Consider the following 72089-nt stretch of genomic DNA (forward strand, 5'->3'; position numbering starts at 1 on the left):
ATATAAAATCTTCCTAAGTGTGTTTCAACACAAAATATAGGACTTTTTGTTAAATGTGCGCAAATCATGTTGATTAACTACCAGCTTCTAAATCCTCTCAGCATTTTAAAATCTTTACCAATGAACTGATCCAGTTTTGTCATTTATTATCATTAAGGTATTTGTTATAGTTTACGTGACAGGAATTCTTTATATTCAGTTGAAAATTTGTTGGTTCCCTTGAAATCTATAAGAATAGTTTCATTGATTGTCATCTAAAAAACAAAAAACAAAAAAGAAAACAGTACATTCAAAACCTACAAAGAATCACTTTCTCATCCCTCATATCAAAGATATCACCAGTACCAGTGAATTACATTTTTTACAAAAATAAATAGAAATATTACAAACAGGACCACTCATTCAACAACATTAATTCGGCAATGTTATATGAATTACATCTAAGATGAATGACAATTGCCTACTTCAATTCACTATAAAGTGCCCCATCAATGTATTACAGTTCCTCCGATACACCACCATTTGTTATAACTCACATATCATATTAATAACAATGACTAAAATCCACTCTAAAATTACAACAAAATAAATGTCAAATGTTCTATCAGTAAACAACAAGGAACAAATCACCATATAATTTCCAACAACGTCAACGATAACATCGAAAGCCCATAACATTGAATTTTACCCTTGACTATGGATAATGAAAACAAACTTTCATCAAGTTTGTCTGTTACTGTATTCAGGCCCAATGTCAGCCGAATGGGCTGCAAAATTGGTAGTTGTAATCAAAAATAACTTTAACCATTTCAATTAGCCTAAAAACAGGTTAAATTTTGATAAATTGTAAATACCTGCTCATTGTTAAGCGAATATAGCCTTGACAACGTGGCCCAGAAATAGACCCATTAGACTTTATGTGGAAATAAAAAGTTGGCTATCTTATGCTGTGGTCAGCTATTTTCAAAATATTGAAATAGTATATTGGTGTACGGCCTATTCAACTTGAGCCTCTAACGTATTATAGAAAAAAATGTCATTTAAATTTCTTTCTTACTCTTTGGTATCCTACTTCAGTCAATAAATAAATCCATCTATAATCCTTCATTCAAGAAAAAAATATGATAAAATTCGTTTGACAATGGGCGTAAAGACAGTTACACGTTTTAAAAATGCAAAGAAAGTCTGCCAGTTTCCAAAGTCAACGATTGAACCACCACTTATACCACTACGACCCATCGGATGACGTGTTCTGCAATGTGGTAAAACTACAAGACGTCCTTAAAACTCTGTTTCGCGACGGAGGAGGAGAATCTTCGTCAGAGATGATCCCTGAAGCTACCACGTTGCGCACCTTCCGGTTACTGGCACACGGCCAAGACCTGAGGACACGGTAGTTATGTTTATCATCATAGTTGGCAGCATTGTCGCTGTCGTCACCACTGCTGGTTGTGCAGTTCAACCTGGATGTGTCGTTTGTAGTATCCTTCATCCAAACTATGCTGTCACCACCGTCACTTATGTTCCCGTCGTCCGGAGATAAAATTCCGTTCGGTCGAAATAGTTTTTCCTCTTCCTGGTCCTCCACGGAAGAGTTGCTGCTTGCACAGGGCGAAGAAAGGTCTTTATTGCATATTTCGTCGAGGAATGCAACATTATTTTTGCTTTTTCTCCACTTACTGTCGCAAATCAAAGTGGTTGCGGATATAGAATGTTTCTTCAGTTCTGACTTTCTGTTCGGCGTGCTCGGTGAACTTGGTGTTTTAGGCTCACTTTCCTCTGAGAATGCTCTTGTGATTAGAATTCTAGGGGATCTTCTTGTCTGTGGTGCACTCGGGTTGCCATCTCTGTTGCCATCACCGAGGTTAAACCGAATATTTCCAGCACCGAGGACTCGTTGTACAAAGAGACTGGTGTTGCTAACACTTGTTCTCAGCACTGGACGAATCACTCCCAAACTTTTGTTTTCTTCGTTCTCCTTTGTACTCGCCACTGCAATTCTAAACGACTTTATCAAGTCTTCGTTCCGCAGCCTCTCTCTCTCGTCAGAAGGAACTTGAAGAGTGCTGAAGCTCGCCGCGTGCTGTGCTCGGATCTGAGACTTCTTATTGTTATCACTTTCAACATCAGAGCCGACAAATGCAAGCCCCAGCCCCGATGTTGACACCGGTCTCCATGATATCTCTGACGATATTCTCGTCATCTTTGATTTCGGAGACGACAGCGACGACCTACTAGGATCTATGAACGCTTCGGAAAGTCTTCTTTGAAGATGCGTGGCACTTGGTCTAGTCAGAATCCCCAAAGGTGTAAGTGAGGGTCTTCTAGATCCACATGCTGAAGGTGTTCTAGCTTGAATTTCATGATTGATTTCAACTTTGGACATCTGTTTTCTCCAGTAGTTCTGGAAAGTCTTTCTCAAAATTTTACTTTTAATCCCATACAACAGGCCGTTCACAGGAGGTGAGCAAGTCAGCAGCGTAGAAGCCAAAGTAATAATGTGAGGATGCAATCTGTAGTAGATGTCCTTTCCTGCAAGAAAGGTGCTTGCAGACGACTCCCAAACTATGACTCCGTAGTAGGGGAAGTAGAGTACGAAGAACGACCCCAGCAGTTGCAGCACGGTGGAGACTGCGCTGCGGCCACGGAATTTGCTTGTCAACCCCCCTGGGAGGAAGAAGGGGTTGCGCTGGTGGGTGATGGTCACTTGGGCCGATAGAGTCACCTCAAATATGGCGCTGGCAATGCGATGGCGGTGGTAACGGGCAATCATCAGCACCTGCAAGCAAAAAGTAATCTATTAAGCGTTGAAATATTTACGTTTAGACTTATATGCAGTGGTTAACAAAATTAAACGATTCTCCTGCATGTACCTTAGCGTTAATTTTTGTTTGATAGCTTTGAATATTATGTGTCATCCCCACTAATAGGCTATTTCTTGCTAATTAGGCTATGCACTTGTTGTGTTTTCTTAACTGATAGGTAATGGGGAAAAGGTTGATATAATGTATATGCTGATCAAAGGGCAAATTTAGGCACCAACTATGTTAAGGGGTTAATCATTTAAAGACATTTAACAAAGCATCTCGTTATTTTTCATTAGGAGAAACACCTATCCACCTATACTTTTGGATCATGAAGCAGATAATCGACTTGTCATCTATATGGATCAGCTGTTGTCAAATTTTTGTTTAAATAAAAAATAGATAAATTTATTAGCCTCTCACAGAGTATACACATAATATTTTCTCCTAAATTCTAAAAACTTTGACAGAATGTGTTATGAAAGCCGCTACATTTCACAATAATTTGTCCAAAGTCAACGATAGAGCCAACATACCTTGAGGTTGCAGCCTAGTATGAGAGCTGCCGGCAGCACCAGTGTGAGCGTGGTGTAGACAGCGGAGTACCACAAGGCGGCGTCCCCCGCGGTGAAGTCTGGCGCGCAGACAGCCAAGGCGGTGTTGTAGCTGTAGGGGGCCACACGGAACAGAGGAGGGATACAGAGTAGCAGAGCCAACACCCATGTAGCAGCAAGACCGATGGTCACCTGGGGGACAGATGTATAAGAATATGTTTGGGTCTAGTAGGAATGTTTGAAATGTTGGGTTTGTTTGGAGGGTCGCCGGAAGACTGCCCCCGTGAAAACTACCCCCCCAAGCAGGTTTCTACGTCATATTGACGTCAGAGACCGGGGGGGGCAGTTTTCCAGTCACGGACACTGAAATTTAGTTGTCAAACAGTTCTAATCTAACCTAACCTAACCAACCAAACTTGCTGTAATATTTCGAAAATCTGTTTTATATTCACCACATGCCTTTTCCAACGTAAATCCAAACGGAATTTTATTCTGTAAATCCAACGGAATTACTCGAATTAAAATTAATGTTGTGAACTTTATTGAATATGTTTCCACTTCATTGATTTTCCTTTTGATCTGACTGTTATATTTTTTCTAAAATACTGTGTTTTGGGTTAACACATGTTAAATATTTTGTATTTAATTAATTTAATTGTTTGAAGATTCAGTTAAGACTTTGGAATAAATAAAGAAGCCTACTAATCTGTTTGTGAAATAATTATTTTATCATTTCTCTGGTAATTATTTCAAGATTCAAAACATTTTGGCGACCGTGACAGGATATTTTCTTTAATTTAAGACATCTGGGTTATTTAATAGATTATAACAATATGGAAGGCCTAGAAATTATGAAAAAGAAAAGATCACTGATTAGAAGGCTATTCACCAAGGTATATAATGAACTGGAAGAAGCATTTAATAATGAAGACCTGTCAATGAATGATAAAGAAACTAAAATAAAAGTGAACTTTTCCCAAATTGAAGACAAAATAACCACGTTAATGGCTATGGATGGGAAAATCTCTGATGAAATGCTGATGAAAGATGCTTCTGATGCTGATCTGGACAATGAACTGACACGCAAGAAGAATACAAGAAGAAATGGTACCTGATGAAGGCTAAGTATGAAATGTTTCTTAAAACACCTACCATCAATGGTGAGTCAAACATTTATAGACCAAACCGTAACTTTCATTTGCCTAAATTGCAATTACCTTCATTTGATGGGGATGTTAGGAATTGGATAGGGTTTTGGGGTCAGTACAAAAAGATTCAAGAAGATAGTGAAATTAAACCTGAAGACAAATTTCAATATTTAATTCAATCCTTGAAACTTGGTTCATCAGCTAGGGAATTAATAAATTCTTTTCCTCCTTCTGGTGAAAATTACATCAAGGCTATTGAACAATTGAAATCCAGGTTTGCACGTGATGAACTTTTGATTGAAGTTTATGTAAGAGAATTGCTAAATTTAGTTTTGAAACAAGCCAACAAACAAAGTATCATGCCACTTTCAACCCTTTCTGATAAACTTGAGACTCAACTTCGTGCCCTAGAAACACTCGGGGTCACATCAGATAAGTATGCTGCCATGCTATACCCTCTGGTTGAATCTGCTCTACCAACTGATACTCTCAGAGCATGGGAGCGGTACAGAACAACAAACAAAATAGGCTTAGGTGAATTTAAAGGTAGCGAGTCATCTAATTCAAATTATTTACAGCTGTTGTTGAATTTTGTACGTTCTGAGGTCGAAAGCGAAGAACGTTTAGCTCTTGCTCGGAACAGTTTTGCAGTGGACAGAGACACTACACCAAGTGACACCCAGCCACAGAAGAGATCTTACCGTCACCAACGTCCTGGTATGAAAATTAAGTTTGAAAAAGGACTACCTTTACCTACAGCATCTACAATAGTTGCTACAGATAGCTCTTCAGTGGTGAGTAAGCCTACATGCTTATTTTGTAATAAAGGAAATCACAACACTCAAGACTGTTCGGGGTTACAAAAGCTCACTTTGAAAGAAAAGAGAGAGTTTGTAACAAAAAAGGGAGCTTGTTTCTCATGTTTAAAGTTAGGTCACAGCAGTAACAAGTGTAAAGTGTTTGTATCCTGTGCTATCTGTAAAAGGAAACACTACTGCTTAATGTGTCCTAGTTTAGAGAAAATGGTGCACAGTAATACTCATGATTATAACAAATCAAATGTCATTGAAAGTGTGCAAATTAATGACAAATCTGAGTCCTTGATTGCAAATCAAAATAAGGAAACCTTATTACAAACTCTTCTGGTAAAAGTAATAGGACCTGACCAGCAATCTTTACTAGTAAGAGCATTGTTGGATTCTGGATCTCAAAGGTCTTATATCTCTAAGGACTGTGTAGAGAAACTTAAATTAATAGAATCTGGTGAGGAATCAATAGTTCATGGTTTGTTTGGAGGTATTAAAACTAAAGAGACTCCGCATAATCTTTACCAAGTAGAGTTACGTGATACAAAGGGTAAATTTGGCATTTCAGTTAATGTGCTTGATCAAGACAAGATTTGCAATTACATACCCAGATTAGATACAAAAAGGTATTTTCCTATTTTAAAGAAGAAGAATATATACCTTTCAGATATTGGACAAGATGCAGCAGAAGAAATACAGTTACTACTAGGAGCTGATATCTTGGGCCAACTTCTCACAGGTAAAATTGAACAGCTAGATCAAACTCTGGTTGCTGTTAAGACTGTGTTAGGATGGACAGTAATGGGACAATGTGGAAAAAGTTACCATTCACTTATTAGCATTAGTTGCTTTGCTAAAATGGACATTTCAGATCTATGGCGTTTAGATGTTCTGGGCATCACTGGTCCATCAGGTAGTAAAACTAAGGAGGCGAATGCATCAGATGTCTTGGAGCATTTTAACAAAACTATTGTAGTAAATAGTGAAAATAGGCACGAGGTGACTTGGACATGGACATGGATTGAAGGCCATCCAGAGCTTATGGACAACAAAGTTACAGTCGAGAAGCGACTTATTGGAGTGATAAAGGAAATTTTACGACGAAACTTGGGAAATTCTTTAGTCACGCAGGAAGAACTCTCAACAATTTTGTGTGATTGTGAAGCAACTGTAAATTCAAGACCTTTGACTTATCTTTCGAATGATGATGACTGTTTACAACCATTAACTCCAGCCTTATTCTTACAACTAACATCAACAGCTGAATTACCAGATTTGGATGAAATTGAGTGTCTAAGTTTGAATAAAAGAGTGCGTTATATAAACAAATTAAGAAGATCACTAAGAGACAGGTTTAAGAAAGAATATTTGGCTACACTCGTTCACAATGGAAAAAACAAGAAAAGTAGAGAACCCATTATTGGAGAAGTTGTATTGATAGGAGATGATAACACAAAACGAATAAGATGGCCTTTGGGGTTGGTACAAGATGTATATCCAGGAAGAGATGGATTCTCCAGAGTCGCAAGACTAAAAACTGGAAATGGTATTTTGACAAGACCACTACAAAGACTTTTTCCATTAGAAATCACAGCTTGTGAAAAAGAGTGTTTGAAAGAAAATAAACCACTTGAAGAAGAAGAAGTTATAGTTCAAAACGAAGGCTTTGATTTCACTAAGAAGAAAACCAGATGTGGAAGAGAAGTAAAAGTGCCCGAGCGATTTTACTGATTTAAAATTGCACATGTTTGGTTAGCAATTTTAAATGGGGGGAGGATGTTGTGAACTTTATTGAATATGTTTCCACTTCATTGATTTTCCTTTTGATCTGACTGTTATATTTTTTCTAAAATACTGTGTTTTGGTTTAACACATGTTAAATATTTTGTATTTAATTAATTTAATTGTTTGAAGATTCAGTTAAGACTTTGGAATAAATAAAGAAGCCTACTAATCTGTTTGTGAAATAATTATTTTATAATTTCTCTGGTAATTATTTCAAGATTCAAAACAATTAAAATTACATAGCATGATTTGTCTAGGGGGGGGGGGTAGTATTCCAGTCGCGGACACGGCTTCCATATTGGTTAGTTGACAGATTTTGTGACGTCACGTTACACCTAGGGGGGGGGGGATAGTATTCCGCATCCCCTGTTTGGATCTTATAAGTCTTGTGCATTTCTGGCTTCAGGTTTGAAGTTTGAGCAGTGCAAATGTTCTGCCAAAAAATATCCCCAAGTTTTCTACAAAGAAAGATTCTTCTTGTGTGGGGATGAATCTTTCAAGTACCGACCTTAAAAGAAGGGGTGAAGAACGAATGCCTTTTCTTTTATTAAGGAGTATTCTTGTAACTTAAAAAAAATTTTGTTGGGACACATTTTAAAAATATATATTTTTTACGAGGGTGCATCAAGTTTATTTTAACTTGTAAAATCTGTATCACCTTAGATAGTAACATACAGCACTAGTGATTTTCCTTTTCAAAGACTCGTTTCCTTCAATTTCTCTAGATAAGAAAATATCCGGTAAATACCTTCTTCGGACTGACGAGGGCACCGTAGTGAAGTGGTGCGGAGATGGCGTAATATCTGTCACAATTGAGACCGCACACCGTCCACAGGGCTACAGGATGAAGCAGCGTGAAGAGAAAACCATGGACCGTGCAGGGCATCGTCCATCCCCGCAGCAGCGTTGGCGCAGAGAATACAAGGAACATGGAGCAGAGCAAAGAGTCCACCAAACCTAGGTGGAGCAGCAGTAAGTTGTTGGCCGTGTTGATCTGGAACATAGGAAATGGAATGTGAGAAAGAAGCATGGCAGGTAGAACATGCAGTATAGTCCATGGTAGGATAAAGGATTTGTTCCTGCGTTCATGTTAGAAATGAGAATTAAGGATGGGATGAGAAAAATGGAATAACGAGTCCACTAGTCTTTGGAGGAGTGAAATATTCGTGGCGGTGTTGATATGGATCTGGAGAGAACGTTATGCCAAATAAGATAGTTAGTGCACTATGCCATGATGGACTAGGATATTTACTACTGTGTTGAAACATATCAAACAAAAGGCGAGAAAGAAGCCATGAAGATGAAACATGGAGTCCGTGGAAGGCCGTGTCGATCTGGGACGTAAACTATGGGAGGTGAGAAGGAATGATGGAAAAAGGCTTTTCCAAAAGTGAGTAAGAGATTAATGGCTATGTTCATCTGGAATATATGAAATTGAAAGTAAAAAACATGATAGAAACAAGAAAGATGGAACAAGGAGTTTATACAAGACCACGGTATAGCAAATATTGTAAGTTTAGTAAAACAAGAAACTTGAATGAATGAAGCTCCTAGCTTCTAGGAGCTCAGCAGCGTCAGAAAGGAGCCTTAGCAGGTTTTTGGCTGCTAAGACTCCTAAGGTTAAATGGCCACTACCTATTTTGCATAACTACCTGTCTTTACCTAGTCATACAGCAAGCAGACGAATATTTAACTTAAGAGAAAATTTGCTTTACTTTGGTGTGCAAAAATATCCAATTATTTGTGGGATCGTTGAGGAAGAACGATTTTATACAGAAAGTAGTTTTATTTGTTGAAAACCATACATTAATGAAATAAAATTAGTACAATTTAATCATAACAACACATTACCCTTGATTTCAAAGTTAAAAAATCTTTAACAGCTGTATGTACAAACGCGGGAAACACTAGCTGCAGTTTTACGGTTAATTCTCTCGTGGAATTGGTTTAGCGAAACGTCTCGAGCGGAACGAAGATAAAATAAATCACCCGCGCCTTTTGAATACAAAATGCGAAACAAACGTACTGTTATCAGATGTTTGTTTGGGGTTTTCAGGATAAGGTTATTCATTCGAAATTGCGGGCTTACCATATCGAATCCACCTCAATTTGTAAATATTCAAATTCTTTAAGCATATGTATTACTGAAAATATTTAAGCTTTTTCGATGAAGCTTAGATTGTTCACAGTTGTGCTTCCCCTTTAAAGTTTTGAAATGTTTACATATCTCTTATTTGGTGATGATTTATGATTTAAAATAGACAATATCTAATTTTATTGTTAAACAAAAATTTCCGACAAAGGTTCAAAATTGTTTAGGTTTCTTAAAAACTCTTTTCAGCGCATTTTGGGCCAGGTTACGTAAAGTTATGGAAATATTCTTTATACTTACTTAGCTTACTTTATACAACGAACAAAAAATTTTGGGGATGACAAAAAGAAAATAAGCATGTTAACATACTCTGATTTGATTTAATAGAATTGTGGGCAGCTAGCAGAGTTTAACCCGAAAATAGGCATTGTAGACATTACCTCATGAGGACTATGAATATATTTTCGTTCTCTTTGGTAATGGAATACCAACGATTGGAATTTAAATGCAGAGACTTTCCACAATAATAATTATATACTTGAGTCAATGTACAGTATTAGGAAAATATTAACAAACAAAAGGAAAAAGAACCGAACAGAAAGAAAAAATCAAAAGGGGAAAGGGCAAAGATAGTTAACTTAAAAGATAAAAAACATAGATGGGCTATTAAAACCCTTTGTCAGTTAGCTATAAAATATTGAAAACATTTTGTAAGGTTTATAGATGGAAACAAAGATTGATGATAGCTTAATAAATTGTACAAAAACTGTACATTAATGCTATCAATCAAAGGCTTTTCCTAGAAAATATGATTCAAATCTTTTTAGATTAAGTTTAAAAAACACTTCTTTATAAATTAAAGGTTACCCTTTATAAGTTAAATCACTCATGCCAATATTTCCAAGAAATACACGATTAATCTACAGATTTTAATCAATTGCTCTTTATCTTGTGAAACATATTAGGCCTGAAAAGAAACTAACAGTTATTGATACTCAACTGGTTGAAAATCATGTAATAGCTATTTACATCACACGTGTAGTAAGAGCGTTTTTACGTCACGCAGGTGAATGTTGTGCAAAGAGCGGAAGCGAGTTGCATAATTCACCTAGATGTAAACACGCCCTTGCGTAACGTGTAACGTACAAGATTTTACCTAACCCGCCATGTTAAACTTCCCTATCCCAAGCGTGATGTATATAACTTCGTTACTTCTCGAGTGATGTAAAGTTGAAAAAACTCACTCGGTGGTGTAATGAAACCCATTTTAAATAACATTGAGTGCTTAACTTAAAAAATATATCTCTATGGACCCAACGACGTTCAACGCTAGAAATCAGCTGTGTGCTTGAATTTTATTGTTATGTTTTGAAGAATTTTCCTAACCTAGCTTTTGTTTGTAAATGAACGTTACTGTTAGAAGATGAGAGAAATGGATAATGAAAAATATTGTTCGTAACCTCCTGTATATTGTCGGGTCAGGTAAAATCTTGTACGTTACACGTTACGCAAGAGCGTGTTTACATCACTTCGGTAAATTATGCAACTCGCTTCCGCTCGTTGCACAACATTCACCTGCGTGATGTAAAAACGCTCTTACTACACTTGTAAGGTAAATAGCTATTACCTAACCCAACAATATACAGGGGGCTACGTACAATATTTTTCATTATCAATTTCACTCATCTTCTAACAGTAACGTTATTTTACAAACAAAAGCTAGGTTAGAAAAATTCATAAAGCATAACAATAAAATTCAATCGCACAGCTGATTTCTAGCGTTGAACGTAGTTGGCTCCATAGAGGTATATTTTTTAAGTTGTGCACTCAATGTTATTTAAATGGGTTTCATGACCTCACCCAGTGAGTTTTTTAAACTTTACTTCACACGTGAAGTAAAGAAGTTGTATACATCACGCTTGGGATAGGGAAGTTTAACATGGCGGGTTAGGTAAAACTTTATATCGTCCTCGCTATGCTCACACCGTTTCTTGTGCGAAGGTAAGAGTTTAGAAAAAATACTAATATGAAATCTGAAAAGAAATAAACGAAATCAGCTACTATTATCACTGAACGTATCTAGAGTTTATCTTAGAAATTTCGAATTGAGTATTTGAAATCAGTTTATTTAAAACGTTTGAACAAATCAACTGTTTAAAGTATAAAATAAGAACGCTCGTACAGTTTTTTTTAGCAATGAAAAGTATCTTAAATCATTGAAATGTACTTTGGACAGTTTCAAACGAGTTGGTGGGAAAATAATTCCACATTATGCACTCCAAAACTGTATTTGGATTTGCACATAATAGGAGAAGGAAGTTATAATTACCTACTCCTATATTACATACTCCCTTGTGTAACATAATTCCCAAGAGTGAAATTCAATAGTTTCATTTACAAGAGACATTCCTTTTTGTGTCCAAGTATAACTAATGAAATGAAATTGTGACGTGAAACAAAGACATGTAATTTAATTTGCGTTGCTAAAGATTATACATTACTTTACTGTATGTGTTAACACCCAAGGGTTTATTTTCACTTTTATGAAGAAAAACCTTCGCATTTAATTTCTAATAATTTACTTTTGAACGCCAACTTGTTTGGTAATGTTGATAAGTATTTTCTTTTTTCAAACAGTTAAAAAAACCATGAAAATTATATTCATTACCAACCTTTAATACAACCAACTCTGCTAGTTTCATATTTGAAGTTGACAACTTCAATGATCCAACGATATTCAATATTTAAACTTTTACACTCGTATTGGAATTTAAATACAAATTCAAGATGTTGGATTTTTATTGTTTTAGGTTATATAGCATGGAATAGTTGTCCACATTAGTACAGGACATTAGGATCTATAAGAGGAGGTCACAAAAAACTATCACCTAACTGGTGTTTGTTTATTTACTTGAAAAAAAAATGTTTGTGATGCTTTATTTTATTAAATTTAGGAAATGTGTTTGTTACTATTTAGTAAGAAGGTGTTGCCTGTTTAAGGAAGGTTAGTAAAATTTTTGTAGAATATTGCTAGTGCTTTCCTTACAATTTTAATACTAAGCTAGGCCTACATGTAAAAAGGCTTGACTAAAATTGAAGAATTATGGTAAAACATATTTTTCCTGAAGCATAAATATAAAATAATTGATGTTGATGTTAATGATATACTGAGGCAATGTTTTTAAGTTCTTTTGGATCTATTGACATTAAATGGTAGGGGTTTGAAAGTAAGTAAGTCTAACTTAGAAATAAGTTTATTTTTTCAAATTAAATCTTAAAAGTTAGGCTACAGAATTTTCAGACACAGTAATGGTTGCCGAGAAATTTTAAACTCCATTTAAATATAAAAGAAAAGTATTTTACTTCACCATTTTTGTTGTAAATTTAGTTTTTATTATAAAGCCAATCATATATGTGTGTATTTATTTATTTATTACCAATTGACAGCCTTCGAATGAAGCGAGAAGACATGTGTACTGACCCAACGATAGCTCCTATGTGAATCGAAACAGGTTGCATTTAGCAACAAATTTGATCGAATGGATGCAGGTATTTACACCAATTATTAACTAATCGTGGAGAAAGATCAAGTTTTTCACACGACACAAAATGTCTTTTCTAATCATGCTCACTTTCCAAACTTTGGGACGTCTTGGAATTTATGACTAAAAACAACTTTAGGTTAAGTATTTTTGGAATTTGATGAAACTAACAAATAATAATAGAACATGTCCAATATTTATAAAAAAATGAAACAATATTATACCTAAACTGTAAATTTATGTATCACAATAGAAATCATAAACATGTTTTAATCCACGAAATCGCATTGTATAACAATAAGCTTTACAATCACTAAAATGTTGCAATCATTCAATCGTAGACAATCCGTCGCTTTTGTCAGACAGCACGAACATGTTACATGTTTTATCTGCAGTTTGTAAACCCTCTTAAACATATGTTGTGCTCAAGAGCTCTTAATATTTGTTATGTTCAAAACTCTTATTCTATCCTATTCTATAGTCTTATATGAGCAATGTTTGCTTTTATGAATGCTTGTATGCTTGCTAGCATAAAGTCTCGAAAACGGCTTTGGCATTTTCCTTTAAATGTTGTAATCAATTTTTATCTGGCATAAAGATATGTTTCACGCAGAAAAATTTCAAAGAAAATCTTATTACGTAAAAAAATGAAATAGAAAGTCAAAAACTTTTAATTGTGAGCCTAATGGGTTACGTTGGCAACGAAATAACATCGAAAATCTTAAACATCAACAAAACGAAGAAATAAATATAACAGTTGATTAAAAACAAACCTTAAAACCAAAGAGGTTTTTTTATTTACGAATGGAGGTCAGTGAGATGCAATCTTTATTTCATCTGGAGTTGGCGTGTAATAGTATAACGACGCCACCGTTGATTTTATTGGCTTGGAAAGTCGATCAACGTTTGGTCCTCCTGGTAATTTATTATTTTAAGCATAAAATATTTATTGTACAGGATTGTCCTCAAACTTTACTTGTAATGTAGAAATGCTTTGCGATTGCTCATTTATACAATAAAATGTGTGAAATGTCCGATTTATAACCTCATTATACATAAAATAGAGGTAATTTAAGCTGCAGTTTAAACATTTGATTAAAAAATAAGCTGTGACGTAAATGTGTGTAAACTACAATAAACATATTAGTCATCTATATATATAAAAGGCAAAGCCCTCACTGACTGACTGACTCACTCATCACTAATTCTCCCACTTCCCACTTACCTAGGAGGCTGAAATTTGGTACACTGATTCTTTAGGCATTAAATAGGAAAACTGAGTGGTTTTTATTCTGATCGGACTCTCGGGCTCCGCCCCAGTGGCTCTGGAGTTTCCCATGTTAACCTAATGAGTACTCATATTTAAATGGAATTAATGAATCATAACAGCTGTTTCAATTAAACAAGTTGGTTCTGTTCTGTGATGTTCAATAGCATTAAAGTTACTAGGATTACCAACAGAGTGCAGCACTATTATTTTTTTAAATTTATGACAACAGCTAATTTGCAACCAAAAGGTGAGTGAGCGCAGCGAAAGAACTTCAACCCGGAGGCGAGTTAGCTTAGCGAACGAGATAACCTGAAGGCAAGTGAGCGCAGCGAACGAGCTCCAACCGTAAAGGTGAGTAAACGTAGCGAATGAACTTCAACCAGGACGTGTGAGCGCAGCGAACGAGCTCCAACCTTAAGGTGAGTGAGCGTAGCGAACGAACTTCAACCAGGACGTGATTGAGCCATGCGAACGAGCTCACATATGAAGTTAAACGGGGCAAAGCCCGCGGGTACAGCTAGTCAGTTAATATTCACATAGCCCTATTCACAAAACCTTTATCCAGGGCCACGAGGGAGATATTATTCTAACATTGGTTAAATCATTGAGTTATGTTTAGTATCGAGCAACAGGTGTCTGTATTATTGCCATTTTAAAACGTGCAGTAGATTTATTACTGCAGCAAACAACTAAAATTTATAGTTTTAAAATTTATTTTAACTGAACATAAATTTAAATGTTGCTATGGATTATCACATTTATATAAATAATTTAAAGTCATAAGTCTAAAGTAACAGTTTCCAAATAAATAATTTCACAGCAAATTAAATAAATTTTTGGATTTTAAAGTTGGCTTAGGCCCTTAGTATTTAAGTTTTTACACGATTTTGCACCTACTTAGATTTCAATTAAAATCGTAGTAATCAGCCTTTCGACAAAATCTCAATTTAACTTTGTTATGTTTGGTAAAACAAATTAAAATAGAATTAACCAATTCTATGACTTACTACTATAGTGTATTATCAATGTTTCCAAGCTTACAATATTGCCAAATGTTCTACAAATGTTTACGGGAATATTATTGATGCGGTGTTTGCAAGCAATACATGCGAAGTATGCGTGTCATGTAGTATTGCATAGTTACATAGTTAACACATTGTACACGAATGACAACAGCCTGTTATTAGATAGTTGGGCGTATTAGAGAATGCATTGTTGTATACCTAACCCGTAGGATGATCAGCTGATCAACCTGTATACACTTAGGTTACTAGCACGAATATTAGAACAGAAACGGTATGGTTCATAAAAATTAACAAGTTGCGTCACTGGCCCGAATGTATAGGCGTAACAGCTGTTATGGACGTTTTAACAGTTAAGTTAAAGTATTGGTATGTTTAATCTCGGACCAATGACGTCATTTGTTTATTTGTATGGTACATACAGTTTGTTTTCTAATATCCGTGGTTACAAGCAGACAAATACAGAATCAGGAACTTGGAGAAAGCAAGCTTGATTTGACTTTGTAATAAATTAAAGGACTGATGTTTGTGAAAAAGTATTTTAGATTTTTTAATGGATAATATTTAGTCGTGAAATAATGCCGCTTGACCACAAACATTTAAAACTCTATGTACCCGCTTCATGGGTAATACCACACATTAAAACATGTATGAATTAACCTTCAAAATGTCATTGGAAGGGTAATTTTAGACATATGTTTAATCTTTGATCTGTGGTCATACAAATATATAAACTATGCAATCTACCAGTCCTTACATGACTACAAAATATTGTTTATGTGACAAAGATCTGCTTTGGAACTGTAGTAAATATATATATATATATAAACTGTTCGAATGAAAAAAAAATTGAAAAAAACATTACACTCACCAATCTGAAGTTGTTTAAGAGTTTTGCATTTGGTAAATATTTATTCCTGGTTACAAGTTTGAATAAAATTTCACACTCTCAGACCTGCTGTTCAAGATGGCTGTCATACAATTTTGTAGCTTTGGTAACAAATTAAAATATTACATATATAATAATATATTTTTTTCGGTATCTTACAAAAAAAAAAAAAAAAAAAAAACACGTAAACTAAAATTAATAAATTGTAAAACATGTCATTAGGTACAGCTCGGCCAAAACTTCTGTGCGCGTGGACGGGTCGCTACTAGCCGAACTAAAACATACGGGCACCGGCTATTGGCAGTGCTGGGGGTAGTGGTGAGTGAGTAGCAAGACACAAATGTTTTCACAAAAGTACCCCCGCCAACCCCCTCGCCTAGACTCAACTAGATCTGGTCGCGCGCACAGAAACTTTAGCCGACCTGTACTTGGGTTTTTTGCTATAATCAGTTCAATGAATTTAGGCGGTTTTAGCGGAAGAAATAGTCCCCTATACTTAGTCCTCCCTTTAAAACGATACCTCAACAGTTGAGGTTTTCCAAAACTTCAAAGATGCAACTTACAGCAAAAAAGTGTTGGGGAAACTTCCCCTCAAACCTCCTAATTTTTTACTACTGTGCTTCTCAACCATGTTTACTTTTCCAAATTACCCGATTTGAAGGTAAAGTTTATGGGCTTCATGAATACTATTAGAACAAAAGTAATGATAGTTTCAAACCCTCTTAGATCTATTATCGTAGCACTGCACGACGCTTTACATGGGAGTTATTTACTTTCCTTAAACTCAAATATTTTCAATCCCTGCCCCAATTTGATTGTCTCGCTAGCGGATATGAGACCTACAGACGACAGCTCCAGTTGCCATGGCAACAGGTCGCTTTCTGCAATCTTTTTCAATCAGCCAGACATCTCCAACATCTCCGAGAATGTCTGATTATACCAGATTAAAGTAGGCTACACGTGTATAATTGAACTGTTATGTGGCTATCCTGGTACTGTCAGACGGTCTTTTCCTCAATAACATGATTAAGCTGATATTTGAAGCTCAATTCGTATAAAACCCACCTAGCTTCACAATCACAAGAAAACGGTTTGCGTAAAGTATTGTATGTTAGGACCAAAGGTAATTTTAAGGTTAGCAATCAATAATTTGATTCATCATACTTAATGTAATTTGTACATATTTCTTTATCTGTGAATATCATTAGTTAATACACGATGTACTGAGACAACTGGACATAATAGTAATAAAATACTCAATTTCTAGACAATGTGTAGTTCTGAACATTTTGCATTTCACATTGGGTAAAACTTATAAGTAAAATATAAAAATGTTACTAAGCACATTATTAATTGATGAACAAGATAATTTTAACTCCAACTTACTGCAAATTGGCAAACTTCATGTCCAGAACTTCCGGGGACCAAAAGATAATGAGGACGGATATTAGAACAGGTAGGGGTATGGATCATAGCCATAGTTTAATTACGTAATTCACTTTAGACAACAAAGTTATTGTCTGGTTATATGAGTGGTTATAGTAATGGCCTTCAAAACTGAAGGTCGCTGGTTCGATTCCATGTGAGACCGTTTTTGGTACTTTATCATGGAGATATCAATTAAGTCTATATAACAAAATGAGGATTTGGACTGTCCCCTTTCAAAAAACGTAATACATAATGGTGTGGATAGAACCATAATAAAATAAAGTTAATTATTAAAATGAAAATATTACGTAAAAGCCACAATATAAACTATGACAAATAGAAACAAATTGCTTTACAAATAAATGTAAGCGATTATTAGTGTAAACGATTATTCAAGCCAGTCATTTGATTGTTTTGACACCGTTATCTGTTCTAATATTCTGTGTTTACAAGTAGAAATTCCATCACGATACTTGTCATTCGCTGTCGGGTCTGATGATGATTTGAGTGTCCTATCAAAATTGATTACTACCTTTGACATTCAATCCCCACGTTAAAGTTGTCTCCAGTTTTGTCAAAATCGTTGTAGTTGATGTGAACCACCGACAGATTATGTTGTAAATTACTAATTTCTTTCGAATGCAAGAACATTTTCAAGTCAAACTAATGAAATGCCTTATTGTGAGTTATAGCAACTGTTGATGACCCATCAACTTTGCCAACAACAAAAAATAAGGTAGAAAATAGAATTTTAGACACATTCTGTTACTGGCTCACACAACTACATGTTTTTTAATAAAAAAAAAAATGCGACAGCTGGTCCATATAGATGGGATGTCTACTTCAGTATCCAATAGTCAATGCTTATTACATATTTTTGGTCGAGATTTCGACCACTGGACGACCAATAGTATTTTCTTAAAGTGAACAGTAATGAAGTAAACATGTAAATGCATCTATTGAGCAATTAGACATCCTACCATTCATACTCCGTATTTTTAATCAGTATTAGTATAGCAAGACAATAGCGGAGCAATACAAAAGACATTAGTATACATGAGGCAAGGAATAGCGAGGTGTGAACACAGACATCACGCAGACAATCTCAGCTGATGAGTAATCAGAGCATTGTTGTATACATGATCTGTATTCAGGAGGCAGTGGTGGATTTGTGTGATTTAGTTACCGTATGTTAATGCAGGGTTACATTGTTGAGTAAAACCATAGATTAAAGATTCTCTCGAATAGTTACAATCCTTGAGACGTAAAAATACAGTGTTAACGACACGAGTAGAATTAAGGTATGAACCTAAAAAAACTCCTACGAGTGTCGTTAACACTATTTACACGAGTTGCGTACACTACTTTACCTACGACAGTGTTTTTACTACTAACAATCACTACTCATAAATTCTAAGAGAGGTTATGTTTTCATGTATAACCTCTAATTGCCACTGACAGTGATGCAACGAATCATTGTAACACATATAATTGCACTACTCATTAACAATTAAATTGGCCTGAGCAGCTGATTAGTTGAAGTTCAAAGCATTACAATTTTACTTCTTTTCTCTCAATCCTTGAACCTCATTGGAAAATTAGCTACTTTAAATTGTACGAGTTAAAATGTCATATTAACAACTAAATACATAATCCACAAATTGGTGTAAAAGTAATCTTTGAAACTATCACTAAGCGTAGTGGTATTACCACAGAAAACATACTACTATAACCCAGAATGCCAACCGCATGGTAAAAAGCATTATATACAGGGTGAGTTTTAATTGTCCCCCCCCCAACTTTTTTCTACATTTTTTCAAATATCAATCCCAGACCACTTCCAAACATTGTTGGGTAGTAAGTACTTCATTTTGACAAGGTGGTCATTTCCGGCCGCCATCTTGGATCCGCCATATTGGATGCAAAATTTTTTTTTCAAATGTAAAGGTGGGGTTGTGACCCATTATTTCGAACTACATTTTTACCCTGATTATAATGCCGCAAACCGTTTAAATAAATCTTGATTCATTCTAAAGTTACGAGGGCTTTTTAAAACTTTATTTTTAGCCCATTTTAACATTGTGCATTTACAAACTAAGACCATAATCCCAAAATAGTGCTATATAATGATAAGTATACACTACCAGTAATTGTCCAACTATTTTCACTTGGTTATGACTGATGTATTTTTTTTCGGCCGCCATCTTGGATCCGCCATTTTGAAATGTGATAAATTATTTTAAATATGAAGGGGGTGTTGTGACCCATCATTTTGAACTACTTTTTTAAGCTAAACTCAATGCCGCAATCCATTTTTTGTTATCAAGTTTTATTTATGAAATATTGAAATGTTTTTGTTAAAAATGTCAATATTTCAAAATCAAAAAATGAAAATGAAAAACGGATTATGGAATTAAGTTCAGCTTAAAAAAGTAGTTCAAAATGATGGGTCACAACACCCCCTTCATATTTAAAATAATTTATCACATTTCAAAATGGCGGATCCAAGATGGCGGCCGAAAAAAAATACATGAGTCATAACCAAGTGAAAATAGGTGGACAATTACTGGTAGTGTATACTTATCATTATCTAGCACTATTTTGGGATTATGGTCTTAGTTTGTAAATGCACAATGTTAAAATGGGCTAAAAATAAAGTTTTAAAAAGCCCATGTAACTTTAGAATGAATCAAGATTTTTTTAAACAGTTTGCGACATTGTAATCAGGGTAAAAATGTAGTTCGAAATAATGGGTCACAACCCCACCTTTACATTTGAAAAAAAATTTTGCATCCAATATGGCGGATCCAAGATGGCGGCCGGAAATGACCACCTTGTCAAAATGAAGTACTTACTACCCAACAATGTTTGGAAGTGGTCTGGGATTGATATTTGAAAAAATGTAGAAAAAAGTTGGGGGGGGGGACAATTAAAACTCACCCTGTATATACCGCGCTGCCTACGAAATGACAGGCAAAGCTCTCTCAAAACTTAATGCTTCTTACCATGCGGTTGGCATTCTGGGTTATAGTAGTATGTTTTCTGTGGTATTACGCAGTTTCAATTAGCCTAAACAAAATAATATTAGGCCAATAAGCTCAATAGAAAAACGTATTTTGGGCAAATTCTTCTCAATATCTGATTCATAAAATCAAATAACATTTAGTAGTATTTTAAATAATTAGAAAAATAACCTAATCGGATATTTTTTTATCTAAAATACATACACACAAAAAATTATGTTTTAAGAAAACTCGAGATGTGAAAAAATAATTCAATAAAATCGGAAAGATAATTAGTTTGCTCAAAGCAAACATTACGTTCGCAACAGTCTCAAGGGATCGCTAGAGACAAGAGAACGGGAATCAATTTATATTGGTGGAACGCTTTAATAAAAACAGTCGCTGGGGCTGAAAGTAATATTAAATTTGAGAGGCGAACATTTTCGCAACTTGCTGAGTTTTACGTAACACGGTTCTGTCGAAAATGGAAATATTGTTGAATAAAGTGCGGAATGATTTGTTGTTTTATCGTGTTCTATTCTGAAACCGCTCTCCGTCATCATGCAACAATCATTGACTTTGGATGGGTTTATAATCTACGCTGTAACACAAATTCATCGTTTACTTACTTAAAGCACAATATGGCTGGTAATTAATTGATAATTTCAAAGAAAGATATGTTAAACGGATTTATTTTGCTAAGGTCCCTTGTTTTGTAACCTTTGTTCTTGAAGAAATCTTTGTATTTAATATTTTTTCGCCACGGAGTGTGGTATCTTTAGGGGGATTGTAGGACGTTCTATAAATAGTGTGTATATATAATTAAAATAAAATTCCACAATCTCCCTTCAAATGACACACTCTGTGGCGAAATATATAAGAAAATTCAAGAATTTCTGTAAGAAAAAAAGCTACAAAAAAATTACTGTAACTAAGGAAAAAATGCTAGTTCTTTCCATTGGGAAATAAATATAAAAAAATGGTTCACAGTATGTGTAGTTATTTGTATATTTACTAACAAAGCTTTGCAAAAAAACGTATTTTTGTAACATCTATAAATAATGTCAGTAGATACCACTGCTAAATTGTTTACTGTAAAACAATCATTGTAAATATTTAGGCGATGGTAAATTTTACAGTGTACATTTCACCATTTAGAAACGTATTGTACCAGAAATCAAATAACAATAATTTCGTTCTTTGTGCTTTAATACTTTTTAAGTTACTAAATATCAACCAATAAATAGTAAACACCAATGCACTTAAGTGTCAATTTACATAAAGAGAACTTTAAATAGTCTAAAACTGATATAATATAAGGGTGATAAATCCATTAGGGAGAATATTTAATTACTGTGCATTTTTCATCCTACACTGAAATAAAACTAATCAATTCAAGAGTTTAAATTACGTTTTGTTTCTAAAATCAATGGTAAATGTGTAAATTGTTTTTAATATCATGGATTGAAAGATTCACAACTAAGCACCTGCATGAAATAATTGCGCAACAGCTGTTGTTACGAAAAATAAACAAACTCATTATCTAATGTTATTAAAATCTTCTGTTACCTTTTCTTTATGTTGGAAGAAGATTCTGATTAAATTTTCATTTATTTAGCTTCGACTTTAGTGAGTAGTCTTGCTCAATTTTCTACACGCTCCAGACTATTTTGACGCGTAAGTTGTAGAATATTAATTTCTTATATTTAGGTAAACAAGCTGTAAGATGATTACTTACCCAATGCATACTTAAGTCCATTTGATTTACAATACGATTTTGTCTATATCACCCTGGAAAGCAAATAATACTTGCTGTTTACACTACTTACCTGTAACTATGAATTTCATATTCATTGCCTGTAATCATTTACTAGCAAAAACATTTTCCATTACTTTTATTTTATATTGATAAATCATCATGATATCACATTAAAACGAGAAGTACAATTTAGAATAATATTTTCTAGTTTGATAGTGTACCTTTGACCATGGACAATTATGGATTAGAGAATTATAACTATGGAATACAGAGCTACCACAATTTACGAAATAAGGAAAACTATTCTCTGTCTTTTAAAACTATATGATTGGAGATTGAACTACTGCACCTCTAGTTTCCTTTTTTTACAAGAAAAGACGTATTCACTTACGCAAGTATGCAAAGTTGATTGGAAAGTCGTCTACTAAAATAATCTATAATATGTAACTAAATACTAAATGGGAAGGGTTTCTTATTTACCTTTAATTTCTATATGAAAAAATGTAAACCAACCAACTAGGCTGCATTAAAATTATGAGTAAATTTATCACATTCAACTCCAAGTTCAAAGTCATAAGATTTTGTGTTTTAATGATGTTGGTGTGTTTTAGTTGTTGTTTTTTAGTGATGTTAGGTAGTGTACTGCATGCACTTTTGGTGTATAGCAAGAACTATTACTCTTTTTTTATGGATTTTCTCTAAAAAATCGCTTAGCTTAGAGGCCGAAGATGGGAATTTTAACGGAATCAATTTGCTTGGCTTCCCTTCCATCAATTAGTCCATCTTAGCGGTAAACCCGAGTTTCCATTAGCAATGGACTTTAAGGCTCAATATTAAAATTCATTTCCATTCTAGCTCCTTAGCTGTTATATTCAATTTCATAAATAGGTTACATACCTTATAAATCCGACATACAGCTCAATATCACTTATAACGATAAAGTAATTGTTAGTAAGCACTGATAAACCTTAATTTATAACCATTCCTATGCATTGTTGCACATCTTAGAGTGTTCCAATTATTATTTTCTTTAAAATAAGTTAATTTCAGGCTTTTAGAGTGAATGATCTTGCAATGAAAAGTTGGCTATCTCAGTAAAATTGCATTTGCTTAGCAAGAACCTTACTATTTCATTATAATGATTACGCTAGTAGCTCAGTCTTTCATTGTAAGATATTTGGCAGTAATAATCATCTAGTACAACTAGCTGATCATTCTAAAAATCAAACTACACGAATAGTGTTTGAATTTGTGTATAGGCCTACGATGTAGATTTTGTGAGATAAAGCATTAAAATTTACCAAGATTAATAACGAAATATATTTTGGTAATTATTTCCAAAGAGGAATTTTAGAAATTGTTATTTCGTTGCATTTATTTCACTACTTACTTATTAGGCCCCTTAAACCTCAGGGTCTCGCCAATAATGCCTTGCCTCTCTCTATATTTCATTTTCTCCATAAGAATAACATGGGAATTTTAAATAAACACCTTTCAGTTCTGTTCCAGAATAATACAAAATTATTTGAGTATGGCAGAGAAGCAGAAGAGTAAGAAAGAATATGAAAAGGGACAAAATAAAGACGGAAAAGATTCATCTGTTCTGGACGCATGCTTGACGGCAACAACGCTGAATGTAGCCCGTGGTGTTCTAGTGGGATTCCTTGGATCTACGGCTGTGAGAAGAAGATGGCCACTTATCGCTGGGTTAGGTTTTGGAGTGGGTGCAAGTATAGGAACATGTAAAGAGGAATTTTCGGAGGAAAAAGATGACACGAAAGACAAAAAGGGTGAAAAAGACAAAGATAAGAAAGGTGGCGAAAAGAAGATTGAGGGGAAGAAGTAAAAATGTTGGGAAAGGAATTTGTAATTTTTTACTAAGTAATTTATTTGTCATATATATTTTAAAATTTTTGTCAACAAATTAAAACACTATAGTTTCTTTATATTTTTAATAATGTGGTCAAACGTGTCATATATGCTATAATAGTATTTAATTACATACACCAATGGTATTTTTTTGGAAAGAAACTTTAATACTTTTAAGAAATAGTGGCTAAAACCCCTGAAATGTCTTGAAAAGCCGGGGTATCAAACCATGCCTATTACAGCGAAGTTCCAGACACTAGCTACTTCAGTATCCAATAGTCAATGCTCGTAGGCTAGCAACACAGACATTTCAATACTGTAACTTTAAATTGATTTAAAAACATGGTTGTATGGTTTAAATACTACACACAATCAACTATACATTATACCCATAATGGATTTAAAATTACGATTGATCATCGTCAATGGTGCCTATAAAAACATAAAGGCAAAAGTTGAAAGACACTCTAAATTAGTATTCGGTGTGGGTGTTAAAGTTTATTTGATTTCTCACTACTCAAAGAACTCTTTTGATGTGTTGCCTTAGAAGCTCACTTTGGAGTTCCCTCAAAAATGTTATCCCTAATAGGGATTGATGGGAATTTATTTTGTGCTGTTTTGGTACTAAAACACTAGATGTTATTAGCAATAGTGAAAATATTAATATAAGAAAAAAAATGCTAGGATTAAAATATTAAAATAAATTGAAAAAAAGTGTCGTTGTTAGTATAAGAAGGGTAGTTTCAATATATAAGCAATAATAATTAATTATGGACTTTTGATACTGAATTCCTTGTGGTCTTTTAGGGCTTTTCTTTTATACAAATCGGTAAATTTACACCAGGGGGTAATAAAATTTCTTCCATTTTCATTCTAAAACTAACTTAATTAACAAAAATTTATTTTTTTTAGGTCTATCCATATGTAAAGATGTAAGTTACAATCAACTTTGAATCAACTTTCTTTCAGTGCCCACAAAAAAACCTACTGTTCACCTGGACCTGGACCCAAATAATCTCCCGTCATCCGTACAACCGCGACTTCAAACCCCTCCCCCCCTACTTTATTCTGCACAGGACTACCAAATTTCAACATTTGCTTTGGCCTTTATCTTTCACCATATAAGTATATAACTATATAACTATATATAAGTATAACTAGGTTTGCTGAAGGGGGGGGGAGGGTTGGTAAAATTTAATAAGGCGGATAGTGATATGTTATGATCAAAACTTTTAAGGTGTACCAAGAATGGCAAATAGTAGAAAAGTGGTATTTTGGTATGGAAACATAATATAACCATGAAGTATGACGGGTGCACTTATACAAAGATGTGGGTGTGTGATGTGGTGGTAGGACACATAGTGGTGAGTTGGGGAAGCTGTCTATATGGGGTAGTGGGGGACTAATGGAGAGGAACAAAATCAAGTTAGCCAACGACAAACTTCTTCCCACCACAAAATCTCAACTTGTTGCTTCGTGTGACACTTGTTGAGGTAAGATAATATATTAAATAAATAATGGAAGTTAGTTCATTTGACAGTAAATTTTCAGCAAACTTTTAGTTTTCATTCCTCATTGTTAACTTAGTATTCGATAACATTGTTTCAAACCTTCGAAAATTTTTTCTCTCTCTCCCTATACATAGTATATGGAGACAGAATTATTTTCGTCAACATTTTCAAGTTTGAGTTTTGGGTGAATATATCCTCTTTTCCCTTCCTGAAGCCAAAACAGTGTTTTTCGAAATTATGTCTGTGTGTGTGTGAATGTGTTAGAGTTATAAATAAACTTTGTGATTTTCCCCATAAAATATCATAGTTACTCCCTCTATGATAAGGGTTGTTGACAAGTTAATGGGAGAAAGTATGTGTAAGATTGCTGATACCATTTGTTTACTAATATTTTCTCTAAATACTTTCTCACTGTTCGTAGCACCAAAATGTACTTCTTCCTTCTATAAATAAAATTGTTTATCCCTCTCCCGAATATACTTATTGTGTAAAGACACCCAAACACATTGTAAACAAACTATAAACTACATCGAAGCCAACTAAACTACAAACATCCTTTACAAAATATTGGGAAGGCTGACAGTTTACGGAAAGCCATCAAAGTAAGAGCGTCTGCTCGTAAACAGGCTGTAACTCGTCACTTAATCTTACAGGAAGACCTTAAGGTTTAAGGTACGAGCGGGTTTGTGACAAGGTGAACTACTACTGCACTCTAGTTTGGGAAAACACCTTTAGACTACTGCACTGCAATCGAAACGGAGTAGTAAATGCGTAAATATATTTGTTGTTGTAAGTATATTATTATTAAAAATAATACAGGGACGCCCCTAGGTGCGCATTTCAATCCAAATACAACCCCTTGCTTTGCTGGATACGTTCCACGCACAGATCTGTAGTCTATGTGGACAGGAAAATGAAAGGTTAAAAGAGGCCACCAACCTCTTAAAAAAAAATGAAAGGATGTGTGTCAAGTCATTGACTATTGGATCAATAGACAAATTAATTGAGCGGAGCGAGCGAAGCGAGCGAAGCTCTTTGGGATCAACTTCAATGCAAACAATATAACACCATCACTCAATAACGACTGAACACATTTCAGCCAAACTTAACAAGACTACTTAGACTAATAATGAGATGGTTTGTAAACAAACAAATTTCAATTAGATAATGCTAATGCAATTTAAAACGAACTTAAATTTTTAAATTTTTAACATTAGGCTTATGGGACTAAAGTAGCTATGACAGTTTTTTTGTTTACAAGAAAAATGTAAACAAGAGAATCATAAGGTATTTCTGAACTTTCTATACTTTTCTTTTAAACGTTTTTAAACCATTCCTATGATTTTAACAAAAAAGAAAATGCCGTTACAACATTTTTTTAAGGCGCGGAATTCACTGAAAATCGAGAAAATATACGGAACTACTTTCTCAATGCGCGGAGCATAAACAAGGAGCGGAGGGATACGGACCAGTGACTACTTTCTTGGGAACCTATTTGTGTTGCCAGCTGATTAGAAACAGCCAATGTTAGAAATCAGGATTTAATAAGCGATATATCGAACCACATCGAAATCGATATTTAATCCGATAATACATCACAGATTATATTATGTTGAATTACATCGACGGTGCAGTAAGTTATTACACTTATTAATAAAACGCAGATTGAACACTGATCTAATTTAGGCATGTGGGGAAGGTAGGTCGGGGTTTATGAGTACTCGTGACTACATTAAATGTTTTGAAGTAAGGTTAGATTAGGAAGGTAAAGTGTAGGTTATAGGTAGGTGATCGAGTTGTTTATTTGTGTTGCACCATATAATTTTTATCTTTTGGAATAGTTGGTTAAATGGGGAAACTATTTCAAAATGTTTGCATATGGTCTTAACAACCCATCTACTGTATTCTAGCATTGACTTTATATGAAGTCAATGATTGTAGCAAATTACTACATAAAAACCAAAAGAAAAGAACATTTGGATTTGGACCTTTGCCCATAGCAAAACTAACATATAATTTATGAAATGTGAAAAGTTGTACATCATTAAATACTATTCTGTAATATTAATAATTGTTCGGCCAATCCTCATTTTAATGGCTCGGCTGAAATGGAATCTGCATTTTGTGAAACAGTAATTTGGTAACAATTCAGTAATTTCAAATGTTGATAACAGTAGCCTATCCTATATAAATACTGTTATTTGATTGCCAAGCCACGGACTATACATACGTCCAGTTATAACCGTAATAAGTAAATAATTAATTACCTGGACTTATAGAAGTACACTTTTAACCACGGTTATCTTTGACTATCAATACAACTAGACATTCCATCCCCATGTTAAATTTATAGCCAGCTTTTTCATCAAAATCTTCTGTATCCAATGGTCAATGGTTTTATTAAGGCCAGTATTAAAATGCCGTCTCTAAATCGTCCCAATAATGGTGGAAGACCTACATTCCAGTTACATTACAATCATATCAAGAATACTTGGTATTAACAATCATAAATTATTTTCAGCAAAGAAAGCTGATTTTAACCGATTGCAAGGGTTGAAATGAAGACCAATGTTTATGTTGCACAGTTGAATTTAAATGTCAAATTTTCCCTCCTGATGTTATACTTTAATACTCAACTCACGTGTTTTTTAAATAGTTACTGTTTTTTATACTTAAATACTTTAAACCGATTGTAAGGGTGAAAAATGAACACCAATGTTTTTGTTGTAGGCTAAAGTTGAATTTGAATGTTAAATTTCCTTTCTCTTTTTTATACTTTAATGCCCTTTTTGGATGTTAATATCAGATTCCAACTACTGTAATATTTTCCTGGTCAAAACTACCAATGCACTTCTGGAAGAGGTGTCTGAATAACAAGATGTAGTAAAAACAAATTTGAATTATTACAATTATAATCAATAAAACAAGCATTAATACATCTATTGACTTTTTTACATTTAGTTACTTATACAAATATCAAATCACGTTTGTTCCGCTCAACTGGCTTTCACCTCTCTGAAAGCAACCCTAGTATAGAATTGAGTGAGATGTTGCTTTGTTACTGTCTAAGATCAGCTGTTTCATTAGCCAGGATCGTTTAATAAAAGCTCAATTATCAGGAACAACCAGTTTAGGACCATCAAACAGCTTCTGACTTTTCTCAGGATCGAACCGGTGACCTTTGGGTTGTCAGGCAAGCACATAACCACTCAACCCAGTCGTAAGATTCGGACATTGCAGTGAGAATTGGATTCCTATATGACATAATATAACCAAACAATGAAATTACCCTTATCATGAATCGTTATAAACCAGCAATGAACAGGGAAGGTTAAACAATTGTAGGGATTTAGTAAACTACGATTAAGTACATAATATTAAAATGGGCTGGATATAGGTGCATTATCATCTTTTATAATTTTACATGGGTGGGTTTAGTCAAAAACGGGCAGAGCTTTAGTAGATTTATATTTTTTAACATGGAGGAAATTGGTATTTACTAAGCTGTAATATGTATCCCAATCATTGTAGAAGTGTAAAAGCTTCCAAAAAGTGATGTCATTAATGCATTTAAAAATTATTTTGAGAAAATTTGAGCAGCCTGCTGTAAAGAGTTATGAAAACAACGCAGCTTCGAAAGGTGCAATAACTCTCCAAAGTTATATTTAAGAGTACTGCTATATTAAAATACTCCAAGCAATATTAAAATACTGTTATACCTGTAAAATTAAATCTTTTGATATTGTTACTGGGGTGTATTAGACTTAATTAACACATTAACAAGCTTAATAAGTCAGCACCAAGAATATACTGAAGGTCAACATCATATTGCTTGTAAATTTGTTTCTTAAGTAATCACTCGCTTGGGTTACAAAAGTTTAAATTCTTAATGAAAAGAATAACAAATAAACAATAGTTGGGGAACCGAGTGGTTGTGTTGCTCACCTCACAATCAAAAGGTCACCAGTTCGATCCTAGGAAAAGTTATAGACTTTTTGATGGTTTGAAAATGGACCCAGCTGTTCATTATCAATGGGCTTTTTAATGTTTTCGGGTTATGAAACAGCTGGTCTTAGTCAGTATCAAAGCCACACAATTCATTTAACATTGTTATACATATTTCTATTATATTATTATATAATGTATATTTTTCTTATAATTTTTTATACTCCCTCTTAAAAGCCTAATATAGTTTACCATAAGTTTTTCCTTCAGTGTGGGACAATCATAAGTAGTTTTTCAATGAATGTATACAAAATGTCACAACAGAAAAGTTTATTGGAAATATCAATTGAAGGTTTAAGTATCTACTTGCAGTATCCAAAGTCAATGGTACAATTGGTTCACGTTAATGAGATGTCTACTTGCAGTATCTAAAGTCAATGGTCTTTCTGTTCTTATAAATTAAATGTCTATTGATGTATCCAATGCAAATGGCACATTTGGTTCAATAAGTAAATGGAATGTCTATTTGCAGAACCCAAATGTGTTATATGTAAAGGGGATGTCTTCTTACAGTATCCGAAGTCAATGGTTCATCCGGTTCTCATTAATTAAATGTCTACTTGAAGTATCTAATGTCAATGGCACATTTGGTTCACGCAAATGAAATGTCTACTTGCAGTATTTAAAGTCAATAGTTCATCTGGTTCTAGTAAATTAGATGTCTACTTGCAGTATCTAAAGTCAATGGCACGTCTGGTTCACATTAATGGAATGTCTACTTGCAGTACCTATCCAAAGTTAATGATACATTTGGTTCACGTAAATTGGATGTCTACTTGCAGTATCAAAGTCAACAGTTCATCTGGTTTACATATATTAAATGTCTACTTGAAGTATCCAAAGTCAATGTCTCTGTTTCTTGTAAATGAGATATCTATACTTCCAGTATCTAAAGTCAATAATGCATCTGGTTCACGTTAATGTAATGTCTAATTGCTGTATCCAAAGTTAATGATATATTTGGTTCACAAAATTTGGAATCCCTATGTGCAGTATTCAAAGTAAATTGTACGCCTGGTTAACATAAATGAAAAATATTTACTTGTAACATTAAAAGCCAATGGTTCATAATCCTTATTGGTTATACATTTTGTAGCAAATAATGCTCAACGGTATCAATCCGATTGTTCTTCCCTTTTATTCTCTATTTTGCAATGTGCTAGTTTAGATGATTTATTGGTAAACACATGTTACAACTTTTGTTTAACTTTTTATTGTTATCTTGCAAATACTGTCATGGCAACCAATTAACCCATAAGGCCCATGTTAAATTTCTAAAAGTTTAAATTCACATAGGGAAAAGCCCTGTGGTCCGATTTCTACCATTTCAGATTTATACCTTCCCATGGTTGGTTACTATGACTGTGCTAAATTTCATGCAGATCGCTTCAACCGTTCAGGAGGAGTATTTGTAAGCAGGAGTGTAGTTTAAGAGCTTCGCTCGCTTCGCTTCGCTCCGCTCAAATAATATGGGTACACCCCTAGGTGCGTATTTAAACCCAAATATGAGGGAAGGATGTGTGCAAATTCATTGACTATTGGATCAATACTAAAATTAATGTAGAATTGAGTGAGATGATGTGTGTTGCTTTGTTAATGTCTAAGATCAGCTGTTTCATTAGCCAGAATCGTTTAATAAAAGCTCAATTATCAGGAACAACCAGTTTAGGACCATCAAACAGCTTCTGTCTTTTCTCAGGATCGAACTGGCAACCTATGAGTTGTCAGGCGAGCACTATAACCACTCAACCCAGCCGTACGTTTCGGACATTGAAGTGAGAATTGGATTCCTAACTGACATAATATAACCAAACAATGAAATTACCCTTATCATGAATCGTTATAAACCAGCAATGGACAGGGAAGGTTAAACAATTGTAGGGATTTAGTAAACTACGATTAAGTACATAATACTAAAATGGGTTAGATACAGGTGCATTATCATCTTTTATAATTTTACATGGGTGGGTTTAGTCAAAAACGGGCAGAGCTTTAGTAGATTTATATTTTTAACACGGAGGAAATTGGTATTTACCAAGCTGTAACATGTATCCCAATTATTTTAGAAGCGTAAAAGCGTCCAAGAAGTGATGTCCTTAATGCATTTAAAAATTATTTTGAGAAAATGTGAGCAGCCAGCTGTAAAGAGTTATGAAAACAACGCAGCTTTGAAAGTTGCAATAACTCTTCTGAGTTATATATAAGGATATAAGGTACTGCTATATTAAGATACTTCAAGAATAACCTGTAAATTAAATATTTTGATATCGTTACTGGGGCCATTGTACTGGGGTATTAGACTTAATTTAACACATTTACAAGCTTAAAGTCAGCACCAAGAATATACTGATGGTCAAAATTATATTGCCTGTAAATTTGTTTCTTCTGTATAAGTCACCACTTGCTTGGTATGCAAAAGCTTAAATTATATCCTAATGAAAAGAATAATAAATAAACAATAGTTGGGTAACTGAGTGGTTGTGTTGCTCACCTCACAAACAAAAGGTCACCAGTTCGATCCTAGGAAAAGTTATAGACTTTTTGATGGTTTGAAAATGGACCCAGCTGTTCGTGATCAATGGGCTTTTAACAAATGATTTCGGGTAATGAAACAGCTGGTCTTAGTCAGTATCAAAGCCACACAATTCATTTAACCTTGTTATAAATATTTTTATTATATTATTATTCTATGTATATTTTTCTTATAATTTTTGATACTCCCTCTTAAAAGCCTAATAGTTTACCACAAGTTATTCCTTCAGTGTGGGACAATCATAAGTAGTGTTTCAATGAATGTATACAAAATGTCACAACAGAACAGTTTATCGGAAACATCAATTATTGAAGGTTTAAGTTGCTATGGTTTTAAAACTGGACATAATAAACATTTAAATAAGTGTCTACTTCACAGCAATTAATTGTCAAAAGTGGCACTGAAATAGATTGAAACCATCTAAAGTATGAGTCTTAAGCTTTCAAAGATTGGCCACAACGTCTCAAGAATGGAGATTAAAATAATTGGATGAAAACCCATCATCCGGTTCAGTAAACTTATCAAGTAGTAATCATAAGCTGTCTTACCCAGGTCCGAACATAGCTTTATTGCCCAAAAGAATTTCATTAGGAACAGTTATAAGTTGTATTTTAAGGTCTTATAACCAAGCGTTACTTGTACAGTGGAACCTCGATAAGAAGACCCTCGATAACAAGTCACCCTTGATAACAAGGGTCATTTTCATATCTCCTTTAATTTATTCTACCCTTAATCACATGTTATGTAAACCTCAATAAGGATTCGACCTTGATAACAAGTCTTATCCCCATGAGAGTCTTCTTATCAAGGTTCTACTGTACCACACTTTAGTCCGTTCACAAAATTTAGGTGGTTTCAATTAGGTTTCCAGCCCCACCTCTTTTTTGCGTAATGTATATTACAGCTGATCAGCTGTCAGATATTTTTCAAAGTAATAAAGAAGAAAAATTAAGAAAAAGAAATATAGTTTTGTCAAATTGTGTTTTAGGGGGGGGGGGGGGGGTTAAAAGTGTGAAAATCATTTACAACGGACTTGACTTTCGTATTTTTTCGAAATCATGGAGTCTGTTCATTGTTCTTGGATAGTTGCAGATAGTGACGTTCTCTCAATTAAATCCATTAATTTGTAGACTAGAATAATTGTGGCAACTAAACCATTGTAAACCATAATCATGTTTTTGTGTAAACCTTGCGGAATCGGACTAACACAATGAGAACAATCTAAAGTCAACAAATAGTTTTAATTCTTTAATAAAACCAAGAACATCTGAATTCTTTAGTAGTTGATTTAAGCAGTTACTTACGAACTCCTTGTTTTTCAATACCAGGAACTTTACAGAATAGTTGATAGAGACATTGTTTTGAGCAGCAATCACTGTCCTTCTTGCACTTGTAAAAAAATATTGAAACTAAATTAAGAAGCTTGCAACAGGTGGTGACTCGAAGTCTACCAGAATTATTCCATATAATTATTGAATGTAAAAATTAATTTTCTATTGCGGATCTTTTCAGGAAGAGAGCCATTTTCAACTTTTATTGTGCTGCGGTGTTTAGAATTATAGCTAGGTAAGTTTAGGATAATGACAAACGATGTACCATAAAAAAAAACATTTTTCTAAACTAATGAAAACAGAAACCATGAAAACAAATTGACGTATTCGCAAATTTATCTTGACAAACTATTCAACATATCAACGTATCAACTTTTGTTTTGTCATACTTAACCTGGTTTGTTATAACCATGAACCAAACTAACCTAACCTAACTAATCTAACATAACCTAACCAAACCAACCTAACTTAACCTAACCTAGCCTATTCACAGCAGCACAGTTAAAAAGAGTCTTCTCGAAAAGACCCTATGGGTTAAAGTGTTCTTATTCAATACCCACAGTCGATATTATATCGCGTCAAAATATACGATACAATATAATTATATTAAACTAACATTTCATCCAATGATATAGGCTATCGTAGATTCTTTACGAAACTATACCCCAAAAAGATGGTAAGTTTTCCAACCATTAAAACTTATGATCATAGCTACTCTTCTTGGATGTTAAACCTATTCCTCTAACCTTCTAACAAATAATACTCTCCAATGTTTTGACCTGGAAACCCTCCATAACATTTATAACTCACTGTTATTTTCCAATCCTCCATACACTCATAATGACGTTTTGGAACAGGTCCGATACTAGGGTCAACCTTCGGTTCCGGGCCAGGATCAGTGTCAGAAGTAACGGCTCCAACAAATAACGCCAACAGTGAGAGAAGGAGCAGAAAAAGGTAACGTGGTAGCATAGCTTTCAGTGGTAAACTGTTCTTCTCACCTAAAATACAACTGTTTCTTCTGATCGTTTCTACGTAAGCTTTGGAATGGTTGTAAAAACCTGAGGTATTCCTTTATACCTGTTGTAGTTCAACAGAAAATATTTGAGGAAAATAACAGCTTAGAGAAAAATGTATTTGTACTATAAATTTTAAGTCTAATCCTTTGTGGTAAGCCTGGTCTAATATCCTTGGAAACAAGTTGGCAGATGGGCCTACACATTAAGTGTTTGTATTAATTTAATTTTAATTTTAATGTTCATATACTATGTTCATATTCATAGTGAAATGGTTAAAAATAAAACAAATACGAGTGAAATAGGATGATAGGATTAGAAAAATTAAGTAAAACAGTTAATTTTACAAAGAAATAGGCTAAGTAAAATTCATAAATAAATTTAAAATCGAATTAAAGAAGCTTATGTGCCCTCTATTAAAGAAATATTAGGGGAAAATCTCTTTTAATAAAGGTAAAAGAATAATAGTGGCCATTCTAACACTAGCGTCTCAGGGTCCTGGTCAGAAACCAATCAGAACCTCTTCTGCGAATGAGTGGGGGATTGTGGGAGAGCCCCTCACATTAGTACACATTAAACTAAAATTAGTTTAAAATTTTTAAAATTATAAAATTAAACCGTCATACCCTAACCTAACTAACCAAACTTGTCGATAATATAAAAAAGATCCCTCACACATTAACAAGTGACGAAATCCTAACTATTCTTGTTAAATACGTTTACGAAGTTTCAAATCTGAAAACTTCGAACGGTTTCACTACAAATCGTATTGATGCAACAAACGATAAATGTTTTAAGTTGAGAATAACGCTAATCCAATATCAGTAAGACCAAGACAATTTTAGTCCGAAATTCCAATTATAACAGATTAAAGTTCGCCACATCGCTTAAACTATTCCAAGTTGCGCGAGCAAGTTGATGGATTCTTCATCCAATAATCTCCCGATCCTCCGTCTTAACTTGGAATATTACTGGTATAACTGAGACAACTTGTGTATCAGTTAGAGAACCACATATACCATAAATTAAAAACAACTCAAAATATTTGACTCCCACTCTACATTTTAATATTTAAAATAATATAATTTGTTAATTAGTCATAAAATGTTCTACGGATGGTTATTATTTAATATATACCCTATTGTGAAGTATATTGAAGGTATTTAAAGTCCATTATAAATATCAAAGTTAGGTAGTTTCTTTCCAAATAATGAACATTGAAAAATGTTCGGGACTAATAATACGTTCTGAAAGCTAACTCAGAAATAGAATTATTAATGTGTAATTTATTATTTAACTGTCTGTGAAACCGGGTGAAATGTCGAATTTGAAATTTTTGAAAAATCACTACACGTTTAAATAAAAATAGCTGTAAAATATTTTTATGCGGCATTGAATTAATTTTTTTAAGTCAGCCTAAGAAAAAGTAACCTAAAACAACTTACCCGGTTTTTGTTGGATTATTGTGCGCAGATGGATTACAACGATTATATTTATTTTTTATTTCATCGATTATCTTTGTTATTATGCTATAGTCGTCATACTGCAGCAAAAACAGTTGTAAAAATGGGGATAAATTATCTAAAGATGATATAGGGACGGCTCTCACACAATATAACATTGTTACCCTTGACTTTGTTCCACAATATTTATGGTTGGTGAAGAGACAAAGTAATATATAGTTTATATCCTCGTTGGGTTTGAAATATGAACGTCCTTATAAAATGTAATACAGCACAGTCTACAGTACAGTAAATATAAGCTATATTTACCACTTAGTATGTAACCTATAATTATACTTATAGTAAAATATGTTACAGTTGGATTTTATTTGTTAAAACTAGGGATTATCTTTCTATTATTAATTCATAGCCCAATCACAAAATGGTATATGGGGCTGAAAAGGTTTTGCCTGGAAGCAAAATTTTATTTACAGTACAGTAAATATAAGCTATATTTACCACTTAGTATGTAACCTATAATTCTACTTATAGTAAAATATGTTACAGTTGGATTTTGTTTGTTAAAACTATGGATTATCTTTCTATTATTAATTCATAGCCCAATCACAAAATGGTATATGGGCCTGAAAAGATTTTGCTTGGAACCAAACCAGCGACCTTCAGATTTGAAGGCGAGCACTATAACCACTCGGCTACCCAGACCTCTTTGAGGTCTTCTGTCCTTGATTCCCTGGTTCAAATATTGCAAATCACCAAAGGTTTTTAACAATGTGATAATGCCACACCTTGTAGGTTTTGGGGACGAAAAAAAATTATGTGGCCCTCATTCAAAGGTAAATATTTCTGTATCGAAGAGAGCATTGTCCAGAAATTCATTTACTAGTTTGAAATTGTATTATAAGCAATAGGTTTATTTACTATGAGCAGTTTAGTAGTGTATTACAAAATAAAAGTTCGGCCTAGTTTTAGTGGTTATAAGGATAAAAATATGAAAAAAATTGAAACTGTGCTTTTTTTGGGTGAGTTAAAATGGGGGATTATATTTTGAAACATAAAATTCCCCTGCCTGGTTGTTAAAAAAATACGAAAAACCATTTAATAAATTTAGGTATTTAAAGGAGCTGATGTTTCTCCTTACAATGTTTTTTTTTTATTTTAACAACGACAACAATATATATTTTAAATGTTGTTAATTGTATTGATTGCATTGCCACCAATACTACAAAGATATAATTAAAACCTTAAAAAAAATAATCAATTGATTCTCATGAGTGTCCTTCATATAAATGGTATAAATCCTCAATAGATTGGATCTTTGTCCTAGACGAGTTGAAACAAGATTATTGGTTTTGCGACAACTTCAATCTTCAGGAAATTGGTGAATCTGATGGGATTAAATAATAGATGATCCCGCCGAATGTATGTCAGTACAAAACTTCCATTCTAGATGGGGTTTCACTGAGTATCAATTTCAGTTGTTTAGTTCAATAATTGCCAACCATGTTATAGAGCATATTTTTTAAGTAATAATATTTAAAAACGAATTCACTGTAGGTTATATGTACTGATATTTGTAAACCTCCGTATTCCAACTATAATTTTAAATAATTAAAAATTCTCTAATTTGAAAGGAAAGTGGTTTGCATAGAAAATAATTAATTAAAGCTCAAATAATGGATAAAATACAATTTTCAAACGTACTTTCTTACATGTTGACTTCTAATTATTAGTAAATGGTTTGGGAATGAACTGTAATCGCCTTAATACCCTATTCTAGTTTAGCTATTTTCTTGCCGGGATTTCCAATTAGGATAACTGTTTTCTTGATTGTGTTGATTGCACTATAGGAGACGTAACTGTATAGCTAGCGTCCTTGAAGTAATCAAGCTACAATGGATATAGAAATGTTAAACAATACAGGAAGAACATGTGTCAAAAAATTAAACTATTCTATGATAAAAACGTTTTATTTACAACCTTTTGAGAGTATTTGTTTTCAATGCAAAAATACAGTTAAGTTTTTGAACAACACTTTTTAAATATAGACATATAAAAATGTAGCAAATTTATGTTGGTTCTGTTACATACTACATAGTATCAAATGTTGTAGATAACGATTAAAGTGTATATCTCAAACTATATATCTGATACTAATATTCTATACTTTTATTAAAAATATACCATTGAAATAGGTAAACCTGTCACTCGTATTGTATGATAACGTTGAGAAAAATTAGTTTTTTTTTGTTATATAACTGAATACAAATCATATAAATGTTTGTTTTATACTATTTACAAAATTTGAACGTTGTCTAAAGACAGGTAACTTTGCCTAAATACATAGATAATTTTAGCTAAGCCAATTACAATGTTAAGTTTTTGCATTGCAAGGTAATTTTCTTTTTGTAATTATAGTGAATGAAGCCAATACCATGTTAAAGTATATATAAAATTTTTAATTATTTTAAAACATCATTTATTGTTCAAATTAGTTGTATGATTATAATAGTTTGAGTTATGGGCTTTGAGAAACTTATGTTTGTATACGATTACATCTCAAGATCTATACCAATCACATTACCTAAATACAGGTATTGACTCGAGGGAGATTATGATTGGTTTGCATTGCCTGATTGCCTAAGTTGGTCTCCGTTTGAGTTACCTTGTTTTACAAGGTAAATTGACAAGGTTTCAAGTTCTGAACGATTATTAATGAACATATAGTAACATTAGAAGTAATACATTTTTGATTAAACACAATTCCTAGCTCTAAATGACGATTTACACTATTTATAGGTTATGAAATTATATTCATTTAATATATTTATTTTACTTGTGTTGACTAGGTCCACAGTTAGTCATACACTATACATTAAAGGATAATTTAGACTTATTTTGGTTGAATATTATATACAGTATATTATATTATTATTATTGTTAAACCCAGCAAACTTTACTTTCAGCAAAAATGTACAAAACTTTAAAAACTTGTTCCCTACAGTACCTTTTTTGTAAATTTAATTTTTAACTACTTCTAGTATTTATTTATATTTGTGATACGCTGGGCGTATCCTCAATTTAAATAATCAAACAATTTAATAAAAGTTTAACATACCCTAACAACTTTATCGTAACGATTTTTATACTAATATCAAAAAGTATTGAAGTCATAATCAAGAGGAAAAAGCCTAAAGCTTTTGCCAAAACGAAACAAGACAACACTAAAATAGCTTGACTGGTTATTGGTCTTGTTATAAGTTTGATTCATTGTGAGAGCAATATTTGTATCCAATGGATTTATACGGTGGCAAATCAACATTCTGAGCCCATACCCACAGTCATACCTACAGCCATACTTACAGCCATACCCACACAGCCATGCCTACAGCTATACTTACAGCCATACCTACAGTTATACCTACAGCCATACTTACAGCCATACCCACACAGCCATGCCTACAGCTATACTTACAGCCATACCCACAGTCATACCTACAGCCATACTTACAGCCATACCCACACAGCCATGCCTACAGCTATACTTACAGCCATACCCACAGTCATACCTACAGCCATACTTACAGCCATACCCACACAGCCATGCCTACAGCTATACTTACAGCCATACCTACAGCCATACTTACAGCCATACCCACACAGCCATGCCTACAGCTATACTTACAGCCATACCCACAGTCATACCTACAGCCATACTTACAGCCATACCCACACAGCCATGCCTACAGCTATACTTACAGCCATACCCACAGTCATACCTACAGCCATACTTACAGCCATACCCACACAGCCATGCCTACAGCTATACTTACAGCCATACCCACAGTCATACCTACAGCCATACTTACAGCCATACCCACACAGCCATGCCTACAGCTATACTTACAGCCATACCCACAGTCATACCTACAGCCATACTTACAGCCATACCCACACAGCCATGCCTACAGCTATACTTACAGCCATACCTACAGTTATACCTACAGCCATGTATTGTGCTATTAATAAATTTAAAACACTGCATACACTGTACCTAAATAATTACAAAACGATTAAATAGTAGTTTTCGTTACTAGTCCCTAAAGTAGGCTGTTATGGGACGATATCGTTAAGAAATTCGATTAAGTCTCAAAAAAAACTTTTTACGAGTAGTTACGAACAATATTTTTCATTACATTGTCATATATTATAGCAGAAAATACAAAATACAGTAACACTGAATGAATTAGGTTATGTAAGAAACAAACGAAGTTTGTTTATTGTTGAAGCATTTTAAAGGATTAGTACAGCTGATTTATATTTTAGATAAGCTTTGACATAACCATATGATTCGAGTCCGTAAAATGTTACGGACTAGTCCGCAAAAAGCTATCTTTAGGGACTCAAAACGATCCGTAAGACAGCTGTTTTTGAGACAGTGTAATCCAAAATATTTACAGATCAAGTAAATGAAACTAAGTTTGGTTACAATTGCATAATGCATGTGAACTACACTTTTGTAAAATGTTGTGTTACTAAAATAGCATTCTTGCACAATTTAATTTTCACACATTTTTGGAAGTTCGTCTACTGTGTTGTATGGTTGCAAAAAATAACATAGACTACCGGTGCACTTGAACATTGTATTTAATAAAATGCTACTTCCAATATCTTTCTTATCCTCTTTATTTTCAATCTAAGTTAATTAGAATACCTATCTTAAACCCTCTAGTCTTAAACCTTTTAGCTTCTCCAACAAACACAGCAAAATCATTATCACAGGGATTAAGCTTGAATGCTAAGGCAGTTCTATTCGGAGAAGATTATATGACTTTAGTCTCAATGGAGTAGTTTTCTTGATGTGTAAGCGTTGTTCTTGATTAAACTCGTGAGCTTGATTGAAATTTTAATTTCTTATCAATATTCGCTTAGTTTGAGCTATTCGATATGATTTGTAAAAGGAAACAAAATGAAGTTTGTTGTCATAAAAGTAAAACGAGCTATTAATTCGGTTCTAGGTATGTTAATATAAATTTAAATAACTTCTTGATCAGCATCGTACGTGTTACCTGAAAGTACAAAATACGTCAAATGACACTTGTAATATTTACACTTATACTGTTTACTCACAAGACAGTAGATACAAAAGTTGGTAAGTGGTGATCGATTTCGATTGGGCACTCCAATCATCATCAGTCCCAATAGACGAATCGTTCGTTTAAAAAAATAATATATGAGACTTATAATATTCTTTAATTATAATGATTGAAAATGGCCTTAATTTTTTTTAAATGGCAGAACTATTTTCAACAACCAATTTAAAAAAAGCCAACTACTTTACAAACTACTATTATTTCTTTAGTACAAACTCAGATCCTTGTTCTGCGGTACAAAGATGTCAGTTTAATTGAATATAATTATAGTTGGACAGTCTAACTGTTTATACAGTAATTACAAAACCATGTCATTAAAGCAGTTTTTCTGTTCCTGGCATACAACACAATTTAAGTAAATAACAAAAACCAGTCTCAGTGGTAAGTATTAAGCCTCAAATAAAATTGTGTTTTTGCTGTTCATTACTCCGAAAAAAAAACAGGACAAGTTTGGAATTTCTGATGGCTGCCGTTGTTGTGTCGTGTCAGAGGCAAAGCATGAATAATATGAATAGCTTTCATCAAGCGACGTGACAAGTGTGAACCTGTTTTATATTTTATGGTTTAATGTTTTTTGTATTTTATATTTAATGTTTGCCAGTAAAATTTTAGATTATAAAAGCTTAGAGAAATGACGTTAAGGCCATAATTAAGTAATACACCTGTATTGACGAACTTTAAATCATATTTCATATTACCAGATAAAAATGTGGTTTTAATCTTCATTGTTGTTGTGTGTTACCTTCTTTTGTACCAATAAGAAAATGGTCCAACTCATGACATAGTTACTATTTATTCAGTTACTATTTATTGTAAAAATCATAATATTGCTTAATAGCTCAATGACTACTTATAAATAACTACAATAGTTATTCTCGAAATTTACAGAACACTTATTACTTGAAAGCTTACGCTATAACCCCTTAGCTGCCTACCCAGTATTAGTAACCCTTATAACCCTTTATAACCCTCTATAACCCTTTTTAAATCGTTTCACAATAGTACGAGAGTGTAGAGTAGACTTAATGTCTGAAGACCCTATCTAGGGTGAACGTGTCTTATCTCGTTTCCACAATTGAGTTTCTTCGAAGTAGCAATTCGGTTAATCTTAGCTGCTTGAGAAAATTTATTTCAAACCTTATGTAAATGAGAACAAAGCTTATAAAAAAAATTATTTTCATGTACGAATTATTGATATGAATAAAAGTACACCAGGTGGATTTTTTTTGTCTATGTGTTAACCGTAATTAAAAACGCCATTAATTATATATTCAATAGCAAGGATAAATACAAAATATAAATCAATAGTATATCGTATGATTTTTTATTTTAAACAGCCATACCATTGAAACGTGGATAGATTAAGAAAACTTAAAAGATAGTCAACAGCAATTCAGAGAAAACTTCTTTGCGTTTTGATGTAAAACAATTGGACTGAGTTGCCCTTCAAATTAATGTCTATAGCCTCGTTCCTAATAATCGGACCTTGTCTGGAGAGTCTTCTAGTCTTAATTAAAAATCTATCGAAGTCGAGATGAACATTTTCTCTTAATCATATTCAACAAGATCATTCAATTTTGTGATTTCCTCCCCATAAACTATCAAAGTTACTTCCACCGCTTACCCAAAAGCCATGATAAGGGTTGTTGATAAGCTAATCGAAGAACGTATGTGACAGATTGTTGATATTAATAAAGTTTGTGAAGATTGTGTGGTAGTTATGAAAATTTAATACAAAAGGAAAATGTAAAACACTAGACCTCATACCTATTCTAAATTATTTAAGCCTAATATGTGGCAAAAAAAAACGGTGAACTTTTATATCATAATTTAGATTGACTGAGTAATATGTATTACCTAAAAACATGACTAAATGTCTTTCATTATGTGGTATGACTACACACTTCGTGAATGTACATTCTATTGAAGTTGGTGATTATAAACAAAAGTTCCTTGTCTGTGTGGTGCAAAGTGACCTGAAATAAAATAAGGAAATTGAGTTGGACTTTAATTGAGTTTAAAGGACATCAACGCCAGATGCATCCGCAACTAGACTTTGAAAAATAAAGCATTGACAGTGAATTGTTGTCTGTAGACGAAAAAACATTACAGATATTTACTGTTTAACTGTGGCTTTATCAGCTACTGATAAAAGCTTAGAGCAAGTAAACAAATTAGAAATAATAAAAATAGCTCGTATACGGGATCAAATAAAAATGGTATTGTACTAAACATATCCTCCAAAATTAGAAGTCTACACAACAGTCTTCATTGTGATTAAAACAAATATATTGAAAAAAAGAACAATTAAAAATTTTAAAGGCTCCTATTTCCTTCAATTTCAAATCAATTCACACCAATACTCAATATGTATCAAAATAGCAATTAAATTCCAAACTGGTGCACCGGTTTCTACTGAAAGATAAGTTTTGTTTTGTTTTGGATTCTTAAATTCTTTAAATAATTTGTTTTGTATTCAAGTTTACATTTTACAAAAGGCACGATTCTCAAAAGGGTTGCATTATTTGCATTTTCTATAGTGGTTGTTCTATTTTAATTTGCAACAGTAACATTAATATGTTTCTATTTTTCTTTAGTTTCTTCTTCAGAACCAGTTGTTTATAAACATTATTTTACAAAACATAAACTCATCGTATTTCATTGGAAAACAAATACATACAAAAGTCACTTGGAATGATTGTTAAGGAGCTATTCAATAACTACTCAATAGTTTACAGACGTTTATGTTATACATGAATTATGCAAACGTGGCCATGGAATACCATTTATATTTAAAAATATTGTAAAAGCTATTTGCTGGGGAGAAATTTAAGCTAGGGTTTCAATGCTTTTCAATCTAAATCTTATGACATTTTATTAGAGCTATTTAGCTAATGCACATTTATATATTGGCCTTTGTGGGCGTAAAATCGAAAAAGTAAATCCCATATATATTCGCTAAAGGGTTATAATCTAAAAAAATCATACTGATTGAACATGTATTACAAGTGCGGATTAAAATTTATTTAGCATGTTACGCCTTTGTTAAAGACAGAATGAATAAGTTTATTACTCACAAAATGACTTAAACCACATACAACATTTCATTTACTAGATAATATTGTTTCTCAATGTGATTTTGAAAAGAAAACAAAACACTTTCTAATAGTGTTTCTTAATGTTCTTCGAAAAGAAAACCAAGCACCTTCTATCTGATTTACACCATTTCCAGTTTAGAGGTTAGTTTTATCTGCAACAAAAACTTTTAGATCGAGTGTTTTATCAGATTTAGCAGTTCTATTTCCTTTCTTTTACTATCGTTTGTTTGATCCTGCAGATTAAACTCATGGAGAAACATTAAAATTTAAATATTGTAGTTAAAATATGTTTAGCTTCTGTTCTGTGTAATTTTGTTCATAAAATGTATTTAAAGTTGTAGTATTATGATCAAAAAAGGTATTGCACATATGTAAATAAATGGAAGAAACAACATTAAAAAGAAAATTCTCATTTTAGATAAATTGGTGAGTCGGTGGCTCAGTAAGTAGCGACACGGACTTTGGGCCCAAGGCGTCTTGGGTTCGGATCCTGGCCACTGCCGCAAACATGTTATCAGTACAGTTTCGTACTGTACCGGCTCACCCCTTTTGCTTTGCTGTATACGTTCCACGTACAGATATATAGTCTATGTGGCCGGCAAATGCAAGGTTAAAAGAGGCCGCCAACCTCTCTGAATATATATATATATATATATATATATTGTTATTGTATACATCAATGAGGGCTACTTTTAATGTTACTATATATATATATATATATATTGCGTTCATTTTCGAAACCCTGTGAAATAATAAATCAAATTCCCAATTGATTTCCAATTGATTGATTTTAATCTTCTGGCCGGTGATCATAGCAGAAAGCCAGGTTAAGTTACATTCTGCAGTCAAAGCTAACTGATTAAAGCAGACATGATTGCTTTGTGTCAAGCAGCACTTAAAACCCAATCAAATAAGACCAGTCTATTCGCACCTAGGTTAACTGAAATTGTCAACTAATATAAAAAATATGTTTTATATTTATCAAAGTATATTTTATGAAACCAAATACACGGGGTTGTCAACGTAATAAAGTGAAGTATATAGCAATTATTATAAAATTCCACCACCGCAGCAAACCATCAAACTAAGTGAATTTTTTATTGCTTGATCGGATTTTAACTAAAACATTTCCTTAAACATGTCAGATATATTTTCTACTTAAATAAAATTAGGTTTCATTTGTACTTAGGGTTGCTATCACAATGGATGTAGTAAGGTGTGCTTAAAATTTTAATAGCTTGACGAAGTAAACGGATGTTTAAAATTCATTCAAAATTTATCCATAAACAGCAAACTACGACAGTTAAGTTATCTTATCTTACTAATATTATAAATGTGAAAGTTTGTGTGTTTGTTTGTTTGTTTGTTTGTTTGTTTGTGTGTTTGAAGTTCAATCACGCATAAACCACTGGACGGATTGGGCTGAAATTTGGCATGATGATAGCTTACATTCCCGATTAACATATAGGCATTTCTTATCTCAAAAATCCTTTCAGGCTCCGCCCCAGTGGCTCTGTAATTCCCCATGTTAACCTTATGAGTATTCATATTTAAAGGGAATTAAAGAATTTAGTCAGCTGTTTCAACTAAAAAAGTTGGTTCTATGATATGGAAAAGCATTAAAAAGGTATAAGATTTACCAACAGGGTGCAGCACTATATTTTTTTGCATTTATGAAAACAGCTAATTTGAACTAAGCAGCAACAAAAAACTGTGATTCGCAATGAGAACTGTCAAAGTAGGATTGTTTACAGTTATGTTTATGTTTTTCATTTCATGAATAATTTGTGATATTTTGCGAATTGTTGATAATTTATTTTTCTCTATTGTTTAGGTGAAGTAGTAGAACATTATGGCTATGGTAGATGTGTAATACTATAGAATACTGTAAATTAACAAAACAAATTATCAAACTGTGTCCTTCCTTATTGCAAACGCAAAGCTTGAGTATAACTGCAATAAGCATTTTATACTTATATTCCAACCCAGTACGAAGGACGGGTACTCTGCTAGTCCAACATAAAAATAACACAGAAATATTTAGGTAAATTTAAAGTTTTTGGAATTTCTTTCGTAACTATTTTGCAAACAAATACGCTATATTGTATTTAATATTTGCGTTTAAGTTCTAGAAAATATTTTAGAAAGAAATTAAAAAATATATGTTTTAAAGGAAACAATTTGGGAAAGCTAGTTTATACCCATAAACCTCGTTCTTAAAGATTGTAAACTCGTTCGAATTAAAGTAGGTTTACGCATTTGACAGAAACAAAATGTAATCGAAATCAGGTCATTTTTACTCGATTTGTCACGCTAACGAATACATACACACACGTATACGAATTTAAATTGATGGAGTTTTCGGCCTCTGGGGACATCAAAACGAAAAAGAAAGTGCGTCCCGGGTCTAGCTCTCACCACGAGACCATAGGAGCGCCGTTTTCCTTTTATGGGAAATTCGCTAAAAGCAAGTCATCAGAGGCACTTTTACAATGATTTTAATAAAATGTCAAGTCAGGAATGGATAAAAATATTGAGAGTAAATGATAAGTTATAAATCATTTATCATGATAAAAATATCTAAGGCAAACTTTTTTCGCTTGTTTTGTTTAGATGCTTAGTACATCTCATCTTAACTCTGACCTTGTTTCGTTTTATCTGTTATTAGAAAAATAAATATTAATTGTGTCACTTTTGGTTTACATTTATTGTATTATTTACATAGCTTATCCATCGAAAATGTATTATAATGTAGTGAATATAATACATACAACCTTTTTAACTATGTAATCAGTAATGTTTTTTATAATCTATTAGTATGATGACTCTAGTTAAACGATGGCTCTGTGTTAGACAAAAATATATTTATTTTCTTATTCTTCATCTAGCTTTGTACTAGGAGAAAAAATTGGGAAATGGCGTCATAAAGGCCTATGAACCGAATTTGCTTTTGAAAACGGAAAGTATAATTTTAGTTGAAGAACAGCTATACTCTTTTCACTGTAAATATCGTTTATGCACTTTTTAAACATCACATAATATTTATACTTATAACAAAAGAAGTTTGTATATTCTAGAACTAGTGTATAAATGGTTAAACTGTAATTTAAAGTTCCTTGAGATGGCATTAAATTGTGCAGAAATAACTGTGCGCAGTAAATAATTGTAGCACTTTTATTATAAAAGTAAATTCACAAGATGTTGAAGAAGTAGAGAGTACTAGGAAGGGTTTACAACAAATCAAGACACAGCCGTGAGGGTAGCTTATCAGATGTGTTGTTGATTTATCTTCCGGGTTTAAGTGACAATATGTTTTCTTCGTGAGCATTTTATCGTTATTTTATGGTATACATGGTAATTCGAAAAGTGAACATAAAAGGATTACGTGAATGATATTGTTTAGTATTGCATTAATTTATTACATATGAAAAATCAATAATAATTTTTTTTATATAAAATAATATAATAGCTATAGCTCTTTTTATAGTTATTGAAAAATGAAAAATACACGATCTTCCATTTTAAGATAGAAATAACAAAAATATTTTACAAATGTATAATTTAAAAAGCCCAATTTTTAGTTTCAAGCAAAACATTATTATTCGCTGATTAACTTAATGCAAGTACTGCAAGCCTATCAAACACTTCTAACTAGTTCAGTAAATTCAAAGATTTGATGAATAATAATAATTGTGATGAAATAGCAGATTGAAGGTAAATTCATTTTTATAAGAATATATTTTAAGTTAAAAACTAAGGTGGTCACAATGTTGGACTACATGACACCCTGCACAAACCAAACTTGATGACTTTATTTAATTAATTTATATTTGTTTTACAATGTAATTAATAATAATTTAACAGTATATGTAAGACCTTTTTGCGTTGTAAATCTTTACCATCAGTTCAATCACAAATCAGGAAAATAGCACTCTGAAGTAAATTAAAATATTGTTACTTTTAGTTGAATTTCCATTGTAGTAAAATTTATGTAAAATCAGTTTTAACAACCAAACGAAATTTGAAACTTAAATAAATTCTTAATTATTAAAACTTAAAGATCATATCAATACAAAATTTTAAAACATTCTAGTTTCGTGAAAAGGAAATATGTAGTCTATAAACTTCTATTATCTTTTTACTATAGGTAGAACTTTATAATCCAAACGTCACTGTCACATATAAATCTAAAAAATACATCAACAAGTTTACAACTAATTTATCTCTAACAAACCAAACATATTAGAAAAAAGAAATGTCAGAGGAGTTTCACCAACATCAATATGTAATAATGCTCGAGGTGTTGTAATACTATTCCACCTACTGCATTTGGAGTTTAACTTTGAAACGTTTGAGATCAAAGAAAACTTGTTTGATATTATCATATTTTTTGTTTTTAAACTAAACAAAAAACTTAAGTACAACTAAAAATCTCACGTTGTACTTTTATCACGAGCAAACCTTTCTACGAGAACGACATAGAATAACTTTTTATGTAGCATTTCAATGTACATATAGCAACATTTCCTTGATAAATTTATACGCATCGACCTGATTCGTAATCAACACACAAGGCCAATCCATGTTCATTAAACAGTCAAAGTTGACTGATGAAAGCAGGCATGATTGCTTTGCAGCCTAAAGCACTCAAAACACAATTGAACAATACACGGCCACTCACATCAGCAATGAACTCACACGGCTTATCATTGACAAGTGCTACCCGAATGTTATCGACTTATGACGTTTTGAACTTAAACAGTAAAATTAGAAGAAGAACAATATGTATTTAATTACAAAACTAAACAAAAGACATGCCTTATCAAGCCATGAAATTCTATATTTATGTAAGCATGAAACCGATTGTTCTTTTTTTAACCTCGACTATTAACTATTATTACTATTATTGTTAATATTAATATTATTGTTAATATTATAATTTGGACTATTATTGTTTATGCACATTGTACATTTATGTCGTATGATATAAAGAATACAAATTTAATTTAAACATTACAATAAATATTCATTCGAATACGTCACAAGTTGGGACAAGCTGGTCCGTTTGTGGAGCAAACCGTTAGTAGAGTCCCAGAGGTAGCAGGTTCAAATCCGGGCAATTTCCAATGGGTTTAATCTTAGTGATAAAACCACAACCTCCAGGTTTAGCCTCATGTAATGTTAAAACGGTTCCGAGCTAAGAGCTTATCTAGCTTTCTTATATGTCAAAAATATGCCCCGTTATGTGCCCCATAGTAAATTATAAAAATATGAACATCACATCCTTCTTCGATTATGGTTTTGGAGTCAATTAATACAATGAATCAAAGTAGTGTCTTTCAAGTACCACAATTAAGGTAAATATTACATAAAATCAATTTGTATACCAGCAATCCTCTGCTTGAAACAACATAGTAGTATTACAATCAAATAGTTCGCAAAAGGAAACATTTAAAAATGACTTACCTCCTTGCTAAATATGACGACGAAGAGAATGTAGCCGTTGAGGAATAGTCCAATGACAGTAACCACGGTGAGCGGTACTCCCAGGGCGAGAGAGATCATCCCATCAGCAGAGAGTCACATGGTCACTGGTTCTGTAACAGGGTATCATACAGTCATCATAACACCAAGACTTCAAGGAGATGCACTACCAGGGCGAGAGAGATCATCCCATCAGCAGAGAGTCACATGGTCACTGGTTCTGTAACCGGGTATCATACAGTCATTATAACATCAACACATCAAGGAGAGGCACTACAGGGGCGAGATAAATCATCCCATCAGCAGAGAGTCATATGGTCACTGGTCCTGTAACCGGGTATCATACAGTCATCATAACACCAAAACATCAAGGAGAGGCACTACAGGGGCGAGATAAATCATCCCATCAGCAGAGAGTCACATGGTCACTGGTTCTGTAACCGGGTATCATACAGTCATTATAACATCAACACATCAAGGAGAGGCATACAGGGGCGAGATAGATCATCCCATCAGCAGAGAGTCACATGGTCACTGGTTCTGTACCAGGGTATCATACAGTCATCATAACACCAAAACATCAAGGAGAGGCACTACAGGGGCGAGATAAATCATCCCATCAGCAGAGAGTCACATGGTCACTGGTTCTGTAACAGGGTATCATACAGTCATTTATAACATCAACACATCAAGGAGAGGCACTAACAGGGTGAGAGAGGTCATCCCATCAGCAGAGAGTCACATGGTCACTGGTTCTGTAACAGGGTATCATACAGTCATCATAACACCAAGATTTCAAGGAGATACACAAACAGGGCAAGAGAGATCATCCTATCAGCAGAGAGTCACATGGTCACTGGTTCTGTAACAGGATATCATACAGTCATCATAACATCAACACATCAAGGAGATACACTAACAGGGCGAGAGAGATCATCTCATCAACAGAGAGTCACATGGTCACTGGTTCTGTAACAGGATGTCATACAGTCATCATAACACCAAGACTTCAAGGAGATGCACTACCAGGGCGAGAGAGATCATCCCATCAGCAGAGAGTCACATGGTCACTGGTTCTGTAACAGGATGTCATACAGTCATCATAACACCAAGACTTCAAGGAGATGCACTACCAGGGCGAGATAAATCATCCCATCAGCAGAGAGTCACATGGTCACTGGTTCTGTAACAGGGTATCATACAGTCATTATAACATCAACACATCAAGGAGATGCACTACCAGGGCGAGAGAGATCATCTCATCAACAGAGAGTCACATGGTCACTGGTTCTGTAACAGGATGTCATACAGTCATCATAACACCAAGACTTCAAGGAGATGCACTACCAGGGCGAGATAAATCATCCCATCAGCAGAGAGTCACATGGTCACTGGTTCTGTAACAGGGTATCATACAGTCATTATAACATCAACACATCAAGGAGAGACACTACAGGGGCGAGATAGATCATCCCATCAGCAGAGAGTCACATGGTCACTGGTTCTGTAACAGGGTATCATACAGTCATTATAACATCAACACATCAAGGAGAGACACTACAGGGGCGAGATAGATCATCCCATCAGCAGAGAGTCACATGGTCACTGGTTCTGTACCAGGGTATCATACAGTCATCATAACACCAAAACATCAAGGAGAGACACTAACAGGGCGAGAGAGATCATCCCATCAGCAGAGAGTCACATTGAGTCCTATTTATCTGATCGTCAGCAGTGTGTCAAAGTCGGTGACAAATGTTCTACCTGAGAGCAGATTACTAGAGGTGTTCCTGACATCACAGAACATATCACTAACTCACACTACCATCTGTATGCTGACGAATTACACATTTACTCCCATTTCGATGTAGACGAGATGGATATTGCTGTACGACTCATGAACTTTGACATTGAATTGATAACTCACTGGGCCACAAACAACGGACTTAAACTCAACATTGACAAAACACAAGCAATTATTGTTGGCTACCCCAGACTAATGACTAAAATCAACTTACTCACTGCACCACGACTTAACTTTGACGGAAAGGATCTCACCTACTGTGACAAAGTGAAAGACTTAGGACTCATAATGAACAAACATTTGAATTGGTCTGAACAAGCGAATTCCACTTGTAACAGTGTCTTTTGAGCTATTCACACAATCAATTGTTTTGCAGAATACCTTCCACTGCACTTGAAAATCATGTTAATAAAAACTATCATCTTGTCTCATTTCAACTACTGTGATGTGGGGATCAATAGCATGACTAATGAAGTTTCTAGTAGAGTTCAGCGATAGCAGAATTCCTGTATCAGATTCATGTTTGGCCTTAGGCGATATGGCCATGTAACTCCCTATTTAAACCTGATTTCATTGATGAACTTAAATGAACTTCGGGAATTTCACACCCTCCGTCTTCTACACTCCATTATCAATAGTAAAATTTCCAATTATTTATCAGACAAATTCCATTTTATTTCTGACATCAGCACCGTGCCACTCGTAGAAGCTCTCATCTTTTATATACACCAATTCACCGGTCAAAAGTTTTTAACAAATCCTTCTTAGTATCTGCAATTTGAATGTGGAATTCTCTTCCTGGCCATATCAAATCCATAGAAAACCGTGCGAGGTTTGGAACAGAGATTAAATTTATTATATTGAACAGCAGCATAAGTAAGTCTCTGGCGCTGGTGTGAGGGGCAATTTCTTCATGTTTAATTATTTAATGTTGCACTTTAGATTATTTAAATTTACTTATATCAGTAAATAAGTTTTTATTTATTTATATTTTAAAGGTTAAGTGGTAGAGAGGATTTACCTCGAGGAGAAGTCGTATCTTTGCCTCTTAAATAAAGACATTTTTCATTTCATAATTAGCCCCATGTTAAATCTCCATAAGAAAAGTGTAATTTCCACTTTTGACCCAACTAACATAAATATTCTCAAAATACAAATAAAACCTGCACATATATGACCGATAACCTTTCTTTTTGTACAATCCGTGTGCAATTCGGTCCAGTGATGGGGTCAGGCTAGCTGTTATAAGTTTTGCAAAAGTTATTTAAGATATTTTCAAAATGTTACTTCAAGAAGGAATCTATTAATGTTAGAGTGCTCAGTTGTATTTAATTAACTACCTTAATTCTATAAAAGTATGGATAAAATGTAAACGAAAATTGGGCGAGTTCCTAACTAAATTACTAATAAAAATTGTTTTATCGCATCTACTAGTTGTAATAAACTTTGTACATACCATAATCCATTCAATAGTCTCTGAAACACCTTGTTCACGAACACACCTTAATTTTGAAAAGTTATTGATAATAAAAATTTAATCTGTTGTAGTTTGAGGTTATTTAAGTCGACAGGGAAATAAACGTGAGGAAAATACTTGTCTCGAGGGAAATCGGAACAAAACTGTGAAAAGACTCGCCGCGGGTCCTTATGATATTAATATAGAACGGCAGCCCGACGTTATAATATCTGTCACGTATGGAGACTGACTTAAATATTTTCTTGCTCTTTTCTGCCACTGAGTCTATTTACCTTTCATCTCCCACGACATGGAATACTTATTTTGTATTCTCTTAGCAAGCGAATATTATACAAAGATAACAGTCACAGTAAAACTTTTACTTTGTCAAATGGTTGGTTATATAAAATTGTATATAAAGTGAGTACGAGCAATTTTATATAAGTAAATTGGACCTAAAATTATAGCGTACGTTAATTGATTTTACAAGTAAATATGACTAAAAATGTTTGCTGATAAAGTACATTTCATTCCGATATAATACAATTTTATTATATTAGTTTGGGCGTTGTTTAATATTCATTATGAAATCAGAACACATTTTTGAATTGATTCTACTGTAATTATAAATAATGAAGAAAGGTTCTTAATTAACTTATTATTTTTAGATAACAACCTGATAAGGAATTATTTTTGCAAGCCTGAATTTTATTCAACTTAAATTTTTTGTATTAAATTTTTTTTGTATTAGCCAGACACATGAGCTAAATGATTCCAAAAATATATACTAAATTGAACAAAATTATATTGGTTTCATTTTTTCCATACATTTTGATGACTTATCAATCTTTCAAAATTGATTTAATTACTGTAACAAAAGACCACCTCATCACAGGGCACTAGGTTAGAAGAGGTTAGGGTTAAATATTAATTTAAAGATCAATGCAATATCATAGCAAAAATCTGAATGATTTATCACTTGACACAGAATATCGTAATTAATTGGTGACCATCTCAATAGATTGCACCACGTTTATTGGTTTCAAATTTTTACATTACATGGGAAGTCTATTTTGTGTATAGTCAATGCTGTCACCCATAATCTTTTATGCTTCTACTGCAACAATATTAGAGATATTATAATAATATTTTATATTTTGAAACCATATTCCATAATAAAAAAAAATAGCTAACACTTTTTAGATCATTAATGTGTTGGCATTGGCAATTAAAAAAAAAACGCACTTCTCTTGTGACCTTTTTCATAGCTAAACAATAGCAATTCTCACAAGGAACTTTTTAAATAAATAATTGTTGCAATGTTCTGGATTACGAAATATTTTTCAGAATTAAATCCTATTCCAGGTCTTGAAACGTGATTCGTCTGCCAATGAAATATTCCTGCAAGTGTCAGGTTCATAAAAGCGTTAGTAACGTGAATTATTTATGTCTTCGAAATGTCTTTGCTTTCAGAAAGTCGTTTTTCTTTTTGTGTCAATATCTTATGAATTGGAGTTTCAAGGATACTTATAAAAGAATAAAAAAAGTCTTAGAACGAGGATTTAATGAAAACCTTCCGAAGTTTTGATTTCGAAAGAAATAACTAATAATGTGAAATATTGACCTCTGGTCTGCATTAAACGCAAAGAAAATTCATAAAAAAACTGATTTAAAAACTATAGAGCCGTGTAAATTGTTACAACTAAATTGATAATAGATGCAGTTCAAAATAACACATTTGTATTTCATGTAATAATATTTTTAATATACATATTTTGTATGAAAAAAAAACACGTAGACAGATTAAATAATTTGTAAAACATTTTAACTAAAACAATCATATTTTAAGAATAATATTTGATAAAAACTTTTGTTTGAAAGGATATAAAATCTTACCTTTTCTCAAAACAGCAAGATGTACGTATCATCACGTCTAATACCCATCTGAAAATAAAATACTGAAATGAAATCAAATACTGTGATAAAATACTACTGGTGAGTTGGTGGCCCATTCGGTGTCGCTGGGACTTCGGACCCAAGACAGCGATCGTGGGTTCGGTCCTGTCACTGCAACTACTTTTTATCAGTACACTTCACCATTGTACTGTACCGGCTCACCCCTTCCTTTGCTGGATACGTTTCACGCACAGGCTACAGTGGTCAATGTGTACGGACAAATGCAAGTTAAAAGAGGCCACCAACCCCTTATAAAAAGAATAAATGGTATCAGCAATCTGACACATACTTTCTCTCATACGCTTGCCAACAACCTTTGTGGGTAAGCGGTGGGAGTAACTATGATAATTTTGTAGGAAACAAATCAGAAAAGTTGCAATAACTTTTGAACCGTAATTGTAAGAGTAATGGGGGTTGCATTATTTTGTTTCGAATTATAAGGACCATAAAACATTAACTTTAATCAAAACCGGGTTTTTTCTTAAATCAGATTTTTAGTAATTTTATGGGATTTTTAATGTAAAAATAACATAAGTTAAAATGACTATTAAACCGTAATTTTTACAGAAATGGAATTTGTACCTAATATAGAATAGTCCTTTATATTCTGAACAAAATTTCAGAATATAAAGGACTATAAAATCATTTGATCCATTTTTGGGAAAATATGATTTTTCCGTTATTTTATGGGGTTTTATGGGGAAATCTCCATTAAATATCAACGTTTTCTAAAGAATTTAAAATTAAATCCTGGAGATACCATGGATTAGTACCTACATATCAAGTTTCATCAAAATCGGACTACAGGTGTGGTCTGTAGCTCTTGTACACATCCACACCTACACAGACATCACTTCGAAAACCACTTTTTTGGATCAGGGACCCAGAATGGATACATCCACTTAAAACACAAACTCAAAAAGTTTAGACGAAAACAATACTTTATATTATATGTATAGGGGGAGAAAGTAAAAATGAACAATCAACTTTACACGTTTAGCGTTAGTCTAATTGGAAAATTTCGCCCTCGGATTAAAACACCTTAAAGCTGTAAGTTTACTCATAATTATTTAATGTATTGAAATAATGCACGAGAATTTAAGATTGTGATTTCATATGGCTTTATACGGGTATTATAGACAAGGGTAGACTAATCATATACAAGTGGTGAACGCTGCAAGCAGAGGCAGGCTTATTACCACCACAATGCAGCTATCAGACAACTTGAGAAGTATTCAACACTTCTCATTGTTCCGAGAAATACAAGAGCCGTGTTGTTGGGATTTAACTTTCCTTAATATAACTGTAGTATTTAGAAATAATCCTACATGTTAGTAAGAATTTTAAAAATTAAATTGGTTCTAATGTCGATTTAATAAGTTTGACTGTTTCATTAAACAATTAATTTTTATATAAACTTAAAATAATATTGAGAGAAATTACCTGAAAGAACTATTCGAGAAATTGAAGAATTGTAAGTGAGGAATGTTAGATCACTGAAAGACGTTTTGAACTAAAAACCCCCTGTAATGAAATGAAATAAAAAATCTATTTATTTTCCCAATAGACCTCTAGATAGTCAGAGCCTCTAGTGAATTGTATATAGTTTTTAACCCTAACATGTAACTTTCCTAAATTGTTAGCAGATGGATTAAAAAAAACATTTAAACTAGGAAAAAGTAGCATGATAAGTTATTTGTTATTGCATTTGTTATTTGTCAAATATCGATGTCATGGACGTCCGCACGGGTGAGTACTACGACCATCCGCAGTACTATCCTGATATCTATGAAGCAGTGCTGAATTGGACCACAGTACCAGATTTGGTATTGTTACGACCAAGAGGGCAGATTTTTTCAAACAGTTTTCGTTTTTATTAGATAAAAAATGACACCAACTTCCTGACAAATGTTTAAAAATCCATATAACTAAAAACCAGTACCGTACTGTGACTAAATAGACATAATAAATAGTTTTAACAGTTATGGAGGTAGCAAGTATATATACTAGTAATAATCTCCAAAATTAAACATGTCTTTTTAATAACTCGGCTTGTAGTAACAAAAATCAACACGAGATAAAACAGTCTCCACCTACGTCGGAAAGTTTGGAATTGCTCGGTTTAATGAGTTGGACATGACGCTTTTGTACCTTTGCATTCGGATAGCTAGAGGCACATTTCACGTTTTAATTAGTCACAAACTCTTTGACAAAAATGTAAATGAAGCCTTTCAAAAACATAAAGTTTCGAAAAGTTGCAGTTTATTTTATATATTTAATTCTTTCTTGGCCGGACGTCAATGCGTTTAACTAACGCCTGGTTCTTTGTTTGAAACTGTATTAAGTAAAATCTTGATTTATTTGTGAGCAATCACTTGTTAGGTAGTTTAATTGTATTTATATATAAATCCCATAGTACCCATGCACTTTTGAGCAAACTGCAAGTCACACACCCCATAAACCATATACTTAAAATGTTCGTCATGGCGAGAAACCTTGCGCAAAAAAATATCCATTATTTCATAAATTAAGGTCGTAATTCCATGCTTAAGGTAACTCTCCAATCACCTAATGTTAAAAATATCCAAGCTGTGCTTATTTGTTTGTTATTATTTCAATTTTTACATTATTAAAATCAGTTGTCATTATTTGTTTGTATTAATGTATTCTGTCAATCAATAGTTTTATTTACTTATGAAGTCAAACGGGGAGTAACAGCCCGTGGGCAACAGCTAGTATTTTTAATATCCAACTACAGTTAAAATTGATTTTATTTTTTACAAAAGCTGCTGAAGGTAAAACCATCCTAAATATATAATATCACTAGAAGCATTTTGTATTTCTTTGAAATTGATTCAATCAAACCTAAAAATGTATAATGTTTGTCATATAGTAAGATAGACAACACAAGCTTAGCAGTCACAACTCGTACTTTGATAAAATATTCACACTGAGTTCAGATCAATATCGTATGACTCTCTTCAGTGGCTTTATGTCAAACTCTTGTCCTACCTTAGTGTTATCTTTATTCCCTTTTCGCTTATTCTACTACCAAAAACGAAATAATACAATATTTGAAATGAAACACTATATTTAAAACACTGTTCAATAAACCAATCATGTACAGATGACGAATAAAGATATTTTGAATTGAAAGAAGTATGGCAAAAGTATATCCGTTCTAATGTATATTTTTTTGGTTCACTGATTATATGTTTTTAATGGTTTAAATAAAAGTTTCCGTACTATGATTTACCAACTATGCGTCCTCGAATACCAGAGTGTAATGTGAATGTATTATTTTAGTTTCAAAAACTAGAGGCTTAAGGCAATACCATGTAAATTAGCAAAGTTATTACTCATTCCTCTCCAGAGACATTAATAAGACTTTAAAAATTGAAAAATTCCAATTCGGTTAAGTAATTCTTTACTATTTTACTACAAAAAAAAACAACTTTTTGTTTATTAATTTTAAATTATGTTATTCCAAGAATTTAAACTGGTATTAATAAGAAGTCATAAAAGGTTTTATTTTGAATCACAGAGTTATTTCAACTATTCAAGTATTTTGAAATATGTGTAAAAAATTTAGTTTCAAATCTTGAGCACAGAAAAACAAAAAATATCAAACGGTGTACAATTCACAAAACATTTTATTCGTAAAGATCAAGTTTAAACAGTTTACTTTAATTTTACCCGTTAAAAACTAAACGGGAATTTTATTGAAACAAGTATTATAAGACATATACTAATACATGAAACCGTAAAAAGGTTTTTATTGCAAGAGTGATTTATTCAACGCTCGTTATATTCTCCAATGACAAATCCCAACAAACCAAACATCGTTAGTGACGTGTTTAGCCACAGCGTGAAATAACGACTTGGAAATCTTCAACATCTTTGACATCTTCACCATCATTTCATATCTGACGTTTGCATTCAACATTCAACAAGTTGCTTCATCATTAAGACAGATGTGTAAAGAATTATTGCGTATTCAAGATATTTTGGGGACAAATCTGAACGATATTTAAAATCAGTTACTAAAAGGAAAGGTTCAACTATTTTGTTTCAGCAAGTTTTGTGGGCTTCACTCACCTTTATCATTGTCTGGTGATATCCAGAACTCCTCTTATACAGTTGGACAAACACACACACATGCACACATCACATAATCTTCCTCGGGATCGTGTATTTTTTTCGGATATCACCAGAAAATAAAAAAGTTAAGCGAAAAATAACCGTTTATGAATAAATAATACCTCACCTAAAAGCATGCCATTAAAACATAAGTACAGCTTTTGTTCTAGACTTCGGCGTATTCATTCTTGACTTCTAGTTGCTCATTAAGTGCTTCATTTCCGTGATACATTAATACAAATTGAATTAATCATTTTTTGCTACATTATGACTCATTTTTGCTACATAATTAACAATAAACATATTTTTTTGTGTAGGACACTAGGCACGAGCCCGGGATTGTTTTTATCATTACTTCAGGCTTAAGCTAGGGGTTGTGGGATTATCACTTAGATAAAATCTATTGATCTGGTGGGAATTGAACCCGGGACCTCAGGGATCGAAGTCCCGTGCTCTAACCACTAAACCAGCTCGCTTCGCACAATAAAAATACTGTGTTAGTCTACAATGATTTTAAATTACACTAAATAGGTTGTGTGGATAAATAATTCGAAGTTAAAATATAGAGAGAGTGACAGTTCTGAAATAGTAGGCTACCTATATCAGGTATTATTTTCTGTAGCTTAATTGAGGTAAATATAAGAGTACCTATTACGTCATTCTATAAACAATACCTACGTCAATAAAACAAAGTGAATTCCTCTTGTAGTCATGTCTCTTAAAAGACATCCCTAAAGCGAATCACCGTTAAATGTAGATAAAGTCAAACCTCTGTTGAAACGAATATTAATATAAGTTCTAAGTGTCGAGAAAGTCTTCAAAACATTAACCTAATCACCCGATTCAAATCCAAAGCTGCCTTTAGGTGGAACAAATATCCACTTTGCCTTGAGGAGGTTAATGATCCGAATGTAACACATTGACAGCAATCAATAAAATATTCAACGACCCATCGAGCGTATTTCCAAGTCATTACTTTGTGTATGCCGCCTTTCAAATTATCGTATAACATATTGCTAATATTCACTTATACCTAAAATTGCATTAATGATAACCTAATATGAAAACTAATATGTATTACAAGTTTTGGATACTTAATAAGTATGTATTATTAAACTTTAAGGCCAAATTTGCGAGTAATAGTTGTATAATTGAAAATGTTTTTGGAGCAGTAAATAATATAATCATCTACGATAAAATCACAAAGTTTAACTTGCACTGCTTTCTACACATTCTATTCGATAGTAAATAAAACTGAAATTTGGTAAAGGTTATTTAAACGAGACATTTAAATCGGTGAATGAGTATTAAAGTTCAACGGATAATCTTTTGCTCATCATATTTTCTCTTTATAACCTAATCCAATTTAATGTATGAGTAAAAAAAATGGGGAATAAATAAACTAAACCATTTACAGTATTTTATCTGGTTCAAAATTTCGTATTAGTCTGAAAATATAGCAAAATACTAAATAATGCCTAAAATTCAATAATCTTATTTTTATTCGAATCTTAAAATCTATATATATAAAATCCAACGTATGTTTGTTTGTTTGTTTGTCCTTTATGGACTCCGAAACCGCTCGACAGATTGTAATGAAACTTTCAGGTATTATTAAGCATTATTCAAGGATGGTTTGTGTGAAGTTTGGTGCAGATCCGACAAAAGGGCTCCGCCCGAGTGGCTCTGGAGTTTCCCATGTTAACCTTATTAGTATTCATATTTAAATGGAATTAAAGAATCTTAAAAGCTGGTTCAAATAAAGAATTCGATTTTGTTATGTTCAAATAGCATTACAAATTTAATAGGTTTACCAGCAGGGTCCAGCACCGTTATTTTTTTAAATTTATGACAACAGCTAATTTTCAACCAAAAGGTGAGTGAGCGTAGCGAACGAACTTCAACCTGGAGGTGAGTTAGCGTAGCGAACGAGTTAACTTGAAGGCAAGTGAGCGCACCGAACGAGCTCCATCCAGGACGTGATTGAGCCATGCGAACGTGCTCATCTTGAAAATGAACGAGCATTTGACATAAAACCACATTAGGACAGGACGACGTCTGTCGGGCCAGCTAGTAATATAATAACATTAAAATATCTACTAACTAAGATGTTTTGAATATACTTCGTTTCGGGATGTAAGAAACTCCTCCAGTTTTCAAGTGACGTATATCTATTTTTACCTCACTACTTAACTAACTACCTAACTACATTTAGTTAACTTAAATCGAAATCAGGAGTGGTTCCAAAACGTAGTGTATTAAAAAAGAATTCGTAGGAAAAGTACATCAAACAAAAAATAGTTATCCTTCGCAATTATTAACTTTTAAGCAAAGTAAATAAGATTAATATTGATAAAAAATTAACTTACGAAAAAGGTACAAAGCTATCAAAAAGTGCTCATGTATGTAGTAATTATTCACTCTTTAGTATAGAAGAATCAGTAATAATGGTAAACTATTAAATGTCTTAGTAGATTATACAGCCAAAAGTGTAAGATGTCAAAATCTAGAAATCTAAGAACACAAAAGGTTCGTAAACTAGACATTTTAATCTGGCTTAACTAACGATCTTGTGTCTCGTACCAAAGTTATGTTTTGTTCTGAGAACTAATTAAATCACATTTGATGCGTATCATACGTCTAAGGGTTTGTTGTGATAACTTGTTACAAAGAAACAAACTCAATGCATCTCAAAAGACGTCAAAGTAAGTGTTTGTAATGATTACAGGATGCTAATTAACAGGGTTTTAACCATAACGTTTGTTATTATAATGTCTTTTGAGGGTGGGTTTATCAATTGACTATTGGAGTTGTTTTAATAGTTAAAGGTTTACCTAAACTAATGTTTTTAACAAGTTTTGTGAAACATATACGTACATATTTAATGCCTGGATTGTAAGGACAATGTTTCTAAAATGTTAAGAAATTATATTTAAATTTCAAACGATTCCGTAAAAAGACAAGTCAATTTTTTCAATGATATGTCAGTTATTTTTTCCCTATGAAACTCAATGTTTGTTCCAGGGAAAATATTTTAAAATTTGCAAAAAATGGTTTTTAAGCAATAATGGCGTAGGACAACCTGAAGGAACTTTCAAACCCTGACAAAAGGTAAGGTTCCTCAACCTTTTGAGGAATAATAATTATGTAAAATGTTCATTGTTATATTTGCACAGTTAATACTAAAATCTTAAGTTGAAATATTTAGGATTCGTACGTTTGTGGATACGTGAGTATTTTAATTTGAAAATCATTACGTACAAATTAATTATCAAACGGGGAAACCACCACACATTGTTTATGTTAACTTTTAAGGAGATTGAGATACAGTTAAGACATAGATGCAGCTAGATTGTAAAAATAATTTTGTCCTCTAAATATGTTTCAATCACACTTGTATATTGAAACAATTGAACGTAAATAGAAAAACAGTCCCTAATTGAAATGAAATTATACTTCTACTCAGTTATATTGATTTATGATTAGGCCTAACTTACGTTTAAACTATCATCATCTATGCATATAACAACACTGTCTTTCCAATAATGGAAGTTGTTCTGTGGAATTCCGACTTACCAATATTCTTTGAAGCGCAAACTATATAAGATAAAATTAAAATTTTAATTAATGAACCTATTAGAACAAAAGTAAGTATCTTCTCTAATGAATCGAAATTACAATTTTTAATTGGATCGGTCAAAGGCGGTTGTAACAGTTACTTCTTCAACTGTTTTTGAACTAGAGAGCTCTTCAATAAATTGGGAAGGGGGTAGGGGTAATTATTTCATCTTTCAAATATCTTAATGATCTATTAATTCTTATAGTTTAAAAATAAAAAAAATTATAAAAAGATTCAAATCCTTTGAAACGTGTCGTGTCTCGTATTGAATAAATTATATTGAGTGTCATATTTGTTGTACTGATGTGCTTTAAATGTTCACCCAGTATATAAAAGAACATATAAAAAAAATAACCTAAAAATAATTAAAGTTTATAGAAAATATAATTTCTTTTTCCCTCCTTAGGTGGTGGAAAAACATTAAAAGTGTTATTTGACATTTAATCCATATATAAATCCCAAAGTACCCATGAGCTTTTGAGAAATCTCCAAGTCACACCACTATAAACCATATACTTAAAATGTTCGTCATAACGAGAAACCTCGAGCAAAACTAGAAAAAGAAAAGAAAACCAAGCACGTTCTATCAGATTTACACCATTTCCAGTTTGGAGGTTAGTTTTATCTGCAACAAAAACTTTTGGTTTGAGTGTTTTATCAGATTTAGAAGTTCTATTTCCTTTCTTTTACTATCGTTCGTTTGATCCTGCAGATTAAACTCAAGGAAAAACATTAAAATTTAAATATTTTATTGTAAATGTTTTTAGCTTCTGTCCTGTGTTTTTGTCCATAAAATGTATTTAAAGTCGTAGTCATCCATATATAGATCCCAAAGTACCCATGAACCTTTGAGAAAACTACAAGTCACACCCCCATAAAATATATATTTAAAATGTTCGTCATGACGAGAAACCTTGCGCAAAACTATCCATTATTTCATAAATTGCCCTTTAAGGTCGCAATTCCTTTCTAAAGGGGATTTTCCATATACCTAATGTTAAAAATTCCTCAGCTGTACTTATTTGTTTGTTATTCTTTCAATTTACCACCTTATTAATATCAGGTGTGATCATTTTTTTGTATTACTGTATTCTGTTTTGTTTATTTCAGCTCAAATTAACCAATCAATAGTTTTATTAATACTTATGAAGTAAAAAGGGGTGAAGCCCGTGGGTAATAGGTAATTCTACTAAAGATAAGAGTGCTCTAAAAATAAAAAATTACAGACATGAAAAAAATTGTTTGCTAAATAATTGCATTGTATATACTTTACTTAACTTTTAATATTGTCTCTTGCTATAGCAGATCTTTATTTCTTGTAAAATTTGTTCATAAACAAAGGGTTCCTGTTAATGAATAGTTTTTGTTGGTGGATTAAATGTTGAATACACGCATGTCCGATGGTTTCTACGAAAATGATGTTTCAGATTCTCAAGTCGTTATTTCACGCGGTTGCGGTTAAACTCTTCACTAACGATGTTTGGTTTGTGTTGATTCTTGACGTTGGTGAATATAATGAGGTTGAATAAATGACACATATAGGCTAACGAAGACTTATCTGGATATGGAAATATGTGTTCTAAAGTAAAAAGCGACTTCCTAAGTAAGTAGGAAGTCTTTTACGTCTCTATTATGTGTCATGTTTACAATTTTATGTCGTAACAAGTATTCATAATTGTATAGGTAACTTAATTATTTACCAAATAACAAAACTGTGCTTCGCAAAAGGAAGAGGAAGTGAAAGAGAGTTATGCTGGTTTTTAGATCTGCTGTAAGAAATGGTAACACATCTTTATAATTATCTCTATAATAATTGGTAATACATAATTGTTACACATGGTTAACAAATATTTTTTTGAGAAATATCGTTTAACTTTACCGGTCAAATGCATATAAAGATGCGAAGACTAATATTTGGCAGATAAACCTTCATAATTAATTGTACAACACAACTTATATTAAAAAAATTAAAACTTAAAACATTTAAGACGGATACGGGGGAAAATCCCTTAGTGAATTAGTTCATATCAATAATTCTGCAAATGGTTAGTATTAATTGTTGCAAATAGAAACAATTAATACGAGTAAAGTATATACTGTACTCCCTTTACGATATATTGTATAATATGCATGCTATGTTATATTTTTTGGACATTTTTTTGCTTCGAACAACAAGCAGTAAATGGTTAAATCTCCCTCAAACAATATTATCTTTCCGCCATTCCATATGCTGTGCAACATTCCTACTCTCTTTCATAGTCACGGTCTTTCCCTAACACGATACATTTCAACACTGCATTAGCATTCTAACCTAAAAACAAAACACTAAAATAAACAAACAAATACGCATTACTTAAATCAACTGGTATATTTAAAACAGCTTATAAAAACACTGTAGCAATATTTAAATTAAAAAAAATGACTGGACTTTGATGGCCTGTAGGGCCATGTAGGCCTGTAGGCAGAGCAGGGGTAATATTTGACACTTATGATTTTTTCCACCGTCCTTGGACCTTAGGCTTTAAAATGAGTCCTCAACAGCCATGCTACCTTTTTCCTAGCTTGAGATATTTCGCGGGGACCAATTCGCTTACCGAATTAAATACATAGATTATGTAGCTTTGAAATTTGTACAGTTTACATGAAAAAATGATATACATGACTTAAATATTTTATAAAATTGCCTATGAAACAATAAAGGTACATTAAAAGCAATGAAGGATGTTATAAATTCGATCAATCTTTTTAATACTTAAATAATAGATTCTATTTTATTATTAACAAGTAATTTTAAGTGATCGGACGTCGTATTTTCATCCTATTCGTATTTGTTGGAGAACCATTCATTATATACAACACCAAAATATTATAATTGCGTTGAATAGACTATTACTCCTTCATAAATGTTAATATTCTGTATGTAAATAAGTCCTCGCTCCAAGACCTCTGAGTATATAGCTATAGAAACAGATCTTGATGCCTTAAGGCTGCAGGTTTCTCAATATGAATGCCAAATATTGCTGTAGAGAATATGTGTTCCATCTCATACACTACGCCCTGGCATTTAAGGACACATACATTTTACTGAACTGCCATGAAGCTGTTTCAAAAAGAATATTTAGCAGAATATATAACAGAATATTAGCTGTTACAAACAGCTGCCATAAACAGAATATTTCAATTAACTTCTGGAGATTTGTAAAATCTCCAACACTCAAGAAGTCCCGTAGGAATTCCATTAAATCAACATCAATTACCAAAACCAAAATATAGAGAGAGAGATACTTGAAAGACGTCCTCATTATGACATATTCTCTTAGGAATGGATGGTAAATAGTCTTACTAAACATCTATCACACATACAAACCCCCACAAAATCTCAAGTACAAATTGGCTTGTTTCAAAATTCAATAAATTTACAAGAAGTTGAATTGGTTCGTTAGAATATTAAATGAGAGTTTTTTTATATGAATACAATTTGTTATCAAACAGTATTTCAAAGTTGACAAGTATTTTGTTTCGTGTCTTTCTACGCCGGCATTTACTACGGGTTTTCAAGGGAACGGTCCAAAACCTGGTCTTGTTACTATGTAACGTTGACATCTTGTTAGAAAGCACCATTGATATCGCAATGACAAATGACATCTGGTCCTGGTAAAAATCTACCTTGGAATCGAACCTTCAGATTTTCAGTTGAGCACTATAACATGGACAAAAATAATTAAATATAGACCGCCAGTCGCACTGCGGTTACATAAGGTTCTGGCACACACCGCTGGGAGCGCCATATAGTTACGGCGTACGCGTCCAGTCTACTAGGTGGGAGGCAAAAGTACTGACGTGTACCCTCAGGTAAAACTTAGCAGAAACGCAGTATTAAAATAAATACATACCAATGAAATGTTCTTTAAGTCAGGGCTGTAATGGGAATATTTGGTGGCAATCGATGTAAACGGTATTTTTACAATTGAGGCTGTAGCTGCTAATCGGGACTATCTAAAAAACTGATGTTTTGAGAATCGCTGTTAAGGTTTTGATTATGTTTGACTGTCTGCATTGGCAGTCGTCTATACTTAAAGGGCCTGGTATGACCAGCTGACTTTAAGGGTCATGCAAACCAAACAAACTAAAATACACAATTCCAAATTATCAAATATTATACTAGAAGACACAAGGAAGCAAAATAGCGATTCCCCTCTCAAAGGGCCCGTCCTAAAGATTTACACAAAAGGCCTTGTTTAGGTTACTTTTGGCTGCTGTCAGCGTTGGCACTCGTGTATACTAAAAGGGCCTAGTGACACCAGCTGGCTTTCAGAGTCATACCAACCAAACAAATTGAAATACACCATTCCAAGTGATCAAAGATTATAATAGAAGACATAAGGAAGCGAAATAGCCAATATCATCTATAAGAGCCCATCTCGACTTAAGCCCCTTTATGTCATATGTGTTGTAATCTACATAAAATCTTTGTAGAGATAGATAGGAAATAGTCACAAACATTGAAGGTAAAACAAAGACGGCAAGAGATGAACACGAAATTCCCGTACCTTAACGCGTCGTACTTCAGACTACGCTCCCTTTATTTCCCAAGGGCATTTTTTGTAAAGCGGGATTTTTCATTAAAACTTCTACTAAAAATACAGAAAAGTCTGTGCATGTCATAATACACAGCCATAATTCAAACTGTATTATAATTTCTGTGTTTAATCTGAACTTCATAAATGTTTTCTTATTTTATTTGTCACACATCTTAAATTTAAAGATCGAGACGTAATATAATTCCTTTGTAATGATGAATAAATTAAAATATTACACGAAGTAAAAAGTGAAGATTGTATTCCTGAAACAGTGATTCCGGGTTATAGTTTTTAAAACGAATGTCTGAATTTATTTTAGTTATTATCTTTGATTTTAGTTAGAGATTTTTTTTGTGACTTAGCTATAAATGATTAGTATATTAACATTATCCAATTTCGTGAATTTCACTCGTTAGTTTATTTATGGAATTTCTAGATAAAATTACCGATTTTGAAGTGTGATATATGTTTAAGATAACATGTAACGAGATACAAATTGTCAAATGTAGTGGTAATATACCCCTGAAGTCAGTATTTTTACGTATTTTCCCCAAATGGCAAGTACAACTATAGATATGTAACAATATAAGATTTTTTTCATTAGAGAGTGTGCATCTAATGTCACTTTTAAGAGCACTTGGTAAATTATAAGTTGAATATAGATGATCGTCACAAACTACTGTGTACCTTTTAAAGTTATATATATATATGTGTGTGTGTTAGAAAAACATTTTTCAATACGAAAACTAAACTAACGTAGGACTGTAATACAGGAATAATATTCAGAATGTTTTTTTTTGTTTTTGAATTATATTTCTGAACATATAAATGAATCTCTTTCACAATAACTGAACTATTTCCTGACCACATTGCACAAATATGACAGTAAATGATGACTAATAGGGTCTGACATAAAACTATTGAGGACGTAACATGATATTGATTCTGTCGCTGAATAATTTACCACTTCAAGTCGATGTAGGACAACTTTACTTCTTAAGCTTAGTATCTGTTGGAGTTTGTACCTGATGTCAGTAGTCTTCAAAATTTACGATAAAGCCATTTTGATAAATTATATCAAACAAATCAAATAGTAATACTGTACAATAATAAATAATAATAATTAATAATTGTTTTAATCTAAGGCTTACCTTACGATCCAATTGATTTATTGTGGAGGCCTAGGTTTCTACGCCGGAGCGCTATCGTCAGTCCTAGGCTAAGCTAAACTTTTGTGTTACATCTCTCATTTGAGATATTGTCGGACACATATAAACACTGAATATACATAAATATTTACAAAGACATAGTGGAGAAGTTAGATAACCACGTCTCAACTTTGAGGTTAGGATTGACAAGATCATGGCCATGCATCTAACTTCTCCCAGTGTTTATATGTGTCCGACAATATCTCAAGTGAGAGACGAAACACAAAAAGTTTAGCTTAGCCTAGGACTGACGATAACGCTCCGGCGTAGAAACCTAGGTCTCCACAATAAATCAATTGGATCGTAAGGTAAGCCTTAGATTATAACAATGATTAATAACGATCCAAAGGCTATTTCCAAAAAAAAAAAAAAAAAATTAATTAAGTAGCAATATCATTAATACAAACTCAACCACTATTTAATAGTTACGCTGCATTGATATCGCTATTATTTAAGTTCTCAAATTTATTTTTAGCCTGATGACATTAGTTTTTTTCAAATTTGAACAGAGAGTCTTCATAAAGCAAAAGCCATTCATTATTGAAAATGGTCCCAAAAAGAGAACACTCCCCATATCGATCACTATAATGATTTCCATTATATCCATATTGTAAAAAATACAACTATATAGTTTTTCGATGAATTTTAGGATTTCATAGTAAACAGTACTTTGTACTCCATTACGATTCGTCAATGAGAAATCTACAGAAAATACCTCAAGGTATGACTCAAAACGCATTGGTAAATGAAAATCATCTTTCAAGCATTTCATGTTATCTTCGAAGAGTATTTCACACAAATATAAAATGACTTTATCTGAATGGTCGATTTTACGTCTCATAACCCTATGCTAATTAAACTGGAGTTTTGCAATGTTTTTTAGTGAAAACAACCTCATTGGGATAAATACTTTAAATAAAAGTCTAGAGGTTTCCACTAAATATTATTGTTTAATTTATCATACTTTTACAAGTAATTAACAATTAATTGTTTAGAGCAAATAAAAATGAACCACTTTGGTTGAAAAGCCTAAAAGAATGTCCTTTTGTTTATTTTTCTCTTCATAGTAACCAAAATTCAATAAGACTATTTAAAACATCTGTCAGCTGATAAATCTGTCAGCCACTACAGGAGCCCCCTACGAAGACTGGAAGTCCATGGAGTTTTTGGAGGGTTCCGAAAAGTCACAAAAAAAAACAAATAACAAAAAAAAAATAACACAGGACAAAGGCAATTTCCATCAAACTGAAATTGGATTCTTGAATGTCACTTTTCTTCCAGACTTTGTCGTATACGACTTTTGAAAATCCACATCGTTTGAAGTCTGAGATACAGTTGAGGGCTTAACTTCATCATTCTGAAGGACATAGGCCGGTTTAACTCTGTCAAGACTAACTTTAACATTAGAACCATTCACTTTTATTGTGATAGTTTTACTGTCTTTCTTGATCACTGGATGAGGTCCGGTGTATGGATGTTGTAAAGATTTTCTCGCAGCATCCACTCTCAGAAAAACGTGTGAACATGTGTCCAAATCACGAAAAATGAAGCTTCGGTTAATGCCGTGTCTCTTGATGTTTGTTGGTTTCATTGATGAAATCTTGAGTCGTAATCGAGACACAAAATTAGTCGGATCCTCTAAGGGTGCTAGCTGGGTTGTTGGCATAAAATACTCGCCAGGGAGGCGTAAAACCTCTCCAAAAACCATTTCAGCAGACGAGGTGTTCAGATCCACACGGAAAGCATTTCTTATTCCAAGAAGCACTGTGGGTAAGGATTCGACCCATGTGGAGGCGGAGTGGCACATGATGGCCGCCTTGAGTTGTCTGTGGAAACGTTCCACCATGCCATTTGCGCACGGGTGGTAACTTGTTGTCCTTAATCTTGAAAATCCACACAATTTTCCCAACTCAGCAAAGAGTGCAGATTCAAATTGTTTACCCTGGTCTGTTGTTATTCGCAAGGGAACACCGTACCTTGATATCCAACAATTGAAAAGAGCTGACGAGACTTCTTCGGCAGAGATGCCTTGCAAGGGGTGTGCTTCCGGCCATCTGGTGAACCTATCTACTACTGTAAGACAGTAACGAAGATTTCCAACTTGGGGTAATGGGCCGATTATATCCACATGAATATGTTCAAATCTACAATTTGGCAAAGGGAAATCGTTGATAGGTGTTTGAACATGACGAGTAATTTTTGAACGTTGACACTCTCGACAGGACAAGGTCCACTCTTTACAATCACGATTTATTGAAGGCCAAACATATCTTGAAGTTAACATTTTATTCATGGATTTTATCCCAGGGTGACTTAAGTTATGGATTGAATTAAACGCTTCTCTTCGTAAACATTTGGGGATATACAATCGTTCTCTACCGTTCTTTGTATCGCAGTAGACAAAAACATCAGAGCCAGGAACTGGAACTGGTTGAAGACAAAGTGAAGTACTGTTTTCGAGAATAGACTTAAGTTCCTCATCATTAGATTGAGAATCTGCCAAGAGATGCAGATCAATTTTACTAGTCTTGTTGGCAGAAATAGATTCTATCCTAGAAAAACTGTCCGCTACTATGTTTGAAGCACCAGAAACATGTTGAATGTCGGTCGTGAACTGTGAGATAAATGAGAGATGGTTAGTTTGAACAGGAGGTAGTTTGTCCTTCTTTTGTTGAAAAACGAAAGTGATGGGCTTGTGATCAGTATAGACAGTACAGGAGTTAGCTTCTAATATATGTCTGAAATGTTTAACAGACGAATAGATGGCAAACAATTCCCTATAATAAGCGGGCCAACTGGCTTGCTTAGGTGTTAGTTTTTGGGAAAAGAAGGACAGAGGTTCCCATATTCCATCTTGATTCAATTGTTGTAGTACTGATCCTACTGCAGTATTCGATGCATCACAAAAAAGTGCTAATTTACCATTAGTGTTGGGGTGACAAAGTAATGTAGCTTCGGCTAAATGATCCTTACATTTACTGAATTTTTCAGTCAATACATCAGTCCAAGGGACTTTCTGATTCCCTTTTAATGACGAAAGGACAGTGTGGAGAGGGGCTTGAAATTCTGCAGCGTGAGGAATAAACCTGCGGTAAAAGTTCAACATTCCCAAAAATCGCCTAAGACCTTTGGCAGTTTGTGGCAAAGGATAATTCTGAAGGGCGTCAATGCGATCAGGCACAGGCCTGGTTCCGTCAGCGGTTACTTGATATCCCAAAAAAACTACTGAGTCAGTGTTAAATACAGATTTCTTCACATTTATAAGGACGCCATATTTGACTAACCTCTTGAACAGAATACGAAGGTGTTCTTCGTGCTCGACAGGATCTTTTGAGAAAACAAGGATATCGTCAATGTAGGGGAAACAAAAACTTAGTCCTTCTACAACTTCATCAATAAACCTTTGAAAAGTTTGACCAGCATTCCTCAACCCAAAAGACATGAACGGGAACTCAAAGAGACCGAATGGGGTCGTTATTGCAGTCTTGGGCACGTCTTCTTTATTAACTGGGATTTGCGTGTATGCCTTTACAAGATCTATCACAGTGAAAACTTTACTACCGTGTAAACAGTTTGAGAAATCATGGATATGTCGAACAGGGTAAGAATCTGGAATGGTGCGGGCATTCAATGCTCGGTAATCGCCACATGGTCGCCACTCATCATTCTTTTTAGGTACCATATGAAGTGGTGATGACCATGGGCTTTTGGAACGACACGCAGTTCCATTTGCTACCATGGATTCAAACTCTAATTTGGCAATTT

The 72089-nt window shown here is 33.3% G+C and overlaps 1 protein-coding gene across 1 annotated transcript; it reads right to left on the reverse strand.

Moving 5' to 3' along the window:
- Positions 1-352: 352 nt before the first annotated feature.
- On the reverse strand, positions 353-49662 carry LOC128991141 (melanopsin-like). The gene is made up of 4 exons (XM_054413906.1): positions 49544-49662; positions 7846-8091; positions 3341-3550; positions 353-2779 (listed from the first exon to the last, which is right to left on the reverse strand). Exons 1-4 carry the CDS (start codon positions 49640-49642, stop codon positions 1229-1231), a joined length of 2106 nt encoding a protein of 701 aa, XP_054269881.1. The 5' UTR covers positions 49643-49662; the 3' UTR covers positions 353-1228.
- Between the last annotated feature and the right edge of the window lie 22427 nt (positions 49663-72089).

The sequence above is a fragment of the Macrosteles quadrilineatus genome, unplaced genomic scaffold (genome assembly GCF_028750875.1).
Source record: "Macrosteles quadrilineatus isolate MER2022 unplaced genomic scaffold, UCM_ALF_1.0 Scaffold_1__1_contigs__length_201487025, whole genome shotgun sequence".
NCBI lineage: Eukaryota > Metazoa > Arthropoda > Insecta > Hemiptera > Cicadellidae > Macrosteles > Macrosteles quadrilineatus.

Coding starts and splice junctions, on each gene's coding strand:
- LOC128991141 (XM_054413906.1), bottom strand. CDS start 49,642: ATGATCTCTCTCGCCCTGGGAGTACCGCTCACCGTGGTTACTGTCATT. Junction 3,551..7,845: donor CCCTCGTCAGTCCGAAGAAG/GTATTTACCGGA, acceptor TCTGTCCCCCAG/GTGACCATCGGTCTTGCTGC. Junction 2,780..3,340: donor TACTAGGCTGCAACCTCAAG/GTATGTTGGCTC, acceptor TTTTGCTTGCAG/GTGCTGATGATTGCCCGTTA.